We start from the raw sequence: 72,089 nt of genomic DNA, 5'->3' as shown, positions 1-72,089 counted from the left end.
AAGGCAGATTCGATAAATCTGTTAAATGAGCCACTTCAAGACCAGCTATTTCATCATGCAATAATTGTAGTTGCAATCTATCTATTTTACGTTTTTTGGATGCATAGGAGATAATGATTCCTCTAATATACGATTTAAAGGTATCCCAGGTATTTTGCCAAGAAGTCTGTTCAATCTGGTTAATATCAAAACATTCTAAAATATGTGAACGAACACAGTCAATAAATGGTTGATCCAATAATTAGGCTGAATTAAAATGCCAAATACATTTGGCCTTAGTTGGAGCAAGACCTTGAAGTGATAGGAGAACAGAAGCGTGGTCAGAGATTAATATTTGGTGGAGCTCAGTAGTTGCCAGTTTATCAACCAGTGAATGACTAATCAAAAAGAAGTCAATCCGTGAATATGATGAATGAGGCGGGGAAAAGAAGGTGAACGCCTCCTCATCAGGGTGCAAAAGTCTCCATGGGTCCAACAACTTGAACTGATACAGCATGTCTTGGAGTGCCGACCACGATCTTGATTTCTTATAGCTTGCTCTTGATTTCCGATCTTTAAGAGGATTAAGTATTAGATTGAAGTCTCCTCCTAAAATGCATGCTTGGTCTCCACAGCTCAGAATCTCGAGCGCCAGGGAATCAAAAAAGGATGGACAGTCCTGATTAGGCGCATATATGTTAATGAGATGAAGAGGTTTATTTGCTATAGTAATGGAGAGTTTAATCCAACGACCCTCTCTATCTGATGAAGAGGAAATTATGGTGAAGTCAGGTCGCCTTCGGAGCAATGTTATAACTCCATTCTTTTTCCCAAGCGATGGTGAAATCAGGGGTGGGTATGCCCAAGAAGGTGCAATTTTGAGTGCTTCAGCTGTAGATAGATGAGTTTCTTGGTAGAACACCACATCTGGGATATATTGGTTTGTATAGTTCAATATTTTGCGTCTTTTCACTGGATTATTGAATCCCTTCACATTTAGCGATAAGCATGTTATAGACATAGGAGAATGTCAGATGATGGGAACAATAATACATTCAATAGGTTAGCAAGGTGTAGAAATGGTCTGACATAAGCAAATAACATAGCATTAATATTGATAAGAATCATAACATCAAATGTCCTGAGCCTTAGTATCATTAGTATCATGAACTGCATAGTCATAAACAACAACAGTAACATAACAAATACCCCTGTGGGTCTAAAGACTGACGAGATAAGAAGCTCAATAGGCTAGACTCTGGCGGCTTGAAAAAGAGTAATGGGAAAACGACCTAAAACATAAGAAAATGTTAAGTCAGTGAGCGAATATAACAGTGCATCTAATTAACATTGATCACCAGAAATATACAAAAGAAATAACATGTGGTTGATGTGAACCCATAGGAAGCATGCAGCTATCTCAAGTTTTATCAATAGAGGTAGGTTTTATACTTTCAATGAAGTCAGCGAGTTCTGCAGGGCTGTAGTAATCTTTGGTGGTATTATTGTGTGTAACCCTCGTACGGGCGGGATATAGCATCCCAAAGCGGGCCCCAATATTTTTAAGCTGGGGTCTATAAGAAAGTAGAAGTTTTCTTCTTTTTGCAGTTTCTTTAGTTAGATCAGGTAATATGATTAGTTTACTGCCCTCAAAAGTTATAGTAGCGTGCAGCTTAGCATGCTGCATAATCTTCATGACTTGTTGATGCCTCAGCATTGTCACCAGAATGGGTCGGGGATATTTTTTGTGCAGGTCATTAGGCTGCGGGAGACGGTGTGCGCTGTCAAATTCCAGCTTTATATCGTCATTCATCTGTAATATTTGTGGCAGTAATGCTGCTAGAAAATCCACCAAATCACAGGCTTCCCGCCCCTCTGCTAGGCCCAGCAGACGAAATCCATTCCTCCGTGCGCGATTGTCTGAGTCCTCCAACGAGCGCTCTAGTAATGCAATGCGGGCAGATTGCCAGTGCAACTGGCGAACTGAGTTTTCGGTTACAGTGACCCTAGTGTCGAGGGCGTCAGTTCTAGCCCTAGCCGTTGCAAATTCTTCGTTTAGAGCAGCAAGATCAGATTTTACCTCAGTGATTTCCTGCTTCGTTTCTATCAGCAGCTCCTTGATAGAGTGGAGCTCTTCCAAGATGGCGGACGAAGCATTGTCGTTGAGCTTAGCAGAGCCGTTTTTCGTTGGTGTTGAAGGCTCAGCACTTTTTCTTTTATTCGGCTTACTTGAAGCCATATTAAGCCAGATGTGAGGAGTAGTTGTGGCTGAATTTGGGGCGATAAAGTCGTTCCCTCGAGTTTTCAACGAGTCAGCCCCCCGGAGCTCGTGCCTATGGCGACCTACCACATCGGGCTCTCTAGCGCCCCCCTAGTATCTCATTTTTAATAGCAAAGGGCAGGTAGATTCTCTGGCATCCTAAAGAGCTTGCTTGTGCCTTGCTGTTGAAAATGTGATACTGAAACAGCAACCCATTCCTCCCCCCCCAACAGGAACATAGGTGGAGGACTCCTGCACAGCTTAGAGCAGTGGTTTTCAAACTTCTTAATGCCGCGACCCTTTAAAACAGTTCCTTATGTTGTGGTGACCCCAATCATAAAATTATTTTTGTTGCTACTTCATAACTGTAATTTTGTTACTGTTATGAATCGTAATGTAAATATCTGATATGCAGGATGTATTTTCATTGTTACAAATTGAACATAATTAAAGCATAGTGATTAATCACAAAAACAATATATTGTGAAATATTTCTTTCTTTTTAGATCTTTATTGAATTTCCAAACATTGGCAGTGCATTACAGATAATATAACATTAAAAGTTTGAATAAAATGTATACAAATAAATGTATGTGCGTGAATCTGCATGTGGGCGGACCCGCCTGGAGATGGATAGAGGAGTGGTGTCTCGGTTCCTAAGACCAGTGTTCTTCAACCTTTTGACACCTAAGGACCAGCAGAAATAAAAGGCGAAAAGAGCGAACAGAATGCTAGGAATGATTAAGAAGGGGATCACGAACAGATCGGAGAAGGTTATCATGACGCTGTACTGGGCCATGGTGTGCTCTTACCTGGAGTACTGTGCCCAGCACTGGTCGCCATACATGAAGAAGAACACGGTACTATTCGAGAGGGTCCAGAGAAGAGCAACTAAAATGGTTAAGGGGCTTGAGGAGTTGCTGTACAGTGAGAGATTAGAGAAACTGGGCCTCTTCTCCCTTGAAAAGAGGAGACTGAGAGGGGACATGATCGAAACATTCAAAATACTGAAGGGAATAGACTTAGCAGATAAAGACAGATTGTTCACCCTCTCCAAGGTAGGGAGAATAAGAGGGCACTCTCTAAAGTTAAAAGGGGTTAGATACTGTATAAACGTAAGGAAGTTCTTCTTCACCCAGAGAGTGGTAGAAAACTGGACACTCTTCCGGAGTCTGTTATAGGGGAAAACACCCTCCAGGGATTCAAGACAAAGTTGGAAAAGTTCCTGCTAAACTGGAATGTATGATGGTGAGGCTGGACTCATTTAGAGCACTGGTCTTTGACCTGGGGGCTGCCGCGTGAGCGGACTGCTGGGCACAATGGACCACCGGTCTGACCCAGCAGCGGCAATTCTTATGTTCTTGTATCCCGGTAGCACAGTGTCCCAGACATTTTCCTCGTTCCACCGTGTTTTCGTGATGCTGATGATGTCAAGGTTATCTTTTTGTGCCATAGCTTCCAATTCCCCCATCTTATTCCTTAGGCTCCTTGCATTTATGTACATACACTTGAGTTTGCGGCCTGTTACTTTCTTGCATTTCCTTCCCTCTTGTGTCCCTTTTGATCTGTCAGGATTTCTGTCTTGCTTATGATCCGGTGAGTCTTCCCTGCAATCTTCCTGCATGGTATCCTCTGGGTATATCGTTTCCTGAACCATCGACTCATCCTCCAAATTCCAAGAAATAGACTTATTTAAAAGAATCACCACTGTACCCTTTGTGGTCTCCGCTGTCACATAAAAACAATGTTTTACCCAACCACCCTATAATTTAGCAGACTCTGTGGCATTCAAATGAGTTTCTTGAAGGAAATATACATCATGCTTTATTGAATTCAGACACAGTCTTTGTCTCCACCACCTCTACTGGGAGATTATTCCAAGCATCTACTAGCCTTTCAGTAAAAAAAAGTATTTCCTTAAATTACTCCTGAGCCTATCACTTCTTAATCTCCTTCTATGCCTTCTCACTCTGGCGTTTCCTTTCAATTGTTAAAGACTCACCTCTTGCATATTTATACTACATAGGTATTTAAATGTCTCTATAGTCCCCCTCTCCCACCTTTCCTACAAAGTATATATATTGAGATCTTTAAGTCTGTCCCCATACGCCTTATGATGTAGATCACCAACCATTTTAGTTGCCTTCTTCAGGATCAATTCCATTCTATTATATATTTTGAAAGTGAGCTCTCCAGAATTGTACACAATATTCTAAATGAGGTCTCAGCAGAGTCTTATACATGGGCATCAATACCTCCTTTTTCCTACTGGTCATTCCTTTTCCTATGCACCCAAGCATCTGTCTAGCTTTCTCTGTCACCTTTTCAATCTGTTTGGACACCTTAATATCACACCTTAAGATCACATACTATCACACCCAACTTTTGCTCCTCTTTCATGCACTGCACAAAAGTTCTTTACCCCCAAAACTGAACTGTTCCCTTGGGTTTTTGCAACTCAAAGCATGTTGTGGCCAAAAAACAAATGATGCTAGGAATTATTTTAAAAAAGGATGGTTAACAAGACTAAGAATGTTATAATACATAAATAATAATTTTTTTTTTTAAAAAAAAGAATGTTATAATACCTCTATATCGCTCTATGGTGTGACCTCACCTGGAATATTGCATTCAATTCTGGTCACCTTATCTCAAGACAGATATTGCAGAACTAGAAAAAGGTTCATAGAAGAGCAACCAAGATGATAAAGGGAATGGAACTTTTCTCATATGAGGAAAGACTAAAAAGGATAGGGCTTTTCAATGTGGAAAAGAGGCAGCTGAGGAGAGATATGATTGAAGTCTATAAAATCCTGAGTGGTGTAGAATGTGTTCAAGTGGGTCGATTTTTTACTCCATCAAAAATTACTATTAGGGACACTCAATGAAGTTATAGGAAAATACTTTTAAAACCGATAGGAGGAAATATTTTTTAATTCGGAGACTAGTTAAGTTCTGGAATGCATTGCCAGAGGATGTGGTACGAGCGGTTAATGTAACTGGTTTTAAGAGAGGTTTGGATAATTTCCTGGACGAAAAGCCCATAGTCTGTTATTGAGACAGACATGGGGGAAGCCACTGTTTCCTCTGGATTGATAGCATGGAATGTTGCTACTATTTGAGTTTTGGCTGGTATTAGTAACCTGGATTGGCCACCGTAAGGACGGGCTACTGGGCTAGATGGACCATTGGTCTGACCCAGTAAGACTGTTATTATGAACTTAAGAAAAGCCAAGACCATGCATCCTGTTCTGACAATGGTCGGAACTTGGCAGATCCCAAAAAGTAGATCTATTCATAGCTAATTTCAAGGGATAAACAATGGCTTTCCAAAGTCTACCTAGCTATTTTTTATGGACTTTTCCTCCAAGAACTTGTCCAAATATCTTTTCAAATATTGCCATGTTAGTTACAAGTACCTTGACCAAATCTTCCAGATTTCATAAGTTGCTTTCTTTCTACTTGTTAGTTTCAGGGAGAGACCTCATGTTTTAGTACAGTTTGAATGGCTAAACAATGGTTTTCTATTTATTTTTTCCACCCCAATCATGATTTTATATCCCTTTTCAGCCACTTCTTTTCCAAGTTGAAGAGCTTTATCATGCTTACTTTCTCTGAATGTTCTCTAGTTTCACTATATTGTTTTTAAAACGGGATGACTAGAACTGCACATGCTGTCACACCATGGATCTATAAAAAAGCATATTACATTACATTACATTTGTGATTTCTATTCCGCCTGTGCCTTGCGGTTCTAAGCGGATTACAGTTAAAAGAGATCAGGACATTACCGAGAGAATTACATTACAACGATTTAAGTAAATTACATGTTGTGGTATAGAAATACAAGTATAAGATATCTGGATTTATCGATAGAATAGCTTGACAGGGTTCAAGTAGTTACAAGGTTCAGTGGGGAAAACAATATAGGCAACTGAAGAAAGATACCTAACTTTGAAGGAATCAGTTGAGTGGATACCTAAGGGAGATGCTTATTTAGGAGAAGGTTAAATGGATACCTAAGGGAGATGCTTATTTAGGAGTTTGGATATTTTTGGTAAATGAGGTTCAAGGGGATGACTAGTGTGTTATTTGCTAGGGAGAGTGCATGTATGATTGGGGATGGGAATATTAAGTAAGGACGTGTTTTTTGAAAAGAAATGTTTTGATTTCTTTCCGAAACACTTTGATGTTTGTTGTTTTGATCATCAGTTTGGTGATGGTGGGGTCAATTTTCGCTGCCTGAGTTGCTAGAAGGCTGTCGTAAAGTTTCTTACGTCGGGTACCATTATGAGGGGGGAAGGTGAAAAGATTCTGATATTGATATTCTTAGTTTTGTTCTCCATTCTTTTTCAAATAATAACTAACATTCTATTTACAATTTTGACACCTGAGGCACACTCAGCTAAAAATGTCAACTTATGGTATTCTATGATTTGGAGAACTTTTTCTTGGGTGATGACTCCTATTTCCGAACCAGCATTGTATACTTGTAGCTGTGATTATTATCAAATTACCTCCCATACCAATTCATGTGCTTCACCAAGAACTAGGCCTTGAATTGCTTTGCCTCTTGTTGGTTGCCAAGTCAGCTGCTCCATAAAGCAGTCCTTGATTTCATCAAGGAATTTTACCTCCTTATCATGTCCTGATATTACATTTACCCAACTATACAAAATAGGGTAAATATAATCAATTACTGATATTCAATTCATTAAAATACTATACCAAGAATACCAAAGCTTAAAATTAATTAAATGTTTAATTTATTAAATTCAATTCATATCCTAAAAACTAACACAATTTATTTGATCTAAATTTAAAATCTACAATAACAAGTAATACAAAGTGCAAAATGCTACTAATGACAAAATCATAGTCTAGGAAAAGCTACAGATACTATCTAAAGCGTTTAAATAGAGTCCATCAATCAATCTTCAAGGTTCTTAATGAAGTTAAGTGTTGAAATTATTGAGACCCAATGAAGCTCACTTAACTTGATGATGATGTGTTAATTAAAGTCCCAATAGCTCCTTGAGTTGTAATCTGTAAACTTGACCAAGCCCGTTGTTCCTTATATTCATAATCCAATGAGAAATGCTAAATCAATTATGGGGTTCTCTCTTCTTAATCCTTATTGTTTTCCAGTTTAATTACTTATATTGTTCAATCAGAGTAAGCCTCCCAGTCAATATTGGGGTAGTTGAAATCAGCAATTTATATGGGGTCAGAGTAGGAAACTTATCAACTAATCAATTAGACACCACTCTCTTCCGGATAGGTTAAGGGAAATGCTGCCAACATATCTCAGTAGAGAAAAAGACTTCAGTTAATAACCTCAGTTAATAACAACATTTGTTCCAAATCAAACTGTCACAGTTTAATCATAGGTCATAAAAAAACTCTACATACTCACAACAGCCATTTTGATTTGGAGCAAATACTGTTATTATCTGAGCACAGTATATACTGAGGCCTTTTTCTCTACTGACTTCTGTGGTAAGCAAATTAATGGAAACACTTTTAAAACAGAGAATGGTCAAGTTTCTGGAATCCTGTGGATTACAGGACAGAAGGCAACATGGATTCACTAGAGGTAGGTCTTGTCAGACAAATAAATTTCTTTGACTGGGTGACCGGGTAGAGGATGTGCGCTAGATATGGTGTATTAAGATTTTACCAAAGCCTTTGACAGTGCTCCACACTGATGTCTAATAAATAAACTGAGTGCCCTCGGGATGGGTCCCAAAGTGATGTGCTGAGTTAAGAACTGGTTGAGTGGAAGGCAACAGAGTGTAGTGATCAATGAAGATCGCTCTGAGGAATGGGATGTTACGAGTGGTGTGCCTCATGATTCTGTTCTTGGGACTGTTCTTTTTAACATTTTTATAAACGATATTGCTGAAGGGTTGTCGGGTAAGATTTGCCTTTTTGCAGATGATACCAAAATCTGCAATAGAGTAGACATGCCAGATGGTGTGAATAACATGAAGAAAGACCTGGTGAAGCTTGAAGAATGGTCTGAAATTTGGCAGCTAAAAGCTGAGAAATGCAAGGTCATGCATTTGGGCTGCAAAAAACCGAGAACGGTAAAGAGTAGGGAGTGATGAGCTTATGTACATGACAGAAGAGTGGGACTTGGGTGTTATTGTATATGATGATCTTAAGGTGGCCAAACAGGTTGAAAAGGTGACGGTGAAAGCTAGAAGAGTGTTAGGTTGCATAGGGAGAGGTATGGCTAGGAAAAAGGAGGTATTGATGCCTCTGTATAAGACTTTGATGAGACCTCATTTAGAATAGTGTGCTCAGTTCTGGAGGCCGCACCTTCAAAAAGATATAAAAAGTATGGAGTCGGTCCAGAGGAAGGCTACTAAAATGGTATGTGGTCTTCATCATAAGGCGCATGGGGACAGACTTAAAGATCTCAATCTGTATACTTTGGAGGAAATCTGTATATTTGGAGATATGATAGAGATGTTTAAATACTTACATAATGTAAATGTGCATGAGTCGAGTCATGTAGGAATGACAGATTTTTGTGATTTGCTACCATGGGGGAAGAAATGGTCACGGCATCCCAAGGTAATTATCTGGCTACTTTTCCCCATGATGTAAACCTGGTATATGATACTTCAGCTTCAGTCATAAAAGTAGTTAGTTGAGAAATCTTTCTTATTCCCTTTGGCACTGACTTAATCATTTCCATAGAGTACCTCTGGAAGTTTCTAAATCTAATGTGTTGGTAGTAATGTTTTAATTTTATATGCACATGTCAAATATAACGACACATCCACAATTCACACACCTAATCCAACACATGCTCACACACACTGTCTGGGGCCCCAAACACGTCACACGCATATCTATCACATATTCAGTAATTACTAATAAGGTGCATATGTTATAATCAAAAGTGTGAGTCCCTATAACTTCCTAAGCCAGACGGAGGGGTCTGGCATTAATTAGTGTTCCCTAGTAGATATGTGAGGCATATCAAAAAATCCCTAAATGTCCCTAAAATAAGAGAACCTCAAGATTACTTTCCCTATACCCAGAAATGCTAGGCATAGTAACCTAGAATTAAATGCATTAAGATGGAGAAGAAATGCCCAGGGCAAACCCTTAAAAGCCCAAATATATGCATCATAGGTACAGTTAATTCATGTGAAGGTGATACAAACAATGGATACACACAAGACAGATTTTGTCTTCTTAGAGTGTGGTGCAAGGGCCAAGTTCTCAAATTAAATTTAAATCGTTAAAAGAACTTGTGATGTGTCAGCAAATAATCAAAAATGTAAATCTCTTCCACCTGTGGGACAGGCCTGTTACCTACGACAGGTGTTACAGTAAATAAAATTATGGGATAAACAAAGAGTTATTTTCTGAGAACAATGCATGAGACAATAATAAAGAAAATACAACAGTTAACAAAATATCATAATGGGCCTATTAGATTTTGAAGATCTACAATGCTACTATAAATAGCTTGCTTGGTGTGGGTGTATATTTTTTGGCAGAAAGGTATTAAACCATAGGACAGGTTTGTTAAATTAAAAAAGGAAAAGCACCACAGTTGCACACCTAATGTGAAAATTATCAGTCTTTTTCAAGGTGAGAATGGCTGGGTTACTCAAACTTTTAAGGTGTCCCCAATTCACAGGATCAGTCTTAGAATAACGCTTTTTTTTCCGGTCGTCTTGCTGTGAGATGGGACTTTGTTGTGGTTTCTGTATGATGGAATCAAATTCAGGAATAGGATTCTGCAAATGCTGATGCCAGGACATTCCCTTCTTCTTCTGTAGTTGCCGAGACTGGAACAGGTGGCGTGTCCGCGGCTGCGCGTGTCAGTCGCACGTGTCTGCTCAGCACCCAAACCGAATCTGTAGGAATTGAGACTGCGGCATAACCCCTTCTACAGGTTATGAAGGGAGCAGGTGCATGCCAAACAGGATTAGGAGACAGTACTCTGAAAAATAGTTCAAATGGTTAATAGTTAACAAAATAGTGAACAAAGACATTTGAACCTGTCTCAAATTAGGAACAGCATATTTCTCTGATTTCTGTTTTAATAAATAAGATTTCAATGTACGGTTGGCACGCTCCATAATGGCTTGTCCTGTAGAATTATAAGGCAAACCCTGAATCAATTGGATATCCCATTGTAAGTAAAACTCAGAAAAAGCATCGGAAGAATATGCAGAGCCATTGTCTGTTTTTTAAATGTTTTGGCTTTCCCATAACAGCAATGCATTGTAACATATGAATAATTACTGGATTCATTGTTTCTCCAGTTTGTGACGTTACCCAAAGATAACCAGAATAGGTGTCAATAGCAATCTAGATATGTCCATTTCCCGAAAGGGGGATATTGTGTAACTTGATTTAAAGGAATTTTAAACATTTTCACAAGGGCTTTGGCATTTTGGTGAAAGAATGCATGCCTATCTATGGAAGGGGTAAAGTGTGCAGCATCTGCAATATTATCTTCTGTAGAAATGACTCCAGGAAGATTTTGATGGCTACGAATGTGAAACACCCTAAGAAAGCATTTACGTGTTGACAATAATGGGCGTAATTCAAGAAACAAGGATAGTAAGTTGTCTTCAATTAACGGGGTGACGTAGGCACCAGGAAGCTGGTAGGCTAAATTACGAACGTACAGACTGTCTGTAATCAGGTTCAATGGACAATGGGAAAAGGTTTGCAGTGCAAGAATAACAGCGGCTACATCGGAGCGCTGAGCGGATTGTTGCAGGGGAGTGAATAAGACCCGAGAAGCATATTCTTGGGTCCAAAGCACGACTCTGTGTGTCTTACTGCTGTCTGTATAGGCAGTGAGCATGTCAATTATAGGTGTTAAGCTCAATGCAGGATGAAAATCCAAAACGCCTGCTGCCACTAGAATTAAGCGGTTATCTTAAGGTTAATGAGGACAAATATGACCAATGTAATTTGTTAATGCAATTTGCAATTCCTCATTATATTTAAAAAGAAATTCCCATTGCTCTTACGAAATGGAAAAGGTGATAGATATCAGATCCAGTCCCATAATGGCTAAGGCTCGTTTTCTTGCTTTACTTATGAGAGAACTATACATGGATTGAGGAGAGCTGATATTCTTAGCAGGCGTATGTGATAAATAGATCCATTCCACTATATGTAAATGAGTATCTGGGGTTAGCTGGCCTAAAACCGCAATAGGTTGGCGTTTCTGCGAAAGGATTAATAAAGGAAGTGCTATATAATCTTGAATCCTAGTAATGCATTACATTAATAATAGCTGGTTAATAATCGCTATCACTTTTTGAATGTCTGGTGTTATATAGATCAAATCTGAAGGTTGTTTGCCTTAATTAAGTTTTAAAGTAATAATGATAAGAGCTGCAAATGATTGCAGTAATTTGTGACCCAAATAAATATAAAAATACTGCGTCTGAATTTTATTTCAGGTGCAATGCACAACCCGTAATGTTTTAAATGTGTGGTCAATTCAGAAATCCATTCTGTTTTTATTTGTGGTGCTGCTAATAAAATGTTTGCTTTATCATCTGGATGTAGAGGAATGGTGAAAAAACAATGTTTAAGGTCTATTACCAAAACCTTCCTTTTTATCGGAATTATGTTAGGATTTGGAGTGCCACATTGTAAAGGGCCCATTGGTTGAGTTAGTTTCATAATATTTCCCAAATGTTATATTGCATTCTTTGCTCCCATTCTTCCCCAGCAGAAAGTGAAGGAAGGCTAAGAAAAGTTAGCAAGCAAATAACAATCATTAAAGAATGACAAGTTAATTGTGCAAAAATAGCAGCAGTAAATTTGTCTGGTGTCTTTTTTTTTTTTTTACAAATACTGGAGAGTTCCAGAAGCCAGCATTTTTCTTTATGAATCAATAATTCGTTCTTCCATCAAATTACCAAAGTACAATTAATATCCAAATTTTAATTTGTGACCACTCGATGAGGAGGCTATTAATTCTTGTAATAACATGATTCAGAAATAGCTTACCGTAATTGCAAGTATCTTGGAAGGCATTCCATATCTGGGGTTTTTTCTGGAAAATATGTTTCTTTTCACAAAATAAAAGACATGAAATACAACAAATTGCCAGTTCATTTATATGTAAACATTAATATCACCGTAGAAGGCTCCTATCTTAAAGAGATTACCTATCAGAAAAGTTTAAATTCACCTCTGAGTGAGTCCTGCCTTCCAGTTAATGATTGCTAAGGAGGGACACATACCTAGATAACATCAAAGTTATCAGTACTGAATAGTTGCAAACAAAGGAACTGGGCTGAAGCTTGTCAACAAACGTGATAAGATGTGCAAAGGTCAGGTAGTTTGGAGAAGAAATTGACTCTAGCCATAAAGTCAGAAAGAATCTAGAAATTTAACAGTGACTCCAATTTATGAGGGATAATTAGCACCCCACATCTTAGTCAACAGGATTTCAACTAATTTATAAAAATATAATTTATTGTTGATATCTTCTGAACCAAGCCTCAACTTTACAAATATAAGAGGTCATAAAGATAAGAGGTTAAAGCCCCATTCTCTCTCTAAAGTGTTTGACCAACTCCACCTTCGCTAATTTCTCATCAGACCCATCTTATCAGTAACACAAAAAAAAAACCTCTCAGACAGGCAGAAAAGAAAAACACACCTTCTTACTGGCAGACAGTCTTATTTTTCTCACTCACAGAAGCAGTCTCTTCTCACACACAGAAGCAGTCTCTATATCCACTCTGTATTTTAATATTTCTCGGTTCTATTAAACTAATTCCTGCACCTATAACAAGTATCAGGCGGTCGCCCTAACCTATTTATAAGTTCAGCTCCCTGTTTGAAGCTTGCATAACTTTTAACTGGTGTTTCTGAGGCTAACTGATCTGGGGTATAAAGCCCTCCAGACTGTAAAGCTCTCCGTTGAGCCTCCTTATTATTTTCACTATTCCACATAACATATTGGCCCGTAGTCAATACCATGCACATAACATCTGGTATGAAAGTATGCGCTCCAGCCATGGATTCAAAGAACCTGGCTGTGAAATTACTTCTTAAACCTGTTTCTGAGATATATTGCGCTAGTTTCTGCCTTTTTTTCCTGTAAAAGAGCTGGGGATACCTGTGCTGGAGGTATGATTTTTGGATATGTGTTCTGACTTGAGTAGTCGGGGGGAAAGGGGGTGAGAGAACGGCTAGCGAAACTGTTGTCACCTTGGAATGCGCCTCTGTTCCTTCAATTTCCAAGGCACGCTCACACTGCCAAGGCCAGAGGCTCAGCATACAAAACTTTCCAATCTTCTAATGTTAATAATCCCTTGTCCGGATACTGGGAGCAGTGCTCTCCTATCTCTTATACTAAAAAGTTTAACTCTGAATCAGAGGCCTCTCTATCTGTATGTCTCAGAATATTCTTCAATTCTGTCACATGAGCACGCTGTAAATCTGACAGGGAATTGCCCATACTTACTTGAAGGGATCCCGGAGGATGAGGTGCACCAAGTCTAATTGTCAGACGGAGCAAGCAGGGCGAGGGTCGTCGAGGGTCCCTGTTTCCTGGCGCCATTTGTAGGAATGCCCCACAAAGGAAACACACACACACAGTCTTAGAGTCGGGAAGGAGACGCTGGCAAGGGCTAGCTCCGAGTCCCTTTTTATTATGCTTCTATGCTAATGACATCATAGTAACTCCCTCATATACACATCTCATGATTGGTGGGTACAAAGGTACATGGTTTTACATTGGTGGATACAAAGATAGGTACATGCTTTTACCTCGTGATCACCCTCCCTTTACCTTGTGCTTATTCCTCGTGATCATCCTCCAACTCAGCACTTAGACAAGGGCCTGATTAACACGTGGACAGAGCCTGAGCCTTTGCATGTCCTCAAGGCCTGTCAGCTGATGTCCGTACTAAATAAGGACAGCTCAAATAAGATAAGCATGTGACAGTCCAAAGGTTATAATGCATACTCCTTAAGCTATCTTAATTAGCCTTAAGCTCAGGGCCTACACATAGGCAGAGTATGATTGTTGCCCATATAAGGGATAAGGGTAAACTTGTGTCAGGTTAATATGTGACAAAAGTCTTGTGACAAGATGCTAGCATTTTCCTTTACTTAGAAGGGCTGTATGGGAAGACGGGAGAGGAATGGGAATAATTCATAATTCTTCACAGGGGCTCATAATTCTTTCACAGGGGCGGTGAAATCAGTGTGCCAATCTCGCCCTGTTTCAGAATGGCAGAATGGCGTTCCTACAGAGTCATGGTGATATTAGGAAGTATTTCTTCACTGAAAGGGTGGTTGATCATTGGAATGATCTTCCATTTCAGGTAGTTGAGGCCAGCAACGTGCTCGATTTTAGGAAAAGATGGGATAAACACGTAGGTTCACTTCGAGGAAGTGCTTAAGGGGGAGGGTTCTTGAGTGGGCAGACTTGTTGGGCCGATGGCCCTTTTCTGCCGTCATATTCTATGTTTCTATGTTTCTATGAGTCTCTTTAATTTGAAAGGAAACTTTGCAATGAGAGGGCATAGGATGACGTTAAGAGGTGATTGGGCTCCGGAGTAATCTAAGTGTCAGCCTAGAGGCCTATGGGAAATTATATCAATCTGACTCTGGCATGGGAAGGCAGATAGACCCTTAGTGCAGGGAAACTGTGTTAAGTATCCCTGATATGTTTTAAGTTTCCCTGATTGAATCATGACTAGCTAAAAGGTGTTAATGTATGATTAAGAGGGTGCTTAGGACAATGGCCTGCTTGAATGGGACAAAGAAGCCAGAGGCTAATTCCATCACCATGCTTGCAGATATCACACTCTCCTTTGTCAATTAAATTGACTATTGTCTCAAATAGTTTGCAAGTTCTAAACAGAAAGATACTGGGAGATATAATATTTTCTCTAGTCAGAATAAGATTCCAAGGTATAAAAGCCTGCTCTCTGCAACACACATGGATCTCTTTTTCTATCAAGCTATCAGGAGAGGGGTCTTGGCACTCTCTCTCTCTTTCTATATAGCTATCTCTTGGCTCTTTGCTTGGCACTCTGGTTCTGTCTTGGCTCTCCCTCTCTCTGTCTATCCTTCCCTTTATCTATGGAACACGAAGCTTAGACCATCCCCCTTTTCTCTCTCTCTGGCTCTTCCTAGAACTGCAAGCTTCTATGTCCCTCTTTGCCTCTGAACTCTGTAAGGCAGGGAAACTGCTATGCTCTCTATTTAATTGCAATGCTTAATTGTAATGATTATAAATATTGCTTTTCTGTAAGACTATTTCTATAATATATTCTTTATGCAAACACCTCTGGCTATGCCTTCTTTATTCTACTTTCTGGTGAGTCATCTGTGAGGGAACTGAACCTGGGACCTGGCGTCTGCCAGTGCTCATTTCACTTAACCCCTACCACCATACATTGGTGGGGGCCACTAACCAAAACTGACACTAAGGAAGTACTTTTTTTTACAGAAAGGGTGGTAGATGCATAGAACAGTCTCCCAGAAGAGGTGGTGGAGAGACTGTGTCTGAATTCAAAAAGGCCTGGGATAGGCACGTGGCATCAGGGCCGCCATCAGGGTAGTACAACCAGTCCTGCATTTAGGGGCCCGGAGCTGACAGGGGCCCCGGGCTCCCCCAGGGTCCTAGGCCACAGTTCTTCAACCGCCGGTCGGCGGACCGGTGACGGTCCCAGTGGCATACCTAGGGGGGTACGGTCTGCCCCATGTGCACAGGAGAGAGCTGGATGGGGGACCCGCGGAGCTCAATACATCTCGAGCCGCGAGGCTCGTCTTCTGTTCCTACCTGCCCTGCCACTCACATGTAGCCGATCGGAAGTGTTCCCCGATGTCAGTGCTGACGTCGGAGAATACTTCCGGTTGGCTATTTGTGCGCGGCAGGGCAGGCAGGAAACAGGAGACAAGCCTCTCGGCTCGAGCTCCGTTTTGCTGAGAAAGTTGCAAAGACGGGCTGGGAGGCAAACGCGGAACACAAAAGGGGGGAGGGAGTGCGTTTTTGGACACAGAAGGCATGGACTTGGGAGAGAGGAAGGGAGGGAAAGAGATGCTGAGGTGGGGGAGGGAATGGGTTTTTGGACACAGAAGGCATGGACTTGGGAGAGAGGAAGGGAGGAAAAGAGATGCTGAGGTGGGGGAGGGAATGGGTTTTTGGACACAGAAGGCATGGACTTGGGAGAGAGGAAGGGAGGGAAAGAGATGCTGAGGTGGGGGAGGGAAAGGGTTTTTGGACACAGAAGACATGGACTTGGGAGAGAGGAAGGGAGGGAAAGAGATGATGAGGTGGGGGAGGGAATGGGTTTTTGGACACAGAAGGAATGGACTTGGGAGAGAGGAAGGGAGGGAAAGAGATGCTGAGGTGGGGGAGGGAATGGATTTTTGGACACAGAAGGCATGGACTTGGGAGAGAGGAAGGGAGGGAAAGAGATGCTGAGGTGGGGGAGGGAATGGATTTTTGGACACAGAAGGCATGGACTTGGGAGAGAGGAAGGGAGGGAAAAAGATGGTTGTGTACATGGAGAATAGAAGAAAGGAGAATTTTTGGTCATAGGGAGGGAGGTACAGATAGTGGCATACCAGGGTGGGGGGGCGCCCCACCCCGCCCCGGGTTTATGTCCCAAGGGGTGCACAGCTGGCCACCCTCCAGTGTTCTCCCTAGGCCGGCAAACTGCGGCTCTTTAGCCACTTGAGTGCCACCGCCGCCATCGGGAACAGGCCGGCACCAAGTTCTCCCTGCTTTTCCCTGTGGGGCCGACCAACTCTCGCCACTCGCGTCAATTCTGACGTTGGAGAGGACTTTCTGGGCCAGCCAATAGCTGCCTGGCTGGCCTAGAATGTCCTCTCCGACGTTAGAATTGACGTCGGGTGGCGAGAGTTGGTCGGCCCCGCGGGGAAGAGAAGCAGGGCGAAGTCGGCGCCGGCCTGTTCCCGATGGCGGCAGTGGTAGCCTATTCCCCAGTGGCGGTGGCAGCATTTTCCCAATGGTGGTGGCATAGGGGAGGGCAGGGAGAAAGAAAGAAAGAGGGGGACAGGAAGCCAGAAAGAAAGAAAGGGGGCAGGGTGAAACAAAGAAAAATGGGGCACGGAAAGAGAGAGAAAGACAGACATACAGAATGAAAGAGGGTGTGGAGAGAGAAAGAAAGAAGGGGGCAGGGTGAGAGAGAGAGAAAAACAGACATACAGAAAGAAAGGGGTATGGAGAGAGAGAAAAAGAAAGAAGGGGCAGGTGAAACAAAGAAAAAGTTTGGGGAGGGAATGAGGTCTGGAGGAGAGGAAGCATACAGGAGGCTGAAAGAAGGGAAGAAATATTGGATGCACAGTCAGAAGAATAAAGTGCAACCAGAGACTGATGAAATTACCAAATGTAGGAAAAATGATTTTATTTTCAATTTAGTGATCAAAATATGTCTGCTTTGAGAATTTATATATGCAGTCTATATTTTGCACTATGGCCCCCTTTTACTAAACCGCAATAGCGTTTTTTTAGCGCAGGGAGCCTATGAGCATTGAGAGTAGCGTGGGGCATTCAGCGCAGCTCCTTGTGCTAAAAACCGCTATCGCGTTTTAGTAAAAAGGGAAGGAGAATATTTGCCTATTTTTGTATAGTTGTTACTGAGGTGACATTGCATAAAGTCATCTGCCTTGACCTCTTTGAAAACCCGCGGAATATAAATGATAATTAACATTTTCTCTGCGTACAGCGTGCTTTGTGTTTTTAAAATTTTATTGTTGGTAGATCATTTTGACTTGGCCACAAAGGTAAGGGGGAGGGAGGGTGGGGAGCTGCTGAAAGACATCTAGTAATCCTTGCAGGCTTGACTGTGCAGGGAATTATTTTTGTAAAATCATGTTTTGTTATGTGACTGGCATTATTTAGACTTTAATTTCTATGAATGAATAGAATGAAAATTATATAAATTACTTGCTTGTTTTTATGTGCGTGTGCTGAAGGAAAGTGGAGAGAGAGTGGGCTGAGGACGCTGAAGGGAAATGGGGAAAAGAGAATGGGGAGAAGACGCTGATTTATAAATTGACAATTGTACAAAATATTGTTTCTTTTCTATATTCATCCATAGCTGCATGTTAATGATGTGCTCATATGCACTTATTTATCATCATAACATATACATCATCATTAACATGCAGCTGTGGATGTGTAAGGACAGGCTGAGGAGGATGGATGGGAAGGAAGGAAGGTGCACATATCAATATATCGTACATTTTTAACATGCATGATGCAGCTATAGGCAAGCAGAGGAGGATGGGATCATACAGATGTGTATGTTCAGATATGCGCTCAGATGTGTAGTTTTTTCTGATATATTTATTAAGCTTACAGTATTTATAAAAACACATTTAATACTTGTTACAAAAAATATTGTGCAATTGTGATCTACTTCTGGCCTACAAAGGTCAAAAGAAATCCTTAACTGAGATTTTACATTCAAAAGTGAATTATAGCTACTAGCACTATTATTTATTAGTTATTTATTATGCAGATGTTTGTTAGTTTGTTATTAGTTCAGTATTAGACATATGTTAGTTTAGAATAGATAGGTATAGATTCGTTTAGTTTAGGTTAGGTTAGGGCCCTGCTGAAAGAGTCTACCTTGACGTGGTTGCAGGCTTACAAATTGTTTGGTCAAAGAGTGCGGCAACAGAGAAAAGTATGTGTGTATTCGGCCCATGGAAAAAGGGGGGGGTCGGGGGGGGGAAGGGGTGCGTGGGGGGCCCAATAAGATTGCTCAGTAAGGGGCCCAGAAATTTCTGATGGCGGCCCTGCATGGCATCTCTTGGAGAGAGAAAGAGATAATGGTTACTGTGGATGGGCAGACTAGATGGGCCATTTGGCTTTTATCTGCCATCATGTTTCTATGTTAGCAGCATTTCCCTTAACCTATCTAGAAGAGAGTGGCATTTGATTAGTTGGTAGTTGAAATCACCCATTATTATTGTGTTACTCAATTTGTTAGCCTTCATAAGTTCTGATTTCAGCATCTGTCTGTTTATCCTGGTCAGGCGGACGGTAGTAAACTCCTATCACTATGTCCCCTTTATACATAGAATTTCTACTCATAGGGATTCCAAGATGTGTTTTGAATCCTTTAGAATTTCTAGCCTATTCAATTCAAGGCCCTCCTTAATATGCAGGGTGCCCATAAAAAAACGCTCCTTGATTTTAAATTTCAGCTTGAGATTTAATGCTGAGCCTGCTAGCTCAAAAGATTGTGCATTTATCTAAAGAGATGCAGCTGCAGCAAAGTTGGATTTTTTTTATCTTTATGGAAGTGGTTGAGAACATGCACAGTGCTTGTATCGGTGTACTGGAATAGTCAGCACTTACCCCCTCTTTTACAAAGGTGCGCTAAGCTTTTTAGCGCGTGCTAAACATGCACTAAACGCTAACGCGTGCATGTTCACCCCTCCAAGCCACCCCCAATGATAACGCAAGGACTACTACATGTACTGGGGGGCTTCCCCCATGCCCCCCTTCACAGCAGTAAAGTTACTGGTTTAAAGTGCCGGGACCGGCGGGACGAATACACCCTGCATGCAATTGTCGGCACGTCTTTGTCGCGCGCCAATATCCGGCGCACTTTAGTTACAGAACCGAATAAAACACTTACCTGGATAGCAATTACTGCTATCCAGAAAAGAGCTTTTGAATATCTATCCACCTGTTTTTAATTAATGCTCACTTTGACTCAGTTTAGTTTTTTTTTTGGTTTGTTTTCCTCATTTATCAATAGTCATACTTTTTTTTGTTATAATTTATTTAGTGCCCTTCTTCCAGTGATTATGATAAATTTGATTACATTGCAATCCCTATTACCAAGTAGCCCTACTACTGTTATGTCTCATACCACATCTTAAATTCCAGCAAAGAAGTTTCCCCTTGTCAGTTTTAAGATCAGTTGTCCCTGGAATCATTCATGTATGGTACTGAGGAAACATAAACGAGAGCAGGTCTAGAGTCAGTCAGTGGGTTAAAGGTGAACACAAAACAGTTTATTAATATGCTGGAGTTGGGGCAAATCCTGTTCACCTCACAGGTATGAGAAAAATAAACACAAACAGTAAGTTCTTGGGCTTACAAATTGTTCTTTTGAGGCCTGCTTTAACAGGGCCACAGGGTACATTATAGTATCTTCAGATTGTCTCAGGTAGGGCAGGATTAACCAATAGGCCAAGTAGGCATGTGCCTAGGGCCTGAAATTGTCAGGGGGGCCCGATGAAGGAGGGCATCACATTGTTTTTTCCAAACGGCGATGGGCCCCTCCAGCATCGATCGGCAACGCGGCCCCCCCCCCCCCCCGATTGGCAATGTAGGCCCCACCCCAATCTGCAACTCAGCCCCCCCCATCGATGGAAAGTAAGACAAGCAAGCAACAAGGGTAAGAAAAGCAACAAGAACTGTAATTTTGCAAGCGGTGCTGCTTGCCCAAAGCTTCCCTCTGAGGCAGCTTCCTGTTTCCGCCTGGGCGCATGGTGGGGTGGAGCAGGGCGGGGCAGGGGGCCCTGTGTACTTGTGTGCCTTGGGGCCCTCGATGAATTAATCCTGCCCTGGTCTCAGGCCTAGCCTAGGCCTAAAGTAACAGTTCAGTCTCACATATGATAACCTCTCTGGCTAGGTTTCCATACAAGAGTTCACCAAGGTCTGAAGATGAACTGGCCTACTTGTTTATTATGGTAAATTGCTTTGACAAGACATTGACCAGAAGCGGTTTAAACAAATTGTATAAGTAAATAAATAGCCACCATCTTCATCATTAAGTATAATACATTCATACTCTGATTTTAGTTTTTAATTTTCTGGAAGTCACATAATACATTTAAGTATGCTTTTATGTGTACTCACAACCAGTCTGGAAGTTGATATGAGTAATTTGGAATCATTTACCTTGGTTCATTATTTAAATGTAAATGTTTCCTCTTTATTAGGATATACTAGATTCACCCTGTTGTCAGTGTGTTTTAAGGTATATCATTCCAAAACATATACCCATGATCAACTGTAGGCTTTCTCCAAAAACATAGTTGACATATTCCTCTCCTTTTTAAACATTAGTCCCCATAATCAAGTCCAGTGGCGTAGCCAGGGTGACCGGCGCCTGTGCCAGTGGTGCCCCTCTCTTGTCTTCTTCCCTGCCCCCTCCTGCCACACGCACGTGCCCGCACCCCTCCCCCGTACTTTTTTTAACTTCGGCTTGAGCAGCGACAAATTTGCTGCTTGCGTTGGCTTCAGAGCTCTCTCTGACGTCACTTACAGGAAGCCAATGCGGGCAGCATGTTCGTCGCTGCTCGCGCTGAAGAGAAAAAGGTACATGCGCGGGGAAAGGTACGCGCGGGTACAGCAGGGGGAGAAGTGGGAAGAGAGGGCAGATAAAGTCCCACCCTGGTTAATGTGGAGTTCATCCTTATGAAACAGGCTTCCTCCTCTTGTCCAAAATGTAGCCCAACTCCGTTTGTGCAGAATTCCAAAGATATTGAAGTCACAGGCCCAGATGCACTAAAGCCAGCGATCACATTTGCCGACCCGATGCAGAAAACAGCTCACCGCCTGATTTTCTTCACGATCACTCATTCCCCGATCTGACCATGCAGATAAGCTGATTAATATTAAAATGCCATGTAAACTAGTAGAGCGATTGATGCTCTAACATGACTTCCCGATGCACTATAAAAAAGTGATCACTTTTAGCGATCCAAAAAAGCGACTAGTCAAGACCAGTTGCTTACTTGTCTAACCTTTTTTTTTTAAATGGGCACAGAAGCTGTGCATGACATGCACAATATCTGCCCCATTAGAAAAAAAAGCACCCCCCTCTGTCGATGACGGCCCTCCCCGACAAACCAGCTCCTGGAACTGACCCTGTGCCAGTGAAAATGGCAGAAGGAATGCCCACTTCCTCATGCCATGCTGACCCTCACTTTCCCTGTGCAAGAAAAAATGTCAGAAGGGATGCCCACTCCCTCCTGCCATTGGTAATGCATTGATTACTAGTTCAGAATCAGTCAGAGATTCGGCCAACAGTGATCCAGTCGGTATTACCGACTATTTTTAGTGCATCCAGGCCTAAGGCTGGTACTGGACAGACATGTATGGCCTGTGTCCCATATATGTTGATTCGGTATAGCATGGGCTGGGGAAGGCATCAATGGGAACTCCACTAACTTGGAACATGAGGATGCTACTGGTCAGACTTTACAGTAGGTATCCTGCATACAATGAAATGGTTGGATAGGCTGGAGTGAGCTTGGACAGCAACTCCGCAGATGAAACCTAGGCCAATACCAGGTGGACTTTACAGTCTATGACCCAGAAATACCAAAGAAGAGACAAGTTAATTTAATCATGTATTTTTAATGGGTATAACTAATGGGCAGACTGGATGGACTGTTCAGGTCTTTATCTGCCGTCATTTACTATGTTACTAAAGCATTAAAACTGCTATCCTATACTTAATTTGAAAATCAAATGTTCACATCTGTTGAATCTAGTATAACTTTATACTATATAAAAATTAAGCATGAATCCAAATGCACATGCTTTATTATACCGAATTAATTTATTACCAACTTATAATTTAAATAAGCGCACAGCTGCTTACTGTTTGCTGTTGTTTCTTGTGATTAATTTAGGAGGTGTCTAAATGTTTGCAAAGCCCAGATGGTCCTCCAGGGATTTATTTTTTTTTAATTTTTATTTAAGAATTTATTTAACCAACTGGAGTATATTCTTGATTTGGAATACCATTATCTATCTATCTATAAATTTAATACAGATAATATATTTTGTTTAATGTAGACCTTCTAAACAATTCTTCTGAGTGTAACCTCTGCAGGATTAAAAACATTTTTTCTGAGGTTGAGAAGGCTCTGGTCTCATGAAAAGATTAAATGCAGCCTCAGCACCCTAAGGTTGTGGGTTCAAATTCTACGCTGCTCTTTGTGACCCTGGGCAATTCACTTAATCCCCCATTGCCCCAGGTATAGTAGATAGAGTGTGAGCTAACCAGAATAGATAGGGAGAAATGCTTGAGTACCTGAATGTAAACCACTTAGGCCCTCTTTTACTAAGGTGCGTTAACCGATTAGTGCGTGCTAATTGATTTAGCACGCGCTAAACACTAACGCGTGCATGTAAGTCTATGCATTGGGGCCTCAGCCTTTCTAGTAAATTCTTCATATTCTCATAAGACTCCTTTAGATGAGCAGAATGGGCAATTGGTATGCTGTCTTAAAGTTTCTCTGTGAAGAATCTGAAGAGATGCCATTCACCTGGACAATGCACTTGTGACAAACTGTTGAAGAGCCTGTTGATGTCATGACAAAGCACAATGAGCCATTTACAGTGAAGAATGTTGATAAGTTATGATTCATTTTTCTTTAATGACTTATATTAGCATCTTTTGCAAGCAAGTGCTTTTGCTTAAATCTTGAAGCAAGAAGTTCTGCTTTTTCTTTTGAAAGATTTAGATCACAAATAAGATCATTAAGCTCAGCTTGTGTAAAGGTGTCTGGTTCTGAATCTTCATCATTCACATTATCAGGATCAGATTATTCTGGATTGTGATCAGCTGCTGCATCATCACATTCCTCATCATGTTCCACAGAAGTCCATCTTGTGGAGGTACAGGGACAGGCAAATAGCAGAATCCAGAGTAGGATATATAATTTTGTGCTTAGTTTTAGCTGAGAATCCATTTGTGTTCACAAGGCAAAAGTAGCAATCTTTAGTATGGTCTCGTGGTTCCCTCCATATCATTGGGATTGTAAATGACATCGCTGCCTTTCATCAATTGAGTCAGTCACAAAGTCCAGACGAACTGGTACAGATGATGTGTGGAATCCAAGACTTATCCTGGTCACCCAGTGGACAGCCAAAGTACAATTTGTATACCTTCTTCAGATCTATGGTAATTGAGCAACATTGTGCTTTTGGCGTGAATGAACCACAGATGTAATAGAAACTATCTGGATGATTAGTACAGTGTCTTCGCATGACAAAGACTGATATTAATCACTGTAAATAATGTCTGTAGCATAAAAAACAGACAACTGTTGTTAACCTTCCTTATATGTTTATCCTATAAAAACATGATATCGCCCAATTAGGGGGGCATAATCAAAAGAAATCTCTAAGTCTGTTTTGGGCCTAAGTCACCCAAAGTCAGACAAAAATCAAACATGGGAAAAGGTCCATTTTCAAAAAATACGTCCAACATATTTTTTTCCAAAAATCATTTAACTGTACATCCAGCCATCTGATCGTCCAGATTGCTAAGTCATCCTTCTTTATATCCCATTTTTGACCAAAAATTCATCCAAGTCAAAAAAGCCTAGAAAAAGAACTTTTGGATGTGGGAGGGGCCAGAAAAGTGAGGGACTGGACCCAGACATGGCACCAGTGTAGTGGGGTACCTTCCAGGGAATTGCTGTGAACTTCACAAATAGGGTGCCATATAAACATCTCACCACAACTCCCCCCCAAAACACCCCCAGAACCTACCCCACCACTATCTACCCCCACAATAGCCCTTATGGCTGCAGAAGTCACTTATATGGCAGTAAAAAAGGTTAGGGTTTTTCTTGGGTGCACATTTTTCACCATGAATGCAATGATTAGAGTGGCTTATGGGCCTGGGTCCTCCTCTCCGTGGTTCACTAACCCACCCCTAAGACCACTTAAGCCACCTCTGTGCAGCTCTACTAGGCTTTCCTATGCCAGGCTGCCATGTGCTGATGTTCTGGAGGCAGATATGTAAAGTTGTTATTACGATTTTTATGGGGGTGGGGGTGGGGGCCAGTGATCACTGAGGCTGTGTGTGGAGGTCTGTACTTTGTGTCTGCAGTGCTTATCTAATCACTTTGGATACCTTCTTGTGACTTAGTTCTGGTTTTAGATGGCCTAAGTCACAACATCCAAGTTCCGTCTAGACAGTGTTGTAAAACTTTTGGTTATACATGCAGTACGACTAATTCTAGGATGGCCTATGGCCCGTCCAAATCCCACCCTCGACACTCCTCCTGAAACGCCCCTTTTAGCTCTGGGCATACTGCAGCACTGTGAAGGCCTAAGTCATTTTTAGATACGTCTAAAACCTGGTTCGATTATCGGCATTTAGACGACTTGTCTTTTAGATTGTTTATATATATAATGAGCCTCCTCACAAAAATGTGACATGCTAGTGAAAAACTAAACACCAATTTGAAATCAGCATGAAAAATACTACAAAACCTACCCAACATTAACTCTGATGAAAATGATGTGTTGACCTGTGTTATCGGCACTTGGACGTCCCTACTATTGGGGTGTCCAAGTGCCGAGTTAGGCTGGTTTTTGGATGTTTCTAAGTTTTGATTATGCCCTTCTATGTTAATCAGCTCTCCTTTATCCATATGTTGATTCACACCTTCAAAGAAATGCAGCAAATTGGTGAGGCAAGACCTCTCTTGGCTGAACCCATGCTGACTCTGTCCTATTAAACCATGTTTGTCTAGGTGTTCCATAATTGTATTTTAAAAATAATGGTTTAAATTATTTTTCCCAGAACTGAAGTCAGGCTCACCAGTCTGTAATTTCTTGGATCACCCCTTAGACCCTTAAAAATTGGCATAACATTAGCTACTCTCCAATCTTCGGATACTAAAGACAATTTTAGCAATAGGTTACAGATCACTAACAGCAGATCAGCAATTTCATGAATAAGTTCTTTCAGTATCATGGAACATATTCCATCTGGTCCAGGTGATTTATCACTTTTTAACTGGTTGATTTGGTTCAGTACATCTTCCAGGTTCACCAAGATTTATTTCAGTTTCTCTGCATTGTCACCCTTGAAAAACATTTCCGGTTCAGGTAAATCTCTTACATCTTCCATAAAGAGCAAAGCAAATAATTCATACAGTCTATTTGCTATGGCCTTCTCCTTCCTAAGTGCCCCCTTTGCTCTTAGATGATCCAATGGTCTCACAGATTCCCTCATAGGCTTTCTGCTTTTGATATACCTGTAAAAGTTGTTACTATGAGTTTTTGCCTCTTTGACAAGTTTTACTTCATATTCTTCTTTAGCCTTCTTTAACAATGCTTTGTATCTAACTTGCAAAATGTTTATTTTGTTTGATTCAATTCCCTCTTTAACATATAGTGCAACCCCCCTCCAATTTGACCTGCTCTATCATTGCAATATGATTTGTACCCTGGTAACACAGTGTTATATTGGTTATCTTCCTTCCATCAGGTCTCAGAGATGACCATTATATCTATCCTTCACTTAGTATAATATATTCTAATTCTCCCATCTTGTTTTTTAGGCTTCTAGCATTTGCATATAGCCATTTCAAACAATGTTTGCATTCCTATTTACAACTTGCTCAGTAGTTGACATGGATAATTTTCAATCTTTAATATCTATCTGCTCTGTATTTAATGGTGCCTGGTCAACTATGGTCTCTATTGTAACCTTGCTAATGGGATGACCTATCTTCCCTGTTTTGGTGATATCTTTTAAAGATATCTTGTTCTGAACCATACACTTCTGAGCGACTGTTGGCCTTCCCCCAGTTTCTAATTTGAAAGCTGCTCTCTATATATTTAAATGTTGATGCCAGCAACATGGTTCCACCCTGGTTAAGGTGGAGCTCATCCTTGTGGAATAGAGCATCCTTCCCCAGAATGTCACCCAGTTTTTGACAAATCTAGAACCCTCCTTCCTGCACCATTGCCTCATCCATGCATTGAGGCTCAGGAGTCTTCCTGTCTCTTGGGTCTTGCACGTGGAAAAGGGAGCACTTCTGAAAATGATACCCTGGAGGTTCTGGATTTTAGCATCCTACCAAAGAGCCTAAATTTGGCTTCCAGAACTTCTCTACCACATTTTCCTATGCTATTCGTACCCACATATACCAGAACAGCAGGCTCCTCTCCAGAACTGTCTAAAATCTTATCTAGGTTATGTGTGAAGTCCAAAACAAACAACAAAGGAAAAACCAACAAGGTCTGCAGTAAAAAGTAGGAAGGCAAAACGACACCTTCACACCAAGCCCTGTGCCTCCTCCACAGAACTGAATATTGCTACTCTGAACCAGCCACACAACCTGAAACTGAGAAGAGCCTCAGCTCTCTCTTGGTCCTTGCTTTTCAACATGGTTCCAAGACATTAATAATCCACCAAGGTCTATTAATGACAAAAATATAATCTAAAGAATCTCAGCAAGAAAAGATACTTATGTATGGATTAAAACAAAGATTGTAAACGATCGTTAAGATAGACTTGGGGAAATCCACTGCTTATTCCTAGGATAAGCAGCATATAATATGTTTTACTCTTTGGAATCTTGCCAGGAACTTGTGACCTGGATTGACCATTGTTGGAAATAGGATACTGGGCTTGATGGACCTTCAGTCCATTCCATTATAGCAACTCTTATATTCTTATGACTCAAGAGTCAAAAGATAAAGTGCAAGATATAAACTGAATTTTAATTAAGACTTTATAAATCTAGCAGTTCCATAGCTTGTCACAAGAGGGTACTGTTCCTCTATGGAAATGGTATTTCAACCTAAAAAGCTGGCTATCCAGGTTCCAAAGGCAGCACATTGCAAATTAGATAGCACATGTTGCATGACTATTTCTCACCACATTGTGCTAAAAATAAAGAAAAACACGATCTTTGTTATGAAAATTGCAAATTACAAGATAATGTAAAGATTTCAATGTATTGTCACTCTTTACTGCACATCATTTGATGCAAATTCCCATTATGTATATATAGTGAGAGAGAACCTGAAACATTTCATTATGTGATTTACAGCGTGACACACCAGAACTTTTAGAAATCTTTTATGAAAAGTGATAACAGATAAAGATGAGAAAATAGGACAAGCGCCCCTCCTCCGTCTAGGGGGGGTGGCATGGTGACAAAAGGGCCGAAGCAATTGCCCAGGGAGGGGCTGGGAGGGGTCAAGGGAGAAGAGGGGGAGGGGAACAGGCAGGGAGGCAATCAGGGACAGGGATATAAGCATCAGGGTGGGGAAAGGGGGCAAGGTGACCAGAACTGAGGTGGAGGCTCCAGTTTGAACTTTGCCAAGGGAGCGTCTTGGCGCTTTGAGACTCTCCACTGCCTAAGATCTCCGGCCTGCTCATGCTTACCTTTTTGTGTATGAGCTCCTGGGTCCAGTGTGAAAACATGGCTTAGCGGCAGTGCAGCGGTGGCGGGTGATCATAGTGGGGTCATACGCACAGCATTTGGCCAAGAAAGCACTCAGCGTTATATTTTGGTGATAGCAAAAAAGTGGCAACGTATAGACCTGCAGAAGCAAGTGGTATATAAGAAAATAAATTATAATTATTATATTATATTCAATATTCATTAAAAATAATAATATTCAAGATCCTACATGGCATTCTTCCTCCCCTAATTCCACTATCCTGGAATTCTTCGAGACCTAACACTACCAGATTGGCCCACAAACTTAAACTATCTTTCCCCTCGTTAAAAGGCGTCATGTTTGCAGGTCAATTAGGGAAATCCCTTTTCTTCAAATTCACTGAGCTTTGGAATAACCTCCCTGCCCCGCTGCGGAATCTAGGCTCATTCCAATTATTCGAAAAGCATCTGCAAACCTGGCTTTTCTCCAAAACATAAAGCTATCTATTTAAAATGTAAAGCTAGCTATCCTCTTCATAACCTCTAATTTCTTATTAGCTCCTTCCCTCATTGAATTCATCTGTAAACCGTGCCGAGCTCTATCTTTATGAAGATGATGCGGTATACAAACTTAAGGTTTAGTTTAATTTAGTTTATATGATGTAACAAAGAGATAGACAGGAGATTTTGGTGGTTAGAACATAATGGGGTCCTTTTACTAAGGTACGCTAGCCGTTTTAGCAGGCGCTAAATGCTAACACATCCATTATAGTCTATGGACGCGTTAGCATTTAGTGTGTGCTAATATTTTGCACATGCTAAAATGGCTAGCACTTCTACCCCCTCTTTTACTTAGGTGTGCTAACTGATTAGTGTGCGCTAATCGAATTAGCATGCACTAAACGCTAATGCGTCCATAGACTAACATGCACACGTTAGCGTTTAGCGCATGCTAATCGGTTAGCACACCTTAGTAAAAGGACCCCAATGTTCTTGAAATGTTATATGGAAGTAGTAGCCTATCTATAAAAGCTTGTGAGTGTTCTTGTCTAGCTTTAAACGTGAGAAATAAAATTTTATATGTCAGACGGTGAGTAACGGGTAGCCAGTGAGCATCTGAGAGAAGAGGAATAACATAGTCAAATTTTATAGCCTTATTTAGAAGTTTCACTTGTAGGCGTCTAATCTCTTTTTTGACAAATACCCTGGTACAAAGAGTTACAGTAATCATGATGTGTAATATGAAGCGGATGAATTAAGATGTTAATTGATGCTGAGATGGATCATCTCATTCATAATTTTTAAAAGCATTTTTTGACTACTGAACTAATTTATTGATGAAATTTTAATTTATTATCTAAGATTGCGCCCAGTAGTGTAATGCTTGTATCCATTTGAATTGGAGTTGATCTTATGCAGATAGGGGATATCAAGTCCTCTCTAGCATTACGTGGAAATAGAAGTGCTTTAGTTTTAGAAATATTAAAGAAAACATGTTATTTAACCATTGACTAATTTGTTCTAATTTTTATTTGACGTCTTGAATTTCGACATAATTATGAGAATTTAGAAACATAGAAACAGAGTATGACGGCAGAAAAGGACCGTCGGCCCAACAAGTCTGCCCATTCAAATAACCCACCCCCCTAAGCACTTCCTCGAAGTGAACCCACATGTTTATCCCATTTATTCTTAAAATCGAGCACGTTGTTGGCCTCTACTACCTGAAATGGAAGATCATTCCATCAATCAACTACCCTTTCGGTGAAGAAATACTTCATATTGTCACCATGAAATCTCCCATCCCTGATTTTTAGCGGATGCCCTCTTGTCGCCGTAGATCCTGTAAGGAAAAAGATGTTTTCTTCCACCTCAATGCAGCCAGTAATATATTTGAACGTCTCTATCATGTCTCCCCTCTCTCTGCGTTCCTCAAGATAGTATAGTTGCAACTTACCTAGACGTTCCTCGAGTCCTGAGACCGTCCTGGTGGCCAATCGCTGAACCGACTCTTTTCTCAGCACATCCTTTTGATAATGTGGCCTCCAAAATTGAACACAGTATTCCAGATGTGGTCTCACCATGGACCTGTACAGCGGCATTACCACTTCGGGCTTTTGGCTGACGAAACTTCAATGGATGCAACCCAGCATTTGTCTAGCCTTGGATGAAGCTTTCTCCACTTGATTGGCCGTCTTCATATCTTCACTAATGATTACTCCCAGGTCCCATTCTGTAACTGTTCTAGTTAAGGTCTCACCATTCAGAGTGTAGGTTCTGCATGGGTTTCCGCTACCAAGGTGCATAACTTTACACTTCTTGGTATTAAAACGCAGTTGCCAAATAGTAGACCATTGCTCCAGTAAAAGTAGGTCCTGTGTCATAGTGTTGGGAACTACTTTTACTGGAGGATGCAGAAGTTATTTATCGTCTGCATAAGCAAAGACTGTGAAGCCAATTGATTGAGCTAGGGGTAATAATGGTGCTAAAAAGAGATTGAATAGAATTGGGGAAAGAATGGAGCTTTGTGGTACATCAAAATTTTGAATATAGGGCTCCTTTTTATAAGGTGCGTTAAATGTTTTAGCGCACACTAACCACGCATTAAACGCTAACGTGTGTATGTTAGTCTATGAACGCGTTAGCAGTTAGTGCGGTCTAATATTTAGCGTGTGCTAAATGCACGCTAAAATGCTTAGCGCACCTTAGTAAAACAGGGGGATAGTCATCCGTTGTTGATTTATCTAATGACACCTTGTAAGATCAGTCCGAAAAGTATGGAATAAATCATTCCATGACTGTTCCTGAGATTCCTATTGTTTTTAACCTCTGTATCAAAAGAGAATGAAGTGGCAGCCACATAAATAGACCATGCTCCACTACTCCACTCCACTCCAGAACTGGGCAATGTTGCAGCTCACTGATGACTCCTGGAACACTCCCTGTATGCAGGACCATTCAAATGGTAGTTGCATGTAGTGCTAAAACTCTGCCTCCTGACATCATTTCATCTGTATGCCTCCTCCACCAATGGCCCTATCCTGGACTGCATTACAGTATGTAACTGCCAGCTACAATTAGTTTATTCCTCCATAACCACTTATTCTGTTCACGTCCAAGGTTTAAATGGTAAGTTGCATTATATCATGTTAGCCTCAATTGTGCACTTCCCCCCTTTTACTAAACCACGATAGCGGTTATCAGCTCAAGAGCCGCGCTGAATGCTCCGCGCTGCTCATAAAGTTCCTATTAGCCTCAGGAGCAGCGCAGAGCATTCGGCATAGCTCCCTCTGCTAATAGCCGTTATCATGGTTCAATAAAAGGAGGGGGGAGGTTTAATAGCTGTATAATAGTTCCCAAACCTAAAATGTATGAAAAAAATGGTTACATAGTTTAGGAGCTAGTTAATTTGCTTCAGAAAATAATTTATGTGCATTATATTTTGCTGATTTATCTAATGCCATCTAATGACATATTTTGTACTGCTTTGAATATTGTAAAGTAAAAACCACTGCACATAATTATTTTCATGAACTTATTTTCAAGATTCGGACATCCTCAGATGTTGTTAGTATCATATATTTCACTCCATTTTATCTTCAGAAGAAAAAGATTACCCTTTCTCACTCTCTAGAATAATGAATGGGATTAAGGATTCTGAATGGTTACGTTCCGCTCACAAGGACAATGAATAGTTATTGTGCATTTGCAGTTTTCATAGTGAATTGAAAATATCTCATTTTTGTTTCTAGCTTTATAACCTTTTCAGCTTTCCAAATCTCATTTTATCGTAAAAAAAAGATCTGTGAGGCAGTTGACAACTAATCACAGTTTCTGCTGCATCCTGTTCTGATGGGAGTATGTAATTGTCAGTAGAAATACCCATGGCTTGAAAGGAAGAGATCTGTTGATGGAAGAGAAGATTTGCAAAGGGGAGACTGTCAAAAATACTATAAAGATAAGAGAAAGAATGTCTACGTCTAAATTGTCAACAGTTTAAATCCCGTAACAGTTGACATAACCATACAAGCTTGCCGGTCCTTTGGCTTCATGGTGTATAGCATAAAACTAAATGGATAACAAGTCACGTCTCATCATCTATGAGTGTTTGGTGCTAACCTGCGTAGGAATGAAATAAAAGCTGTGATGAAAACATTATAAATCTGCAGGAGAGCTGCCTATCCAGACCACCAGAAGGTCGCTGCAGTACCTGGACCATTGCAGACTTCCTCCAGACTGGGTGTATCTTCAGCATACTTCCCTGGACTACAAACAACATACTCATGATCAGGAATCTGGGCTGTTTCTCAATAAAGAGCAAATGTTTTAATTTTAATAATAATGCTTTCAACAGTGGTTTATAGCCATTAAAATGATGCATGTTAAAAGCTCACATGGTCTTTATCTTTAAACCTGGAATTTAAGAAAAAAAATAAATAAATAAAAATTAGAGTGGGCAAATGCATAAATCTTCATATCAACATGTACTGAAAGGTTCTACTAGTCACACTTGACCTGGAATTAAGACCATATCAATATTATGAAAACACATTGCACAATGGGACAATTAATAATTGGGCACCTCCATAGGCATCCTGACAGTGGGCGAAAGGAGTCTATTCTATAGTAATATAGTAACTTAGTAAATGACAGCAGATAAAGACCCGAATGGTCCATCCAGTCTGGCCAACCATACACTCTCTATAAATTAATGATTCAATTTAAATTGACCTTTTTCTTAGATATTTCTAGACCAGAAACCCAGAGCTTTGTCTGGTACTGTGCTTAGGTTCCATCTCCTGAAGTCTCCGTCAATGCTCACTCCAGCCCATCTAAACCAACCCAGCCATTGAAGCCCTCCCCAGACCATCCTCAACTGAATGGCCATATTTGGGACATAGACCGTGCAAGCCTGCCCAGTACTGGCCTTAGCTCTTTAATGTATACCATTATTTTTTTTTATTAGAGATCCTCTGTGTTCATCCCATGCTTTTCTGAACTCTGCCACCGTTTTCCTCTCCACCACTTCCCTCAGGAGCACATTCCAGGTATCAACTATCCTCTCCATAAAGAAGAATATCCTAACTTAATACTCCTGAGTCGACCACTCTTCTACCTCAAATTCTGACCTCTGGTTTTACCATTTTCCTTACTCTGGAAAATATTTTGTTCTTTGTTAATACCTTTCAAGTATTTGAACGTTTGAATCATATCTTCCCTGTCCTTCCTTTCCTCTAGGTTAGATGTGTCAAATTCAATTATGTAAGGGGCCGAAATCTAAAATATAGGCTAAGTCGCGGGTCAAATTTTTTATTAAGATACATAAGCTAACATGTTCATAGGATAACATGCACGCATTAGCATCTAGCGCATGTTTAGCGTGCGCTAAAAAACATAGCGTACCTTAGTAAAAGAGGGGGTTAGTCTTAGTAGAAGTATAGATCCTTCATCGGGTTACAGTTTAACTTTCACAGTGTTACAATATAACATTATATAGGGTTACAACCTCTCCAACCACATGCCGGCTCTGTGGTGTAGAGAAAATAAAATAAAAAAAAGACTTTTCCTCTCTCTTTTAGGTCCTAGTTCATGCTTGCTGTCTAACACCAGCTCTGACAAGATACACATTTCAAATCTCCAATGTATTGATTTTTCCCATTCAGCTTTCTTAACTTTTTCTTTTCTTTTTTGCCTCTGTCCACTTAAATCCTGCCCTCTTTATCACCCTTCTTTTTAAATTTTCAGCTACTTCAATTCTCCATCTTTTCTCAATCCCTAGGTAACCCATTTCCCATCTCACTCCTTTTTTGCCGTTCAGACCATTGCCCACCATCTCTCTCTCTGTCCTCTGTCTCTGGCCCCATAAGCTCTCCCCCACACGCCCAATCTGGCACTGCTTTTAATACTCTCTCCCTTTGTAATAAAAAACCAAACAAACCCACAACAGATAGTCCAGGAGTCCGTGGTCTATCTCCAATGACGCAACTTCCTGTTTCTGCCTGGGTGGACCACGGCAGACGGAAAGCAGAAAGGGGAGCCACGGGCAATTTTGCTGACTCAGTGCCAAGGCCGGCAGATTTTTCAGCGTGATAGAAGGTGAGGGCAACATCAGACCTGTGCAGAGAGAAAAGAGAAGACATGCTGGGCTATGGGGACCACCCAGAGCCTTGGAGCCGGTCCGTGAGAAGGGGAAGATCTCAGACCACCCCTCCCGTCCTGTCCTTGGTACACCACTGCTTCGGGCCACATAAAACGGCCACATAAAACGGTGGGCCGGATTTGGCCCGTTGGTCTTGTGTTTGACGTGCGCTCTAGGGTATACATACCCAGGGCTTCTAGTCTCTTCTCGTACATCTTACAGTGCAAACCTTCTACCATTTTCGTCATCTTTCTCTGGACTGCTTCAAGTCTTCTTATGTCCTTTTCCAGATATGATTTCCAAAATTAAACATAATACTCCAAGTGGGGCCTCACCAATGACTTGCACAAGGGCATCAACACCTTCTTTCTTCTACTAGTTACACTTCTCTCTACAGCAGGGGTAGGGAACTCCAGTCCTCGAGAGCCGTATTCCAGTCGGGTTTTCAGGATTTCCCTAATGAATCTGCTTGAGATCTATTTGCCTGCACTGCTTTCAATGCATATTCATTGGGGAAATCCTGAAAACCTGACTGGAGTATGGCTCTCGAGGACTGGAGTTCCCTACCCCTGCTCTACAGTATACAGCCTAGCTTCCTTCTGGCAACATCCACCAACTTATCACACTGTTTCTTTGCCATTTATGAGACACAGTATTCTGTAAGGTAGGCATGTAAGTGGGAGCCCTACCTATGTCCCTCCCATGTATATGTCCCCCTTGCAAATACACACTATGCAGGATAGATACTTATTTACAGAAGAGTGCTTAGAAAGCATACTGGCATACCCGTCTAAGTACGCACATATATTTTCATTTGTTTGCACATGTTTAGATCTTTTGGTTAGTTCTTTGTACCTGTTTGTTGCTCTTTCATTCTGCGTTTAGTGGAAGTATGAGTGTATTTAGATTTTTCCACTATGTTGGGTTGGGTGTATAATATGCTAGATGCATGGAACAGTCTCCCGGAAGAGGTGGTGGAGACAGAAACTGTGTCTGAAATCAAGAAGGCGTGGGATAGGCAAGTGGGATCACTTGAGAGAGAAAGAGATAATGGTTACTGCAGATGGGCAGACTAGATGGGCCATTTGGCCATTATCTACCATCATGTTTCTATGTTTCTACGTGATATGGCCTAGTTTATAGAAAAAAACACAAATGGTGTTCAGCCTCTTTTTATTATGATTGACTCGACACAAGGGGCCTGCCTCAGGAGTCTTATAGTTAAGTCATGATAGGCAAAATCACAATGCTCTTTTACTCATCATAGAAAGTACAACTCCATATAAAACCTGCATATGCAGCTACACTGCTGTCCGTGCTAAAATGAAAGTCACCTTTGTTGTGTTTTTTTGCTATTCACGGTTGTGAAGGCAGATTCTCCTGTTCGCATTCCTAGTTTATAGAAATGCATTGGTAAGAGCTTTTGAAAAATTACCACAAATAATATATAGACAGCACAAACACCTGATGCAAGGCCAGACATATTCCTGGAGAATCATATATACACAAGGGCAGTAGCGTACCAAGAGGGGGGGGAAGGGGTGGTCTGCCCCGGGTGCAAGCCCTGAGGGTGGTTCCCGGCTTTGGCGTTCAGTCCCCCCCCCTGAAGGACCGCTTACCCCCCTGGGCTCCCCGCACCACCTACGAAGCAGCCCGCAGCGGGATCGCGATGCCAGCAATCCCTGCGCTGCTTTGGCGCTGCTTCCTCCACTGCGGTCCCGCCCTTCCTCTGACATCAGAGGAGGGGCGGGACCGCGGCGGAGGAAGCAGCTCCGAAGCAGCGCAGGGATCGCTGGCATCGCGATCCTGCTGCGGGCTGCTTCGTAGGTGGTGCGAGGAGGCCAGGGGGCAAGCGGTCCTTCAGGGTGGGTCGGGGCATCAGGCCTTCAGGGTGGGGTGGGCAGGCAGGCAGGCCTTCAAGGGGAAGGGGGAGGTGACAGCCAGGCAGGTCTTCAAAGGGGGGACAGGCCTTCAAGGGGGGGGGACAGGCAGGCAGGCTTTCAAGGGGGGATTGGTCTTCGGGGGGTGCAGGCCTTCAAGGGGGGGACAGGCCTTCAAGGAGGGGGATAGGCCTTCAAGGGGATCAGGCAGGCAGGCAGGCCTTCGGGGGTGGGATGCAGACCTTTAAGGGGGGGACAGACCTTCAGAGAGGGGGGCCCTGGTGTAGAAATACATGGAGGGAATGGGGGGGGGGGGTTCAAAGAGACGCGCATATGCCGGACTTTGGGTGGGAAGAAATAATGGGTCTGAAAATAGAGAAGAGGGAGAGAGATGATGGACCATGGTTTTTAGAGAGGGAAGGAACAGAAAGGGAGAGAAGTTGGACACAAGGGATGGTGTGGAGGGGGGGATAGAGATACTGGATAGGAGGGTAGTTGGGAAAAGAAAGGGAGAGATGGTGGATCCTGGGGTGGTGGGGAAGGAGGGAGAGATTCTGGATGAAAGGGTAGTTAAGAAAAGATGGATCTGTGGAGGGAGACCAAAAAAGGAAAGATCCCAGACCTCCTGGGGAGGTAAGGGAAACGGGGAGGACAGATATGGCAGATGGATGGTTAGCATGCAGAAAGAAGGAAGAAGGAGACCCTGGCAAGCAAGTTATAAGAAGACAACCAGAGCCTTGGACCAACAAGATTTGAAAAATAACCAGACAACAAAAGGTAGAAAAACTAATTTTATTTTCTGTTTTGTGATTACAATATGTCAGATTTGAAATGTGTATCCTGAAAGAGCTGGTATTAGACCGCAAACGTGAGCTAGGATTTAACAGAGAGAGGAAAAGTCCTTTTTGTTTCTTTATTTTACTTACACCACAGTGCCATTGTGGTTAGGAGAAGCCAAAGGGGGGTGAAAAAGCTATAAAATAAACCCACCAGGATGTTTGGAAAAAAAACCAACAACAACAACACCCAATTGGGCAGGAAAGTTGAATCGAAAAACCAATTCAATAGGCTGAATCCAATCAAAAAAAATTTTTTTTTCCTTGAATCGGGCAGCATTAGTTTGCGCTACTGTCTTAGACTTTAGGACCTGAGATTGGGGAGAGATGGCATCCTCAGTACTTTATAATGCAAGTGAAACGAGGATTTGGTCAGACTTTTGAAGGGTCTGCAGAAGAAAAATATTGTATAGGCCGGGGACATGAGACAGCAGGAAACGGGAACTTTTCTTCCTTCTATTTTTGTGAATGGCAAGGCTGAGGATGTCAGAGAGTTCAGTTAAAATATGTGCTTTATAAGAAAATATAATGTGTTTTATAAAGTTTATAAGCATTGCTGGCCTACCCGGTGAGGTGTTCCTAATGGTGGTGGTGGCAGCAGCGTGTCAATGTGTTGAGGAAGAGGTGGTCTGGGAAATTCTGCTGAGCAAACTCCGGGCCCATTTCCACCCCCCCAGTTAGTCCACTCCACTCAACTGGTTCACACACTGAGTGGGTCTTTGGGTGTTGTGCCTGGGTAGTTGTTTTGGGATCTCTTCCAGTGGTTTGTCAGTATCTCCTTGTGGTCCAAGGAAGGAAACTTTGTTAACCTTAGCATTGACCTTCAGAATATGTTTGTAACAGCGCTGCTTGTGTGGCATTAGGCTATGTAGTGATCGAAAGAAAAAAACAGACCTTTGCACATTTTTGCACTATATGGTGGGTGTATGAGGAGATTCACATTTCCTGCACAGCTAAGTCCTTGTGAAGTTACCTTGTTCTTTCTGTATTTGACATCTAGCAAGGTCTCTGTTTGGAAGGAAAGATCTAAGCTTAAAAATGAAGTGGCCAGAAGTTATGGTAAAAGCAGATAGCGTTGCTGATTTTAAGAAAGGTTTGGACAAATTCCTGGAGGAAAAGTCCATAGTCTGTTATTAAGATATGGGGGATGTGTCTGCTTGCCCTGTAGCATGGAATGTTGCTACTCTTTGGGTTTTGACCAGGTATTAGTGACTTGGATTGGCTACCATGAGAATGGGCTACTGGGCATGATGGACCATTGGTCTGACCCAGTTAGGCTATTCTTATGTTATGTTCTCATCTGTAGGGGCCTTTGTTTTCACTTCTTATTTTAATGTATTTTTTTTCTGGGAAGTTATCAGTGTTTTTTATAATGGGAACAAAAATGGAAGATAATTAATGTGTGTGGAATGGGGGGGGGAGGGGGTTACTAATTTCTTCAGCTTAATAATTAAATCCACCTCAACCAGACATAGGAGAACTCACGCACCATTCACCCACCCTCCAACCAAAATCGTCAAAAGAAAAAAAAAACTGTTCGACAACCTCCTAACACTCGACCCCCAACTCTACAACCTATTGACCTCGACCACAAACTACAAAACCTTCAAAAAAGAAATAAAAACCCTTCTATTCAAAAAACACATAAAAACAAACTAACACAATCAGAACTGTCCCAAGCATCACCTGCAACTACTCCATATGTACTTCTGATGTCATGACAATTCAGACATAATTTATGTTATGTTTGGAATAATGGTTACATATTTCTATAAAAGAAAATTTTCAGTGCCTGTTTCTATTATGACCATTTATTTTTCATGGTTATTACAAAAAATATTTTTTTACATGGGGGGAGGGGTGTGTCAAAAAATGATGGGCCCCGGGTGCCACATGCCCTAGGTACGCCACTGCACAAGGGTCGTGCATTCATTTTGCAGAATCCTGTTTTCTGTATTGCACAAACTTAAACAAAGATTATCACTGCAGGCTACGCTTCTCTTAGGAACAGCTATTTAGTATTTTCCCTTTTGTCATGGCTATTGGATAGGCTTACCTTTAATTTAATTGTGTGCAACCGTCAGAGAAAAGCTTAGGATATTTTAAACCTCACTCCCCGCTGTACTCTGTTTGAAGTCAACGGTACTATTTATATCTTTTCATTTAACTTCGCTGTTTTGTAATCAATACTCTTTGCAATATCTGTTTTCTTTTACAGCGTACCCCTGTATCGACATCTCAAGACACATCTACTTTTCTACTTTCAGCTAATGTAAGTATCAGTTTTCTTTCTTTTAGCTTAAAAAAAAAAATCCTAAAGCATAACCGAAAGCAGAGCTCAGCATTCAGATGAAAACAGTCACTTATCCTTGTGATATAGCTAAGCCTTTCTTGCAGGCAATGTTCAGGTGATGTTATCTGATGATGCATGCTCCATCTATCGTCTCCTGTGTGCTTATTATCCTGACTTTTATATACATACAGAAAAACTAGCTATGCCCAGATTACCTAATGTAATCTCTTTTTTGTTGATGGAACTTGCACTTGTCTGGCTAATTAAATAAAAAGCAAACAAAAAAACAAACTGCAGGGATGATTTACAAAATGCCAAGGCTTTAATCTGAGTCAATAAATAGTTTGTATCCAAGGAATGTAGTTCGCTTTTTGGGTTAGAAATCAGGACCCGACAAGGTCCGTGTTTCGAAAAACATTTCTTCCTCAGGGGTCCTAAGGGTTTTTTAAAACCACATCCTAGTGAACCATTTGGCAGACAGCTGGAAAAGAAAGTTCAATTTGGTGGAAAGAAACTAAGAGTCCAGTAGGCTGCGTTGCAGTCTAATGCAGAAATAAAAGGATAATTATTTTTTACCCGATTATAAAGTCTTTTACTTGTTCCTCATACGTATCCTTAACTTTGAGCGTATAGGGTTTGTGGCTCATTATTCTTTATATTCTGCCTTTTACAAACAGTAGCAAAATGGTTTACAATATTAAAAAAAAAAAAAAAAAATCAGAAAACAGGAACTACAATTGCGGCTAGGAAAGGAAGGGGACAGGAGGTTGAAATGAATGAAGAAGCAGGGAGCAGGGATAAGAGGCCTGAGAGAGCAGTAGCAGGTAGAGTGGTAGAAGGAGGGCAAAGGTCAAACGCTGAGCCTGAGAGGCTAACTGAGAACAAGGGAAGGACATACGTCATGTAGCAAAGGTTGCAGCGAACAGATGGGTCTTCAATCCTGATTTGAATTTAGGATAAGAGAGTTCAAGTGCTTAGGCAGAGCATTCCAACGAGAAGAGGCTAGGTCAGTGGTTCCCAAACCTGTCCTGGGGGACCCCCAGCCAGTCAGGTTTTCAAGATATCCCTAATGAATATGCATGAGAGAGATTTGCATACCTGTCACTTCCATTATATGCAAATCTCTCTCATGCATATTCATTAGGGATATCTTGAAAACCTGACTGGCTGGGGGTTCCCCAGGACAGGTTTGGGAACCACTGGGCTAGGTGGTAAAAAAAAAAAAAAAAAAAGTGGAAGAGCATGTGGATGCGTACTGCACTGATGATGGAGAGGGGAGATGAAGCTGATGATAGTTCGCAGAACAGAGCATGTGAGGGGAAGTACATGGAATGATTCAGGAGAAAAGATATAGTAGGATACCAGAAGTAAGCATGCTGTGAATGAGAGTAAGAATCTTGAATTTTATTCACTGTGTCACTGGCCACCAGTAGTGCTGTTTGAGCAGTGACCTGCCCTACAGAAGATCCTGATGGCCTGGTTTTGAATGGATTGTAATCCGTGCAATAGCAGCTGTGAGATCTCTGAATAGGCCACATTAATCCAGCTTACTGATAACTAGGCATTATAATCCATTCCTTTCCTGATAATTCCTAACATACTATTTGCTTTCTTAGCCACTGTCACACACTTAGTCGAGGGTTTCAATGTGTCTTTAACAATGACACCTAGATCCTTTTCCTGAGTAGTGACTCCTAACATGGAACCCTGCATCAATGAATCACAATTCACATGTGTTTATATTGAAGTTATAAAAGATGACCACAGAAGATTTAGAAGTGAGTAGTTGGTTTTTTTTTTTTTTTTTAAATCTTTATTATTTTTCAAATAATAACAGTGCATTACAAAGAATTTAAACATAAATGAATCAGGAAAAGCACTTTAAATATACAAACATTTTGAAAACAATCATTTTTTCCCTTCCTCCCTTTCACCAATAAAAGTAGAAACACATATATAATTTCAATAAATAATAAATAGAAGCGAGTAGTTTTTCAAAATTTCAGGAATCAGCACCCAGATGTAGTCTCCCATCATGTTCTCATTATATTGTCCTTAGCAGAAGCATTCAAGTCTAGTATATCCTGGTGGAAGTGCTCACCTTCCTCCTCTGAGTAAGCTCCCATGCTCTCCATGAATGTCTCAAGATGAGCATCAAGGACATGGACTTTGAGAGACATCCTAAAGCCCATTTTACTGTAATTCGTCACCAGATTCTCAACCAGTTCCATGTAGTTTTTGGCCTTGTGATTTCCCAGGAAACTCCGAACCAATGCAACAAAGCTGTTTGAAGCTGCTTTCTCCATCCTAGCTAGCTTTTTGGGAAATTCCATGCATTCCAGGATCTTCTTTATCTGTAGTCAGATGAAGTCATAACTTTGACCTTTGCCTCAGACAAATTAGGGAAGATGTCTTGAAGATACTTGTAGGCTGCCAACTCCTTATCTAGAGCTCTAACAAATATGTTTTATTAAACCCAATTTGATGTGTAGTGGTAGTAAGACTTGCTTATCTCCTGTTGGAGTCCACAGAGGGATCTTCTGCATGCAAGACTCCCTTGGATGACGGAAGCTCAGCGCAGTCTAGCCTGGTGGTTGAACCCTCTCTCTCTATCCAGAGGAGTTCCCCTCCAGATCTCCATCTGGATGATCTTGATGATGGACGCTGGTCTTTATTGTTGGGGGGGGGGGGGCGCTTTGCAAGGACAGTCTGGTATAGGGATGTTGATCCCCTTCTGAGAGAAAGTGGCTGATCAATTGTCTGGAGCTTCATAAGAACATAAGCCGCTGATGGGTCAGACCAGTGGTCCATTGCGCCCAGCAGTCCACTCACGCTGCGGCCCCCAGGTCAAAGACCAGTGCCAGAACCTGAGATCAGCCCTACCTATGTTCATTCTGGTTCAGCAGGAACTTGTCCAACCTATTCTTGAATCACTGGAGGGAGTTTTCCCTTATAACAGACTCTGGAAGAGCATTCCAGTTCTTTCTGGGTGAAGAAGAACTTCCTTACGTTTGTATGGAATCTATCTCTTTTCAACTTTAGAGAGTGCCCTCTTGTTCTCTCTTGGAGAGGGAGAACTACCTGTCTTTATCTAATAAGTCTATTTCCTTCATTATCCTGAATGTTTCGATCATGTCCCCCTTCAAGCGATCCAACTGGATCTCCTGCACTTTGAGAGTGCGCTCCAGAACAAGGAGGTTTATGTCATCTTGAACACAGTGCTGGCCTATGTCAATGGTAGGAGGCTCAAATGCTCTTTTTCTGGGCAGAAAGGCATCTTTTGGTTCTATCAGAGGCGTACCTAGCAGGAACAGACAACATGCAAGTGGATTATCTCAGCCGTCAAACTCTGGATCCAGGGGAATGGTCCCTGTTCCAGAGAGCCTTCCAATGCATTCTAAAGAGATAGGGACACCCAATGTTCAACCTGATAGCATTGGCAGTCAACAAGAGGGCGACTCATTTTTTCAGCTGCTGTTGTGAACCTGGAAGCGAAGGGTTGGATGCCATGGTTCGGCTTTGGCCCCAAGAGGGACTTCTCTACGTCTTCCCTCCATGGCCCATATAGGTTGCCTTCTGCAGAAAATCTTACAGAATTCTCAGTGGTTTACATATCTTTTACAGGCACTTCAAGCATTTTCCTTATCTGTCCTGGTGGGCTCACAATCTATCTAGTGTAGCTAGGGAAGTGGAGGATTAAGTGACTTGCCTGGGGTCACAGGGAGCAGTGCAAGGTTTTGAACTCACAACCTTGGGGTGCTGAGGCTCTTGATCTAACCACTGTACCACACTCTGTGTGGCCAATTTACTAAGACTGCTGGCCTCTCCTGCATCCCAATGGCTTGTTCTGTGTTTTTCATTTGGAAATTTTGGGGTTTTTTAAAAAAATGGTTCAAAAAGATAGATGCACAGAGCCCAAATGCATCCATTTTTGAAAAAACAAGATAGACATTTAGCAGTTTTGAAAATGGGCATGTTTTCTACTGGGTGTTTGTGTGTCTTCCGCAAAATGTCTAAACTCGGATATAGATAACGTGACCATACATCCCGTTTTGAACGGGATCATCCCATTTTTAGGTAGTCTGTCCCGCTGTCCCCAAGCACAGCTTCGGGATGCCGAAATGTCCCGTTTTCAGGGGCTTGTTGAAGAAACAAGTACTGTACCATAGCAAATAAGGCCCCTTGGCACCCCTGGTACCTTTTTTAATCCCAGCAGCTGCCTCCTGTCCTGATGTCTTCCGGCAGCTGCAGAGCGGCGTGCCTGCCTGGTCCCAAGCTGCTCACTGAATGGATGCTGTCAGTTCTCGCGAGTCCCGTGAGAACTGACGGCAGCCATTCAGTGAGCGACGCTGGACCAGAAAGGTGTGCGAAATGCTCACGCCTGTCTTGTGCGCCGCTCTGCCGCTTCCGGAAGACAACAGGACAGGAGGCAGCTGCTGGGATTTTTTAAAGGTTCCGAGGTCTGGTCCCGTTTTGAGGAAAAAAAATAAATAGTTATGTTATGTCATGTCAAAAATGCCCCTTCATATCATCTGTTTAATAATCAACAGTTAAGAACCCTTAAACCTATATTCTAGATTAGTACCCCTAAAAGGGAGCCTGCACAAATTTAAGATCATGGTAGTGACAAGCAGGTACAGGACTATGGCGGCTGCTAAAAAGTGAAATATTCCCTGCTCACAGTTCCATTGTTTCTCATTCATTTCAGTGCTAGAAGTGTGAGTGCTAGGCCATTAATCTTTCTGTAGTCTTAACTGGTCTTGTTCTTGGCTCATGATAAACTACCCACTATGCACAGTTTCTAACAGTTCAAAAGTTAATAAAAAAAAAAAAAAAAGGAAAACAAGACGCAGGATCATAAAGAATTCTCTTAGGAGCCCATAACAAATTGTGACTAAACACACTTGCACAGAGAGCATATCGAACCGAGAAAAATAAATTTTAGAAAAGGTGTTTACACATTACCACAATGTGTTTGTTTACATATCATAAAATCTTAATCAGCTTTTATTAACTTATACTGTAATAAACTTTTCAAAGTCGCATAGGGGTTTATGTTACTTCACTTAGAGCAGGGGTGTCCAATGTCGGTCCTCGAGGGCCGCAATCCAGTCGGGTTTTCAGGATTTCCCCAATGAATATGCATGAGATCTATTAGCATACAATGAAAGCAGTGCATGCAAATAGACCTCATGTATATTCATTGGGGAAATCCTGAAAATCCGACTGGACTGCAGCCCTCGAGGACCGACATTGGAAACCCCTGACTTAGAGCATACGAGGGGCCACTGAAAGGTTCTCAGCCCAACCAAGAAGAGAATGATGTGGAGCCATGAAATGTACAAGTTATTCCATACTTTTCATTTCATATCATTGAGACGAAAAGCATCAAGAAAAGTGTGGAATAACTTGTATGTTTCATGCTTCCACCTCATGCTCTTCTTGGTTGGACTGAGAATTTTTCAGCGGCCCCTTGTAATGCCTTGACATCATCATACTATCACTCTGAATCAAGCAATTTCTTAAGTTTTAGGCCTAGATTCACTAAACTCACCTCTGTTGAACGATCTGTGGGTGATACGTGGTCAGGTTTTGCCGGGTGACCGATTCACTACGAGTCCTCATGCAAATTAATGCAATTGAATGCACGCCCCACAGCGACCCCACAGATTGCTGCAGAGCGAACCAGACGCATGTGCAGACTATCCTCTTTGCCTGTAGATGTGATCAGCGCATGTGCTTGCTCTCCACACAAGCTGGCCCCACGAGTGGACTTCAGGGATCATTTCGCGCTAGCAATTTTTTGTGCAGCCAGAATGGAAAAGAACACTGCAGCCAGACTACACAACACGGAACAGAACACGCCTTGTGCAGCCCCGCTTTTATCCTGCAGGTTAAAACCATGGGTTAAAACTACGGGCTCGAACTGCAGGGACAAATTTCAGGGCGGCAGAGAGCAGGAGAGTTGGCAGAGCTTGCCTTCTTGTGCCTAAACTTAGAGAGTTAAAAAAATACAAATATTAGCAAGCTAAAGGAGAGGGAAGAGATGCAGTAATAATGTAGAAACAGCGGACAGGATCTGAGTTCTAGATGTACTAGTGTGTGCTAATATGTAGGGCTGGTTCCATTTGATGTAATGCGGCAGGGACAGGGCAGCAGAGAGCAGGAGAGGCGGCAGACGGCAGTGACTGGTCCTCAATAGTCATTTCTTTTTGGATCGGCAAGGCCAATTGGTTTTCCCTCTTCTGTTTAGTAAATCAATGGCTTCCTACTTTGCATGCCATTTCCCCTCATTTACATGGGTGGATCGGATCGGGTGGGAGATTGATCGGCCAGAAGATTAGTGAATTGGGTCGGGGTAAGCTCGCAAACTGGTCGGGACATGATTGGTGAGCTTAGTGAATCTAGGCCTTAATGGTTAGCACATTAAGGGGGGTGGGAGGAATTCATCAATGTGCACTAAGTGATTTAGTGTACGTTAACCATGTTGGCACCAAATGCTAAGATACCCATTATATTCCTAAATGGCTTAGCACCTGTTGATGAATTCCCCACTAAGGGGTCCTTTTGCTAAGTGACAGTAAGCACTAATGCATGTTTACTACTGCTAAAAATTCATGGAAGCAGGTTGCACTCAGAAGCCACACACCAGCTACGGGCTGAACACATGCCAAGTCCTAAAAATCCTTTTCATTTTTAGTGTGGGGGCTGTGTTTGGGGCAGAGAGTAGGTGTGCCCTGTGCTAATCGGTTAGCACATGGCCATTGAGGAAAGATAAATTGCAGCCATTTTAGAGCCACACCCAAAAGTGGTCTCAGTGCGCACAAAACCCACATGGTAAAAATAGCGTAGACCATTTTTTCAGCATGACTTTGTAAAAGGGCCCCTAAGGGAAGATCATTTCATTTCTAGCCACATTTGATGACTATTGTTTTCTCTTTACGGCAGATCATCCTTGGCATACCTCTTGGCCTATTGTCTCGTGTGAATTCAGCCAAGGGAAATCTTGCCTCACCAACTTGTTTCATTTCTTTGAAGGTGTGAATAAACATGTGGATAAAGGTGAGCCAGTTAATGTAGTGTATCCAGATTTTCAGAAAGCTTTCGACAAAGTCCCTCATGAGAGACTCCTGAGAAAATTATAGCGTCATGGGATAGGAAGCAATGTTCTGTAGTGGATTAGTAATTGGTTATTGGACAGAAAACAGAAGGGAGGAAGGTGGAGTGCTACAGGGATCTGCACTGGGACTAGTGCTATTTAACATATTTAAAGCAGCCCCCCCAAATATCACTCCTCACTTATCTCCCTCTATGTTTCCCCTCCCATGAACTCAATTGGGTAAATCTCTTCTATCCATACCCTTCTCGCACACTGCCAACTCCAGACTCCATCCCTAATGCAAATTGAATTATGGATGACAGAATTCAAATTGAAACTCAACGCAGATAAAACCAAATTTTTCCTGGCGAGTCCAAACGATAAAATCAAATATTCAACAATTTACTTGAATGGTCAGGACTTCCCTATTGACAATTCCATAAAAATTCTGGGAGTGACTCTTGACCGATACCTTACTTTAGACACTCACGGACTTATTGGCTAGAAAATGCTTCTCGACATTATGGAAACTAAGAACCATTAGAAAATACTTTGATCAGCATCATTCCGTCTACTGGTACAATCTTCTATTCTAAGTATGCTTGACTATTGCAATATCATCTATCTGGGAACTTTCAAGAAAACCCTTCAAAGACTCAGAGTTATCCAAAATTCAGCAGTACGACTGATTTTTGGTTTTAAAAAATGGGAACATATACCTCCCTATTATCAAAAACTTCATTGGCTGCCCCTGGAAGCAAGAGTTCTGTTTAAATTTTCTTGTCTCTGTTTCAAATCAATCTTTGGTTTGGCCCCTTTATATCTGGTTTTCCATTTTAATTCGGACAGTGCCATTAGGCCCACACACAGAATCCACATGTTTATAAATGTGTGTCAAATGTGTTGTCACACTAGACACACATTTGACAATGGTTGAACACACGAATGTAATGGTAAAAAAGTGCTTTCTGGCATTATGGAAATTAAAGACCATCAAAAAATACTTTGACCCATTATCATTTAGATTACTAGTGCAATCACTAGTGCTTTCTACACTGGACTATTGCAATATTGTTTATATGGGTATACCCAAAAAAACAGTGAGGAAACTTAGAATTGTTCAGAACACAGCGGTCCGTTTGATATTTGGATTGAAAAAAAGCGACCATGTTAGCCCCTACTACAGACTGCTGCACTGGCTGCCAGTGGAGTCGCGAATAATATTCAAGTTCTCTTGCATATGTTTCAAGCTGGTTTGGGGACTAGCTCCAACCTACCTGCTACCTCACTTCGTACTATACAGCCCTACAAGACAAACCAGAAACAGCAATCTATTTGCATACCCAAGCATTACCGGCTGCAAATACAAAACCTTCCTGGTTAGAACTTTTATGTACCAACCAAACAAACAACAACACTGGTTAGACAACTACATTAATGGAGCTAGACTGACCTACGACGCTTTTAGAAAAGTCATAAAAACTGCCTTATTTGACAGATTTATCACCTAAACAGTAACTACACCAAACACTAAATGCAATTCTATTATTTCTAATATGTCCACCCCTGCGTATAAGTCTGAAATTCTTAATAAGCTGTATATTGTAATTCGCTGCATTTTAAGATTCTGCATACTGCAATTTACTGACTATCTGTAACTCGCTGATTGTCCAGCTCTCTTCAATGTGAACTGCCTAGAAGTCACACAATTATGGCAGTATAGAAGAATAAAGTTATTATTATTATTACCCATCCAACAATAAAGGCCTGCCGTTATAAAAGATTCCTGGACAGAACTCTAGCCTTCCAAGCAGGAAAACCGAACGATTGGCTGGGTAACATTATTATGCACTCCTCATCCTATTTTAGCTTTAGAAAATTAAAATGAACCTGTAAAAACGATTGGGTAACTGATTTGTTACCCAATGATTTATAGTTCATTGCTCTCCTATTCTGTATACATGTATCTGATGATTTAACATTGTGACTATTTCGCTGATTGTCCAGCTCTTCTTATTGTAAACCGCCTCGAACCACCATGGCTTTGGCGGTATATCAGAATAAAATTATTATTATTCTATCTTGCTGGGCCATATGCCTGGAACAGACTGCTTGAGTCATTACATCAGGCTCAATCTCTAGCAGTATTCACATCCAGGCTAAAAGCCTACTTTTTCAAGACTGCTCTCAACTCCTAACTCCCACTCACCATAAAACACCTATGTCCATCCTGCTAATCTCTCTGCAAGAAACTCCCCAACCCCTATATGTCCTATCTGTCTGTCTAGATTAGATGTTTAAGCTCTTCTGAGCAGGGACTACCTATTACATGTTTAATGTACATGTAGAACACTGTGAACGCCTCTCAGTAAATAGTAGTAGTAGTAGTATTTATAAATGATCTGGAAATTGGAATGATAAGTGAGGTGATTAAATTTGCAGATGATACTAAACTCTCCAAAGTCGTTAAAGCACATACGGACTGTGAAAAAGTACAGGAAGACCTTAGGAAATTGGAAAAACTGGACATCCAAACGGCAGATGAAATTTAATGAGGAAAAATGCAAAGTGATGCACATTGGGAAGAATAATCTTAATCCCAGTTACCAGATTTTAGGTGTCAAGCACCCAAGATGAGAATGTGGTGTAGTTGTTAGAGCTACACCCCCAGCACCCTGCGGTTGTGGGTTCAAACCCCATGCTTGTTCTGGCCTGAGGTTTTGCTGGGATGCAAAATAGCCACCATAAATCGCTCAGTACTTAAAAATAAATTCAACTGCTTCTAGAACCCAAAATACTGGGAAAAGGCAATCGGATTACTGCTGAATTAATACTCCTATCTTTTCAACAGAAGCATGCAATTGTAATGCTTTTTGTTTGTTTTCTTTTCTTTCTTAAAAAAAAGAACATAAGCTGATAATTAAAACAATCTGCTCACATATATTAATATCACAGTTCAATTTCTATTCAAGTCACTATGAGACAAGAAATTTTAGATGGCAAATAAGTATATACTGTAGTATATTTCTACTAGCTAAAATTATGGAATGAAAACTTATGTGAGCAGTTCAAGTATGCAAACTTTTAAAGTCTGAAGCAGAGAATATTCTAAATCAGGGGTGCCCAAATGGTCGATCGCAATCAGCCAGCAGATCACACAGGAAATGCGAGTCAATCACAGTGCCTTTGCAATCTTGTTCTTCCTGCCTCCCTGAGCCAGGCCAGGCACGTACAAGTGCCGGACCCACAATCCTTCACCTCTGACATAAATTCTGATGTCGAAGAGGAAGTTCTGGGCCAGCAAATCGCTGCCTGGCTGGCCTGGAACTTCCTCTCTGATGTCTGAATTGATGTGAGGGGGGGGGGGGGTGGTCAAGGCTTGTGGGCCCGGCACTTGTACGCACCAGGCCTGGCTTGGGGAAGCAGGGAGAAATTGGCGTTGTGGCTTCGGTGGGGGGGGGGGGAGGAGCAGGGAGAGAGAAATAATTGGAGAAGTGGAGAAATCAGCTCAATGGCTTGGGGGGGCATGGGGAGAGAAAAAGAAAGACATAAAGAAGGGGCGGGGGAGAGAGAAAGAAAGATAGGCAGGCAGGGGGAGAGAGAAAGACAGAAATAAAGGGGAAGAGGGAGAGAGAAAGAAAGAAAGACAGGGGAGGGGGCAGAAAGAAAGAAATATTGGATTTATAGAAGAAGGAAGGGCAACTAGAGACTCATGAAATCACTAGACAAAAAGGTAGGAAAAATGATTTTATTTTCAATTTAGTGATTAAAATGTGTCCATTTTGAGATTTTATATCTGCTGTCTATAAAAGCACAACAGAAAGAGAAGTCTACTTGCCCACTACCACAAACAGACATCCACATACGCACCCCCACCTCTAACACACCATACTGTTCCCCCATACACATGTGCAATATATTTCTAGTGCAATAGGTGAGACATTCTAGACCATTGTTTCACAACCTTTTCAAACCAAGTAACCCCCTAAGCCTAACAAATACCAACCAAATATCCCCACCCAAGCTCCACCCTGACCTGCCCAAACTCCGCCCCTGACTCCACCCCCATAATAATAGTACTAATTGTAATGCAATTTCTTCCATCCATTTTTTAAACACACACAATATAATCTTAATATATAATGGTAACCACAAAATTATAAAAACACAAAGCACACTATACACAGAGAAAATGTTAATTATCATTTATATTCAGGGTTTTTTCAAAGAGGTCAAGGCAGATGACTTTAAATATGCAATGTCACCTCAGTAACAACTATAGAAAAATAGACAAATATAGTGCAAAATACAGACAGCTAGCATTTTTAGCGCATGCAGCAGATAAGCGCGTGCTAACCCCGCTCTACGTGGCTAGAACTAATGCCAGCTCAATGCTGGCATTAGCGTCTAGCGCGCATGGCATTGTAGCACGCGCTATTCTGCGCGTTAATGCCCTAACACAGCTTAGTAAAAGGAGCCCATAAATTCTCAAAACTGACACATTTTGCTGACACATTTTGATTATATTGAAAATAAAATAATTTTTCCTACTTCGTTGTCTGGTGATTTAATGTCTCTGGTTGCACTTCCTTCTGACTGTGCATCCAAAGGAAATGAAGACAAAAAAATACCAGGACTTAAATTGCATATATACTAATGCGAGGAGCCTAAGGAATAAAATGGAGGAATTAGAAGTCATGTCCAAAACTGAGAACCTGGACATCATTGGGGTTTCCGAAAAATGGTGGAATGAAGAAAACAAATGGGACATAGCACTTCCGGGGTACAACTATCGCGAGGACAGGTCAGATCAGAAAGGAGGAGGAATAGCCCTATACATAGAAGAAAGCATACACTCGACCAGAGTGGACACAGCAGCGATGACCAACAAACTGGAATCGCTATGGATTAAAATACCGGGAAAGAAAGGGCCCGAGATAAAGATGGGATTGTACTAACGTCCACCTGGGCAAACCGAATCTACCGATTAAGAAATGGAAGCCGAGATGAAACGAGAATGCAAAAGCGGTAACACGATTATTATGGGAGACTTCAACTATTCCGGAATAGACTGGAGTCTTGGAAACTCAAAATGCGCTAGGGAGACCGGATTCCTGGAGGCTATACAGGACTGCTTCATGGAGCAGCTTGTCAGAGAACCGACGAGAGGGAATGGCACTTTGGATCTAATCCTTAATGGACTAAGAGGACCTGCAAAGTAAGTGGAAGTAGTGGGACCGTTGGGAAACAGTGATCACAATATGATCAAGTTCAAAGTTGAAGTAGGAATACCGAAGGGAAGAGAACCACAGCGACAACTTTTTAACTTCAAGAAAGGAAACTACGAAGCAATGAGGGTAATGGTAAGGAAGAAATCTGGGAACAAATGACCTGGCCAACAACTCCACACTTGCAGCACAGAAAGCTTTTCGGGAGCTTGGTGAGGGCGTGAAACCTTTTGTAAAGACTTTAGCTTTTTCTGAAATACTGCCTGCATATGGAAAGGGAGAGCAAAGAGTGAAAAACACAGAGGACTTTAATAGATGGCTCAAAGCCTGGTGTCATCAAGAAGGCTTCAGGTACATAGGAGGATGGGGAAATACATGGAAGGACAAGAAGCTATTTTGCACTGATGGGCTACATATTACTACAGCAGGAAAAAGAAACCTTGCAGAGAAATTTAGACAATATTTTTCTAGGCATTTAAACTAGAAGGTGGGGGTGGTGTATGTACGAAGGACAATTATAGAGACCACCCCCGGCAAGAGAAAAGATGTGATAGTAGTAAAGGCTGCAACATAAGCAATATCAGCAACTCATTTCTTAGTATTGCAACGGAAAGTGAAACGACACAAAAATCCATACGAAAAAGGAGATTATCGCTGAAAAATAGCTGGAAAGCGATGACCACAAATGCTCGCAGTCTAAGCAACAAAGTTCATGATCTGCAAGCCCTGATATTAGAGGCAGATCTAGATATTGTTGCTATCACAGAGACATGGTTCAGTGAATCACATGGATGGGATGCAAACATACCGGGATATAATCTTTTTAGGAAGGACAGAGATGGCCATAAAAGTGGAGGAGTAGCTCTCTATGTAAAGATCAATATCCAAGCGACCGAAATGCAAGGGACCTGGGGAGAGGAAGAAGCGATATGGATTGCTCTGAAAAGAGAAGATGGAACTTCTATCTACGTGGGTGTAGTCTACAGACCTCCGACTCAATCGCAGCAAATTGATAAGGATCTGATTGTGGATATCCAAAAGTTTGGAAGGAAAGAGGAGGTTCTGCTGTTGGAAGATTTCAACCTGCCAGATGTGGACTGGAATGTTCCCTCTGCGGAATCGGAAAGAAGTAGGGAGATAGTGGATGCCTTTCAAGAGGCTCTGCTCAGACAAATGGTGACGGAACCCACAAGGGAAAAAGCAATATTGGATCTGGTCCTCACAAATGGAGAGAGTATCTCTAATGTTCGAGTGGGTGCTCACCTGGGAAATAGCGATCAAACGGTTTGGTTTGATATAACGGCTAAAGTGGAGAGCGGCCGCACGATACTTAAAGTCCTAGATTTCAAACGTACGGACTTTAATGCAATCGGAAAGTACCTGAAGAAAGAGCTGTTAGGATGGAAGGACATAAGAGAAATGGAAAGACAGTGGTCTAAGCTGAAAGGAGCGATAAAAATGGCTACGGACCTTTATGTGAAGAAAATCAATAAAAACAAGAGAAAAAGGAACAGATATGGTTCTCCAACCTAGTGGCTGAGAAAATAAAGGCGAAAGAGTTGGCGTTCATGAAATATAAAAAACCCCAAGAAGAGGAGAGCAGAAAGGACTACAGGGTGAAACTGAAAGAAGCCAAGAGAGATACGTTTGGCGAAGGAACAGGCGGAAGAACAAATGGCTAAAATTGTAAAAAAGGGAGATAAAAATTTTTTCAGCTATATTAGTGAAAGGAGGAAGATGAAAAATGGAATTGCTAGGCTAAAAGATGCTGGGAACCAATATGTGGAGAGTGATGAGGAGAAAGCAAATGTGCTAAACAAATACTTCTAAATCCTGGAGAAGGACCGAGATTGCCTGGCAAAGTTACACGAGAAAATGGAGTAGATTCTGCGCCGTTCACGGAGGAGGGTGTTTATGAGCAACTTGAAAAACTGAAGGTGGACAAAGTGATGGGACCAGACGGGATCCATCCCAGGATACTAAGGGAGCTCAGAGAGGTTCTGGCGGAGTCCTATTAAAGACTTGTTCAACAAATCTCTGGAGACGGGAGTGATTCCTGGGGATTGGAGGAGAGCGGATGTGGTCCCTATTCATAAAAGTGGTCACAGGAATGAAGCAGGAAACTACAGGCTGGTGAGCCTCACTTCAGTTGTTGGAAAAATAATGGAAGTGTTGCTGAAAGAAAGGATAGTGTACTTCCTTGAATCTAATGGGTTACAGGATCCGAGGCAACATGGCTTTACAAAAGGTAAATTGTGCCAAATGAACCTGATTGAATTTTTTGATTGGGTGACCAGAGAGCTGGATCGAGGACATATGCTAGATGTAATTTACTTGGATTTCAGCAAAGCCTTTGATACAGTTCCTCATAGGAGGCTGTTGAACAAACTTGAAGGGCTGAAGTTAGGACCCAAAGTGGTGAACTGGGTCAGAAACTGGCTGTCGGACAGATGCCAGAGGGTGGTGGTTAATGGAAGTCGCTCGAAGGAAGGAAAGGTGACTAGTGGAGTCCCTCAGGGTTCGGTGCTGTGGCCAATCAGGTTCAATATGTTTGTGAGTGACATTGCTGAAGGGTTAGAAGGAAAAGTGTGCCTTTTTGCAGATGATACCAAGATTTGTAACAGAGTAGACACCGAAGAGGGAGTGGAAAATATGAAAAAGGATCTGCAAAAGTTAGAGGAATGGTCTAATGCCTGGCAACTAAAATTCAATGCAAAGAAATGCATTTGGGGATTAATAATAGGAAGGAACTGTATATGCTGGGAGGAGAGAAGCTGATATGCACGGACGGGGAGAGGGACCTTGGGGTTATAGTGTCCGAAGATCTAAAGGCAAAAGAACAGTGTGACAAGGCAGTGGCTGCTGCCAGAAGGATGCTGGGCTGTATAAAGAGAGGCATAGTCAGTAGAAGGAAGAAGGTGTTGAGGCCCCTGTACAGGTCATTGGTAAGGCCCCACTTGGAGTATTGTGTTCAGTTTTGGAGACCGTATCTGGCGAAAGACGTAAGAAGACTTGAGGCGGTCCAGAGGAGGATAACGAAAATGATAGGAGGCTTGCGCCAGAAGACGTATGAGGAGAGACTGGAAGCCCTGAATATGTATACCCTAGAGGAAAGGAGAGACAGGGGAGATATGATTCAGACATTCAAATACTTGAAGGGTATTAACGTAGAACAAAATCTTTTCCAGAGAAAGGAAAATGGTAAAACCAGAGGACATAATTTGAGGTTGAGGGGTGGTAGATTCAGGGGCAATGTTAGGAAATTCTACTTTACGGAAAGGGTAGTGGATGCCTGGAATGCGCTCCCGAGAGAGGTGGTGGAGAGTAAAACTGTGACTGGGTTCAAAGAAGCGTGGGATGAACACAGAAGATTTAGAATCAGAAAATATTAAATATTGAACTAGGCCAGTACTGGGCAGACTTGCACGGTCTGTGTCTGTGTATGGCCGTTTGGTGGAGGATGGGCTGGGGAGGGCTTCAATGCTGGGAGGGTGTAGATGGACTGGAGTAAGTCTTAACAGAGATTTCGGCAGTTGGAACCCTAGCACAGTACCGGGTAAAGCTTTGGATTCTTGCCCAGAAATAGCTAAGAAGAAAAAAAATTTAAATTGAATCAGGTTGGGCAGACTGGATGGACCATTCGGGTCTTTATCTGTCGTCATCTACTATGTTAGGAACAGCTCAAAGAAATGGCAGACTGTAGAGCAAGCCTAGTCTCTATTCAAGGACATGGTGAGTGAGGCGCAATAGCTGTATATCCCCAGATTCAAAAAAGGGTGCAAAAACAGCCCAACAAAAGACCTGGCGTGGATAACTAAAGAAGTGAAGAAAGCGATAGGTGATAAAAAGAATTCATACAAGAAATGGAAAAATGGCAACACCGAGGAGAACTGGAAAGAACACAGGAAGTATCAAAAAGAATGTCACCGTGTGGTTAGAAGAGCAAAAAGAGAATATGAAGAGAGGCTAGTCAGGGAAGCATGTAATTTCAAACCGTTCTTCAGATATGTTAAGGGGAAGTAGCTGGCTAGGGAGGAGGTAGGACCGCTGGATGACAGAGATAGGAAGGGAGTGTTGAAGGAGGAGAAAGTAGTGACGGAAAGACTAAACATGTTATTTTCGCCAGTATTTACAAACATATCCGACATACCAGAACCTGAACGAATCTTCAAAGGAGACCAAGTAGAAAAATTAACATTCATGGAAGTAAGTCTTGATGATGTACACAGGCAGATAGAAAAATTGAAAACTGACAAATCACCGGGCCCGGACGGAATCCATCCTAGGGTACTGAAAGAACTAAAGGAGGAAATAGCGGAACTACTACAGCAAGTCTGTAATCTATCCCTGAAAACAGGCGTGATCCTGGAGGATTGGAAGATAGCCAATGTTACGCCCATCTTTAAAAAGGGATCAAGAGGTGACCCGGGGAACTACAGACCGGTAAATCTGACCTCGGTTCCGGGGAAAATGGCGGAAGCGCTGATAAGATAGCATTGAGGAGCATCTACAAAGGAATAAACTTATGATAACAAGCCAACATGGCTTCTGCAAGGGAAGATCGTGCCTGACGAACTTATTGCACTTCTTCTAAGGAATTAACAAATGGATGGACAAAGGGGACCCCATAGACATCGTATACTTAGACTTCCAAAAAGCCTTTGACAAGGTACCCCATGAAAGCCTACTTCGGAAACTGAAGAGCCATGGGGTGGAGGGAGATGTACACAGATGGATCAGGAATTGATTGGCGGGTAGGAAGCAGAGGGTATGAGTGAAGGGCCACTACTCAGACTGGAGGAGGGTCACGAGTGGTGTTCCGCAGGGGTCGGTGCTTAGACCGCTGCTATTCAATGTATTTATAAATTATCTAGAAACAGGGACGAAGTGTGAAGTAATAAAATTTGCAGACAACACCAAACTATTTAATGGGGCTAGGAGTAAAGAGGACTGCAAAGATTTACAAAGGGACCTGAACAAACTAGAGGAGTGGGCGACGAATGGCAGATGATGTTCAACGTAGAAAGTCTTGCATGTAGGAAACAGAAACCCGAGGTACAGCTACACGATGGGAGGGCTGTTATTGTGTGAGAGTACCCAAGAAAGGGACTTGGGGGTAATAGTGGACAAGACAATGAAGCCGTGCAGTGGCCGCTAAGAAAGCGAATAGATTGCTAGGTATAATCAAGAAGGAAATTACAACCAGAATGAAAGAAGTTATCCTGCCGTTGTATTGGGCGATGGTGCACCCACATCTGGAGTACTGCGTCCAATATTGGTCGCCGTACCTAAAGAAGGATATGGCAATACTCGAGAGGGTTCAGAAAAGAGCGACACGTTTGATAAAAGGTATGGAAAGACTGGAGAAACTGGGGCTCTTTTCCCTGGAGAAGCGGAGACTCAGAGGGGATATGATAGAGACTTACAAGATCATGAAGGGCATAGAGAAAGTGGAGAGTGATAGATTCTTCAAACTTTCGAAAACTATAAGAACTAGAGGGCATTCAGAAAAATTAAAAGGGGACAGATTCAGAACCAATGCTAGGAAGTTCTTCTTCACCCAATGGGTGGTGGACACCTGGAATGCGCTTCCAGAGGGCATGATAGGACAGGGTATGGTATTGGAGTTCAAGAAGGGATTGGACAATTTTCTGAAGGAAAAGGGGATAGAAGGGTATAGATAGAGGGTTACATACAGGTTCTGGACCTGATGGGCTGCCACGTGAGCGGACTGCTGGGCATGATGGACCTCTGGTCTGACCCAGCAGAGGCACTGCTTATGTTCTTAAAAACTGGGGTGAGAATTAGGGTCTAATTTGGGGATGGAGCTTGCATCTCCTCCAGCCAAAAAGATGTTCTGTTATCTCTGTTCATATGGATCTATACCACTGGTAGAAAATTAACAAATAAAATAAAACTCTTTTCCCATGTAAACAAGCATTTATGCCTAAATGACAGTCATTATATGCTAATAAAATAATTTATCAGCTGTATAGCAGATTCAAATCCTCTGTGCTATTATACTGTTAGGTGAGTTATGTTTCCTATGGATTAATCAATGGAGATGTTCAAAAGTCTCATTACTGATTGAATCAGCTATTCACTCCCTTCTATCAGGCGTCAGAAGTATCAATAACAAGCGAGGTCCAATTGAATAAATGATATCCTTCCTCAGCTAAGGGACTTTGTTTTCCTAATACTTGATTTGATATTTGTCAGCATCTGTTAATATGTCCGCCTCATCCATCTTGGATCTAATTTAGAGGACTTGAGCTGAATTTAAGCTAAACATTTATTTTTATTTAGTTGATTATTATGTATTTTACCTATGAGTATTATTTTTCTGCTTTTCTTCAACTTTCTGTACAAGTGGATACTTGATTTATAAAATGTAAAATTTGATAAATATAAAATAAAAAAAAAAATAATAATAATAATTGTGTTGATCAGATATCTCTTATCACTAGAGAATGGCATTTGAGAAATCAACAACCAGTAAAGAATTTTAGAATCAAACTTTATTTTCCAGTGTCACTATGCAAACAACTGATAGAACTCTAGCATGCTTGCCTCTGCAGAAGACACTTTGAGAAGGTGACTGGGAGAAGGGGGACGTCCTGCATGCTTGTACGTGGTGTGCGTGTTGTTGGAGCGGTGCCGGCTTGACGGGGGAGTTCAGAGGTCCTGCGCATGCGTCTGGAGGATGGCGACCGGCTTGAATTGAAAGCTGGGAGGCGCTGGTGGACGGCAGAGGCATCGGCCGAAGAGGGAGGAGAGCCGCACGGGGACCCCGGGGAAAGGAAACCACCATGATGCAAGGGCTGCAGCACCCACAGGCAGGTACCCACCCCTGGGCCACCATAGTGAGAGCTTGTGTAGTGAGTCAATACTAGTTTTGCGAGACGAAAGTTTGCTGAGTGTTTTGCTCGTCTTGCAAAACACTCGCAAACCGAGGTTCCACTGTATATCATTCTTTGTTCATGTTGATATAATTGAGATTTAATGTTATCTCTCCTTTGAGAATATGGTATATGTTCCAGTACCAAACATTTAGGCCCTCTTTTACTATGGTGCATAACCGATTAGCGTGCGCTAAACGTTAACACGTGCATGTTAGTCTATGGATGCGTTAGCATTTAGCGCGTGCTAATTCGATTAGCGCGCTAATCGGTTAGCGCACCTTAGTAAAAGAGGGGGTTAATTTCTGAAAACACATGCTTTTTTATTTTATACAGTGGCACGTCAGTACAGTGGTGCCTCGCATAACGAATGCCTCGCACAGCGAACGCTGCACACAACGAACTTCATGTCTTGATTCATACAACGAACTTCGTTTCACACAACGAAGTCGCCCGAGCTGCCGATGTATTGCATCCTTCCGCGCAGGCACTGCAGGCAGTCGTTAGTCACTGCGCTTAACTGCCCTCTCTCACAGCCCTTCGCCTGGCTCCCTGTGCAGTGGCGGACCGTCGGCTCGCCTCCTTTTATGGAGGGGCCCGGCGCCTACTGCTGATGCGTTGGGGGGGGGGCGGAGCTACTCTCGCCGCTTCCCCGATGCTAGAAAAAAAAAAAAAGAAAAGTTAAGTCCCAGTTTTTGCCGCTGAGACTCTGCCCTCTCTCACTGTATACAGTCGTCCTTTTAAGATAAACTCAATATTTTTTATATATCATGGCTTCTAAAAAAAGCAGGAAGGTGATTTCTGTTGAAATGAAACGGGAAATAATTAGAAGGAGTGAATGTGGGGTAAAACAGTGTGACCTCGTCAAAGAGTTTGGCCTCAGCAAGACCACCATTTTCACCATTTTGACAAATTTATCTTTTTTTATGTCATCTTAGCATATTTTATGCTGTAGAACGAATAATTTTTTTTAACATGTATTGTTATGGGAAAACGCGTTTCACATAACGAACTTTTCGCATAACAAACTTGCTCCTGGAACGAATTAAGTTCATTGTGTGAGGCACCACTGTATATCAATTTCCTTTTTGTGGGTAATATTATAAAGATTTGGCCTATGTTGCCAACAAAATCATGTTTCCAGAATGTGGATTGTAAAATATCTTTTTCAAGAAATTCAAATGTAAAAGATGTGTATAGCTGATAGATGCAGAAGTTATGAAAGGTTGGTCAATATTGAGACCTCCTTGTAATTTTCGCAACTATTCTTATTTATATATAGTATCTTATAACAGACCCTCAGAAATGCCACCAGCCACTCAAATGCATATCATAGTGGTTGGATTTATACATTAATTCCTCACTGGGTCAATCCAACTATTTTTTAAATTTTTTATATTGATGATTTTCAAAAAGTGCATCAGTTCATAGATAAAACTTTATACAAATATAAAGCTAATACTTAGCTTAGCTTAGGTGGTCCATTCTAAGGGATCCTGTCACCGACATGTTTCACCCTGCTCGGGTTTCATCAGGGTTGAAATCCCTCAGTTAGAGATGGTTTCCCACAACGCGACCACTCCCAAGATTTCAAAACCCTGATGAAACCCGAGCAGGGTGAAACATGTCGGTGACAGGATCCCTTAGAATGGACCACCTAAGCTAAGCTAAGTATTAGCTTTATATTTGTATAAAGTTTTATCTATGCACTGATGCACTTTTTGAAAATCATCAAAATAAAAAATTTAAAAAATAGTTGGATTGACCCGGTGAGGAACTAATGTATAAATCCAACCACTATGATATGCATTTGAGTGGCTGGTGGCATTTCTGAGGGTCTGTTAAAAGATACTATATATAAATAAGAATAGTTGGGAAAATTACAAGGAGGTCTCAATATTGACCAACCTTTCATAACTTCTGTTGATACGTATTTCCCATCTAAATAGACTTTTTTGAATAAATAACTTACATCAATTGATTATACAATATAGCTGATATATGGACATGCACAAGGGTGGGTCATTTTCATTGAGGAAGATGTGCTCTTTGTGAAAATATGCAAGAAGGGAATGTAGCACAACGTCCTGGTTAATCCCCTCTACCCTTATGAGCTCTGACTACCTGTGAGACAAAGGGAGTAGTTTACGGATCGGTGTTCCCATGTTGTCTTACTTATATACCTCTAGATCTTTTTACTGTGAGTTGCACTGGCTGCCTATGGAGGCTCGTGTGTTGTTCAAGTTGGGCTGCTTTTGTTACAAGGTTCTTTATGCCACAGCCCCTCATTAGTTGGTTAACAGATCTTCCTTGGCTTCTTACAGACACAGTAGAAGAACCCATTCCTTATTTAATTCTCCTTCAATCCAGGATTGTAAAAGCATAAAATTTCTCAATCACCCTTTGGCATCCCAGGCGACCCTTCATGATAAGGAGTTTCGAGCTTTACTGCATTCAGCTCACTCTTATAAAGACTTTAGATATCAATTGAAAACCTATTTGCTATATATTTGATCAACTAACTTCTTCATCCCGTTTATTATGATCTTCATTAGTAACCTTTTGTAAATTGCATTGAACTGATGGTTACGCGGTCAACAAGCACAATGTTATGTTATCTTTTAAAACAAGACTTTTGGAACATGGCTCTAATATTACCCACAAAAACGGAAACTGATTTATTTCTAGAGAGAATGGTGAAATGTGGTGACTGTGTTAGTCTACTTTCCAAGGTAATACAAAGAAATGAAACAAAGGAAATAAGGTGATACCTTTTTTATTGCACAAACTCAATACATTTTATGATGAGCTTTCGAAGGTAACCCTTCTTTTCAGATCAGAAAAAAAGCAACTACAATGGAACCTTGGTTTGCAAGCATAATTCAATCCAGAAGCATGCTCGTAAACCAAAGTGCTCGTATATCAAAGCGAGTTTCCCCATAGAAAGTAAGGGAAACTCGCATGATTTGTTCCACATCGCAAAAAGACCTCCCCCCCCCCGAGGCTACTGGCGTGCTTCCACCCCACCACATCCCCAAAAGACACCCCCCACCCCCGAGGCCACTGGCACGCTTCCATCCACCCCACCTCTGGAAACTGGTTTCGCCTACCCCAACCCCAAGAACAGGCATTGCCCCCAAGAACTGGCATTGCCCCCGCACCCACCCAAATCCTTACTGCATTTGGGCACTGGCACATAGCACTAACCCATAGGACATGCTGGTGCCGAAAGAGCCTGCCGCTGATCTCTGCTGGGCCTTGAGCATCTGCACATGCTCAAGGCCTCTGGCTCCTGCTCTCTCTCAGAGAGAGCGGGAGCCAGAAGGCCTTGAGCATGCGCAGATGCTCAGGTCCCAGCAGAGATCAGCGGCAGACGGCAGGCTCTTTCGGCACCAGCACGTCCTGTGGGTTGGTGCTGCGTGCTGGTGCCCGATCGCAGTAAGGGTTTGGGCAGGCGGACGGGCGGGGGAAATGCAGGTTCTTGAGGGCGATGCCGGTTCTTAGGGGTGGGGGCTCGCAGAGCGAGTCAACGCTCGGTGTGCAAGGCAAGATTTGTGAGAATTTTTGCTCATCTTTCAAAACACTCGCAAACCATGTTATTCAGAAACCAAGGTTTGACTGTATAGACAAATATCAGTATATATGAGGAAAACATGAAAGCATTTTAGGAATAGGAAGAGGGAGGGGTGGGTGGGTAGGCAGGAGACAGAAAGGTGGCAGAGCAGTTTTAAAGGTCTTTATAGCGGGAAAAAAAACCCAGATGTCTGCTGCACCTGTGCCAGCCTTCCGTCAACCACCTTATTTGAAACAAAAATTGATTCCCACACAAACCCATGAAGAAGAGAATGGCACTCATCCTTGTGGTGTGACAAACTGCAAACTGTGCAAGTACATCTCAAAAGGATCCCACGATCACTCATATGGGAAAACCATTCAGCATAAAAGGAATCCTTCACATGTTCGCCTTCTAATGTGGTATACGTCATTCAGTGCAAAAAGCGCAAAGAGGCATGTTACATCGGTGAAACAAACCAAATGCTGAAGAGCAGAATCAATCTACATAGATATCATATTAAGAATTGCAATCCCAACCAGGATGTAATGTAATGTAATGTAATTTATTTCTTATATACCACTAAACTCCGTTAGGATTCTAAGCGGTTTACAGAAAATAGACAATAGTAATATAGGTTTACAGAGAAATATACATTAAAGGATACAATAAAAACTGGGATGTCACCTCAGTCAGACAAAATTTTGGAAAAACTGACTACTGCACCAATGACTTTATGGTGAGAATACTAAAAGGGAACTTTTAAACAATCCAAGAATGTAAAACCTTTGAAATCAAAATGATAATTATTTTGACACCTACCAGACAGGACTTAACAGAGATCTGGGCTTTCTTTCCCACAATAAAGACCTTTAAAACTGCTCTGCCACCTTTCTATCTCTTGCCCACCTTCCCACCCCTCCATATCCCTGAAATGCTTTCATGTTTTCCTTATATGCACTGTTTATAGTGTCACCGTGCATCACCAGGCCGAGCTGCGCCCAAGCGGGAGTGGCCAAAAGAGCCCAGAGCACGTGGTGCTGAACGAGCGGATTGTCAGTACTAATTGGAATTGGTGGATCAAGTGAAAACACCCAGTTTTGCTTCCAACACAAAATTATTTTATTCCCATAGGAACTTCAGCTTTCACAACCCACAATTGCATTCACAGTTCAAAAGGAAAAATAAACTTGTATTTCCCAGTTATAGTCCAAAAATGACTTTTCTTTACATCAATGCAATAGTCCATAGATTCCAAACTATTTCCAAAATACTTTCACGCAGTTGGATATAGTCTCTGGCTGGCAATCACTTCCGGCAGCTTTAGACTGGATCCGCCTCTGAACTCTTTGGATGCAGAGCTCAGGGCAGAAGGGACCTCCTCCCACAATGACCGTTGGCTGTGGTTCATCCATAGAAACATAGAAATAGACGGCAGATAAGGGCCCACGGCCCATCTAGTCTGCCCACCTTAATGTCCCTCCCCTACCTTTGCCCTGTGAAGAGATCCCATGTGCCGATCCCATTTGGCCTTAAAATCAGGCACGCTGCTGGCCTCAATCACCTGTAGTGGAAGACTATTCCAGCGATCAACCACTCTTTCAGTGAAAAAGAATTTCCTGGTGTCACCTCGTAGTTTCCCGCCCCTGATTTTCAACGGATGCCCTCTTGTTGTTGTGGGACCCTTGAAAAAGAAGATATCTTCCTCCGCCTCGATGCGGCCCGTAAGATACTTGAACGTCTCGATCATGTCCCCCCTCTCTCTGCGCTCCTCGAGCGAGTATAGCTGTAATTTGTCAAGCCGTTTTTCGTATGGTAGATCCTTGAGTCCCGAGACCATCCGGGTGGCCCTTCTTTGCACCGACTCCAGTCTCAGCACATCCCAACTAGGACCCACAATCCAGTCTAAGGAAAAACCCCAAAAGGAAAAAGGTCTCCAAACTACTGCCAAGGCTGTACATTGTTAATTGCTCCAGCCTGGAAACTTTGTGGTTCTTGCCCAAAGGAATACAATGACACGTCACAAGCCACTAAGGCTTTCAGTAACCTTTCTTTTGCCTTAAGGTTACAGAGACAACCAGCCCTTTAACTAGCACAACCAGCCTCAGCCTAACTTCCTTTAAACCCTATCGGTTTCCATAGCCCACTGGTCAGAATCAACATTTCCCTCTTTAAAGTCCATGGATTCTTCCTGGTCTAAAAAGTCTTCATTATCAGAAGCTTCCCTCATGAATTCATTTAACATTTCAGCTTCCATAAAGTTAGATCTGACCTGGGTGTTAGGCTGAGGTCTACTGCTGCGTGCTCTTGGAACTGGTCTCCTGTCTCCATTCTGTCTCCTCTGCTCCAGTGTGGGTTGGTTCAGTGGCTGCCTCCTCTATGAGCACTGTTGCTGGTCCCTATAAGCCTCAGGATAATGAGCAACAGGTGTGACTTGTTCCTGACTAAATTGAGGACTGGAATGTTCCTGGTGTTGCCTGGAATTGTGTTCCCCATGAATGTTAGGAGATGTGTGGTGCAGCCTCCCCCCCAGGAACAATATCCTGAGTACTTTTAGTTCCCCTTACCCATTGTTCTCCCTTCTCTAATTCTGGTGAAAACAAATAGGTACTTCCTTGCTCTTCACAGAACCTTCCTTGCCTGGCTGTAATTCTGGGCTGAGATGTTGGTGTGGGTAGAGTTTTATCTCTTTGGGAGAGTAGTTTCCCCTGCCTAGCCCTAGGCATAGGCATCCTTTCACTACCCGGCTCAGTTGCAGGGCCTACCCTGTGACAATATATGCTGTCTCTATTTCCTTATATATACTGTCTATATTTGCTTTTTTCAAATCTGAAAAAGAAGGTTTTCCTTTGAAAGCTCATTATAAAATACATTAAATTAGCTCAATAAAAAGGTATCACCTTATTTAACTTTGGGGTTTTTTTTGTTGTTGTTTTTGTTTTATTTATTTTTACTTATTTAAAAAATGTCTTCCCCGCTTATCACCTAAGTGGGTTACAGTAGAAAACATACACAAACATATTATAATATATGCATCCTATCCTATTTTTCCAAATATAATCGCTAAAACACGCATGATGCCAATAAAAATGTTCATCCTATATGAACTATAAAGTACAGTACTCTTCAGAGTTAATAAAAAGTTTAACAAATAAAAAGGTTTTCAGCTGCTTCATAAATGACAATTTCTCTCTGCCAGGGTTGTTAAGATTATTCCCCTCTTTAGAAAGGTGCGCTATGCTTTTTAGCACGCGGTAAATATTGCGCGCTAAACACTAATGCATGCATGTTATCCTATGGACGCATTAGCGGTTAGCGCACGCATTGATTCAGCAGGTGCTAAATCCATGCTAAAATGCTTAGTGCGCCTTTGTAAAAGAGGCCCTATGTAATGTGTTCCACAGATGTGGACCAGCAACAGAAATATCTGTTGCTTGCGTTCTCCTATGATGAGTTTCGCCTAGTGCATCAATCGACAACTTCATTGCGAATTGTGATCTCAAATTTCTAGAAGGTATGCACTGTTTCAAAAGCTGCCTCCCCATAAATTACCTTAGAAAGAATGGTAGACGTGTGGAAAACCTTCCATTGCAGGCACTTGAGACAAGACCAAAATCTGAATTCAAGAAATGCAGCAAGCACAGATCTCTAAGAGAAAGGAAGGGATTGCAGACCTAAGCAGTTAGTGTGATGTGAACGGGAAGCCTAGATAAGCTGTACAGTCTTTTTATGCTGTCATGCTCTCTGTTTCTATAATGGATCTTTTGATTTATTTCAGTTTTATGTATTAGAAAATGACTTTCTACTGTTCGTTGAGAAGGCTCAGTGTTTTGATCTTTCTGCCTTCTTAGAAACAGCACAAGATTCATTATTTAATAGGGCAACCTTGCTGGTCTCACTTACTAATGAGTATGATTAGAGTGTAATAATGAAGTCTATTTTCAGCATGAAGATGCTATGTTTTGTGGTCACAGAATTCAGGTTTCCCCCGATGTTGCCCGTTCAACTCAGTTGAGTTCAATGAGCACTCTCTTAGATTTCCTTGTAAATGTTTTATTCTGGGAACTTTTTTTTTTTTTTTGGACCAGTACAATTAGAAGGGTTTATTGCTAATAAGTGGAAGGTGGAGATTACCTAATTTAAATTTATGATAATCTATCTATAAATGATTAGAAGAAAGACAATGATGTTAGTTTTGGAGTAATTGTGTGAGGCTTAATTTGCCTCTTTAATTTCCTTTTTAAATGTTTGTTATATATTTCATTTTCTCCCCCATATTCCTTTTTCTCCCCAATTATAAGGGCTAAATGCTTATTACATTGTTTTCTTATAATGTTTTTTCTCTCAATTTTGAGAGTTTATTGCTTTATTTTTGTTGATTGCTTTTCTTTTTTTTATAAAATAAAAAAAAAAAAAGTATTTCAATAAAGGGTAGGAGAAATTACTTTCTTAAGATGATTTTACAATTATATAATTTTATAAATATAACATCCCCATATTGAGCCCAGGGAATCAATGGTTTTTTTTTTCCTAATGTTACTATAGACAAAAACATCTGGCTATTTAGTAGAAGTATCTACATAGTGAATGCATGTTAATATATGGATATAAAGATTTCAATCTGTATACTATATGGAGGAAAGGCAAGAGAGGGGAGATATGATAGAGACGTTTAAATACCTACGTAAAATAAATGCGCATGAGTTGAGTCTCTTTTATTTGAAAGGAAACTCTGCAATGAGAGGGCATAAGATTAAGTTAAGAGGTGATAGTTTCCGGAGTAATCTAAGGAAATACAGTGGTACCTTGGATTACGAGCATAATCCGTTCCAGGAGCATTCTCGTAATCCAAAATGCTCGTTTATCAAAACAAAGTTCCCCATAGACAATAGTGGCAACAACAACGATTGGTTCCAGAACCCGGGGTCTGTACCTGTCGGGGCCGGGTGCTGCAGCGCCGTCTCCTCCGTCTACCTCCTCCGTCCGTCATCGGAAGAAGAACCCGACAGTGCCGCTTCAGGGGGGATGCCAGCTGCTGGAGAACCCCACAGTGCCGCTTCGGGGGGGATGTCAGCGTCGTAGAACCTCGCAGTGCCTTCAGAGGGATGCCTCTTCCATCCGCCGGCCAGCCCTCCACGTCGGATGCCCCTCACATGCTGGAGAGCCCCCACCTGAGCCACGCAGCCGAGTGCCGCCCCACCTGCATGCCACGCACAACGCCGATGATTGATGCTGTACGCGTCACATGCAACACACAGGAGGGACAGCACCCAGCTGCGCAGGCCCAGACAGAGGTCCTCCAACCTGCGGAAGGCACCCGATGTAGAAGGTTGGCCGGAAGACGGAAGAGGAATCCCCTGTAAGTGCTCGTTGATCGGGGCAGTGCTCAGTTTGCGAGTCAAAAGTTTGCCGAGTGTTTTGTTCGTCTTGCAAAACACTCGCAAACCGGGTTACTCGCAAACCAAGGTACCACTGTACTTTTTTACAGAAAGGCTGGTAGATGTGTGGAACAGTCTCCTGGAAGAGGTGGAGACAGTGATTGTGTCTAAATTCAAAAGGGTCTGAGATAGGCACATGGGATCTCTCTCAGAGAGAGAGAAAGAGATAATGGTTACTGCGGATGGGCAGATTAGATGGGCCATTTGGCCTTTATTTTCCATCATGTTTCTATGTAACATGGCAAGCAGTAATATTAAGCCACTCTCTGACTAGATAATCTGGAAAATGGGGATGAAAAAGCACAGTGACTTACCGTAACAGGTGTTATCCGGAGACAGCAGGCAGATATTCCCACTTATGGGAGATGTCATCCACGGAGCCCGGTACGGACAGTATGAAAAGTGAACTGTCACTTTAAGTTCCAAGAAACTTCACAACTGTCCACACCACGCATGCGCGACTGCCTTCCTGCCCGCCGAGGCTCGTGGCACCTCAGTTCCATTAGCAAGATAAGAAACCAATCAGGAGAGGAGGGAGGGTTGTGAGAATATCTGCCTGCTGTCTCTGGATAACACCTATTATGGTAAGTAACTGTGCTTTTTCCTAGGACAAGCAGGTAGCATGTTCTCCTTAGTTTACTACAGAGGGATGGAGGGAGAGTTGGCCTTAAGAAAATAAATTTTGTAAAACTGCTTGGCCAAAATTCCTGTCTCATCTGGGATATGATACCAGACAGTAGTGAACGTGTGAACTGCGGACCAAGTACCTGATTTACAGATCTCATCAACGGGAGTGGAAAGCAGGAACTCAACTGAAGCTGGATTTTATGTGCTGTTACATGCCTCCCCCGAGCTGCAGCCCAACAGAAGCATAAATACAGGCTGCAAGCCATGTGGAAATAGTTCTTTTGGTTACTGGGTGGCCCAATCTGTTGGAATCAAAGAAAATGAACAGTTGAGGAGATGTCCAGTGAGACTAAAGGCTCCTTTTACCAAGGTGCGCTAAGCATTTTAGCGCGCTAACCACGCGTGCATGTTATCCTGTGGATGCGTTAGCGGTTAGCGCACCCATTGATTTAGCGCATTGATCTGCGCTAAAACATCTAGCATGCCTTTGTAAAAGAGGGCCTTTTTTGCTGCCATTGTCAGGCTATTTCACTGAAGCATTTTCTGGAGATTTGCAGTAATGCCGAGCATTCCTCCTTTTTTAGAACTTAAGATAAGCTGCTGTATTTGTTTGAGCTATTCTTTGAGACTGACAAATCTGCCTGGCTGGCCCAGAACTTCCTCTCCTATGTCAGAATTGACGTCGGGAAGAAGGCTTCTGGGCAGCAAGCAGCAGCGGCTGCGGACCGGGGTGGGTGGGGGTTGAATCGGCACTGGAGGGAGGTAAGGACTAAGGAGAGGGGCTGGCAAGCAGCGGCAATGGGGAGGGGGTTTGAATTGGGTGCTGGAGGGAGGGAAGGAGGGAGGCTGACTTTGGCGCAGCAGGGAGGGAGGGAGGTAGGCAGGCAGGTGGGCTGGCTTTGGGGAAGGGGGTGGGACAAAGGCTGGAAGGCAACGAGGGGGACATAGAAAGGAGGCACTGAGGGCACTAAGGATATAGGAAGGGGCACTAAGGAAATATGAAGGAGACGCTGGGGGCACTAAGGACATAAGAAGGAGGCACTGGAGGCACTAAGGACATGGGAAGGAGGCACTGGGGGCACTAAGGACATAGAAAGGGGCACTAAGGACATAGGAAGGAGGCACTGGGGGCACTAAGGACATGGGAAGGAGGTACTGGGGGCACTAAGGACATAGAAAGGAGCTCTAAGGACATGGGAAGGAAGCACTGGGGGCACTATGGACAGGGCAGGATTAACCAATAGGCCAACTAGGCATGTGCCTAGGGCCCGAAGTAGTCAGAGGACTCGTTTTGTTATTTTTCCCCCTTGGCAACGCGGGCCCCCCGTGAAAGATCAGCAGCGCTGGGCCCCCCGGAAAGATCAGAAGCGCAGGCCCCCCCCCCAGGAGATCGACAATACCGCCCTTCCCCGGCATCGCCAACAACCAACCTGAATAAGTGATGTCGGAGGGGTTGGACCAGCAGAGGCAGTCATCGCGGTACCTTGCAGTAACTCTTTGCATCTGCCAGTCCATCTCCTCCGACGTCACTTATTCAGGTTGGTTGATGGTGATGCCAGGGTAGGGCGGTGTTGTTGATCTCCCGGGGGGGGGGGGGGGGGCCAGCACTGCCGATCTTTCCAGGGGGGGTCCAGCACTGCCGATCTTTCCCGGGGGAGGGCCCAGCACTGCTAATCTTTCCCGGGGGGGCCCGCGTTACTAAGAAAAAAAAATCACCGGGTCCTCTGTTTCTTCAGCGGGCCCCCTCTGACCTAGAAGGGTGGTGGAGGGAGAGAAAGGGGGCAGGGTGGTATGGAAGGGTGTTGGAAGGAGAGAAAGGGGCAGATGCTGATGGAATTGGTGTGCAGGGGAAAGGGAGAGATATAAGGGGAAGGATACTGGATGGAATTGGGTTGAAGGGAAAGAAAGAGGGCAGATGCTGATGGAATTAGGGTGCAAGGAAAGGGAGAAAGCATAAGGGAGAAGGATACTGGATGGAATTGGGTTGGAGGGAAAGAAAGGGGGCTGATGCTGATGGAAGTGGGGGGAAGGGAGAGGAGAGAGTGAAATTCCAGACCATGGGGGTGTTGGTGTGGGAGAGGGAAGGGAAGGGAAGAAGAGGAGAGGAGAGAGATGCCAGACCATTGGAGGAGGGAATGGAAGAATATGGATTCCAGACCAATGGGAGTGAAGGGAAAGATGGAAGGGGGAGGCATACATTTTCTGGAAGTGGCACAGAAGGACAGAAGAGAGATGAAAGGAAGAGAGTGATAAAAAGATGAGGAGAGCTGAAACCAGACAAGACAAAGATAGAAAAAAAATTTCTATTTATTTATTTTTTTGCTTTAGGGGACATTCATTGTTGTTTCTGTGGTGTTGCATTGTATGCAGAGTCCAGTGGTTTTATTTGTCTACGTATTTTTTTAGCGCTGGCTGTGGCTAAAAACCATACAACAGTTTTGTAAAAGGGGGGAGAGGTTAGTTTGTGATTACTTATTCCATACTAGGCAAAGGTGTTTTCTGTGTTTTGTTTGCATGAAAGACATGGGTTTTTTGTTAGCGTTGACTAGCCTTGTTTGGCGAAATGCATCAGGCATGGTTCTTGGGAGCACCTTGAATTAACCTAATTTGAATCTCCTTATTTTCTGCCAATCTTCTTTTGTTTCACATTGGATTCTTTGGTGGACTGCTTGCCTTGTTATTTCGTTGCAAATTAACATACATGGAGTTGAAAGTACTAGAGGAGTTACAGATTTGGTTGTTTATATATATACTAGTCTTATAGCCCGTTACATTATTTGCACTATATTTGTCTATTTTTCTTTAGTTACTGAAGTGGTATTGCATATTTTAAACTTATCTGCCTTGACATCTTTGAAAACCCCCCAAATATAAATGTTAATTAACATTTTCTTTGCGTATAGTGTGCTTTGTGTTTTGTTTTGTTTTTTAATTTTATGGTTACCATTATGAATTAATAAGATATTATGTGTACATGAAAAATGAATGGAAGAAATTGGGGGCGGGATTGGGGGCGAGGCTAGGGTGAGATTGGGGGCGGGACTGACAATTAATAGATGTCCTGTTTTGATGAAAAAAATAAATGGTCACATTAGGCATATATGATAGCTTTCATTAAATGTATATATTGTATGTGCTCCCTTTAAAAAAAAATCTTTGGAACTGCTGTTTGTATTTTTGCTTCTGTAAATATTTTGCGGAAGACTCAGTTGGCAGAGACAATTCTTCATCACCTAGAGGCAGCTGAGGATAAATAACATTTAAATGCTGCCATGGTAAATTCACCGAAGCCCCTATGAACTGAATGGCTTTGTAAAATGGACCCAAAAAGCCTACTGCTGAAAAGGCTGGTTTTAGGATGGGACAAACAATACTAAAAACATTTTTGTTTCAAGATGCCTTTGGGCCATAACCGTTCTCTTAAGGACATTTTTTTACCTTTAATTCTCTCAGTTTGCAACTTTCTGTTTTCAAATTATACGAGGATGCACCACACAACATATAATATGTTCATATAATGATTCAAAATGTTGTGTGATCGTGGCACCGAGGTATCCCCCTCTTCAAACCCAGCATGCACCCAAAAAGAAGGATAAAAAGCCTCAGACTAATGTAGCAGTACATAACCAAAAGGTACAAATCAAAACTGCTTTAAATACTTTCACTGGCAAAAAAACTCCCTCACA

At 42.1% G+C, this 72,089-nt stretch overlaps 1 long non-coding RNA gene across 1 annotated transcript; it reads right to left on the bottom strand.

The window, feature by feature from the left end:
* Positions 1-20,042: 20,042 nt before the first annotated feature.
* Positions 20,043-64,711, bottom strand: LOC117353996. Its single transcript, XR_004538088.1, has 3 exons — positions 64,611-64,711; positions 28,414-28,571; positions 20,043-20,200 (listed from the first exon to the last, which is right to left on the bottom strand). It is a non-coding gene; the product is annotated as an uncharacterized LOC117353996 (long non-coding RNA).
* Between the last annotated feature and the right edge of the window lie 7,378 nt (positions 64,712-72,089).

Source organism: Geotrypetes seraphini, chromosome 2 (genome assembly GCF_902459505.1).
Source record: "Geotrypetes seraphini chromosome 2, aGeoSer1.1, whole genome shotgun sequence".
In the NCBI taxonomy this organism is placed as follows: domain Eukaryota; kingdom Metazoa; phylum Chordata; class Amphibia; order Gymnophiona; family Dermophiidae; genus Geotrypetes; species Geotrypetes seraphini.
The sequence above is the reverse complement of the archived record's forward strand: the minus strand, read 5'-3'. Positions and strand labels throughout refer to the sequence as shown.